This window comes from Meriones unguiculatus, chromosome 14, assembly GCF_030254825.1.
Source record: "Meriones unguiculatus strain TT.TT164.6M chromosome 14, Bangor_MerUng_6.1, whole genome shotgun sequence".
NCBI lineage: Eukaryota > Metazoa > Chordata > Mammalia > Rodentia > Muridae > Meriones > Meriones unguiculatus.
The window spans coordinates 35,481,702-35,545,365 of record NC_083361.1 but is presented as its reverse complement, the minus strand read 5'-3'; the positions used below and the strand labels follow the sequence as shown (position 1 = coordinate 35,545,365).

The following is a 63,664-nucleotide window of genomic DNA, read 5'->3' as shown; positions in this document are numbered from 1 at the left end:
AAACCTCCTCGGATGTAGCCCATGGTCAGCTCAGTCTCTATGGGAGTTCCCTAGTAAGGGGAGCAGGGGCAGTTCCAGGCATGAACTTGGTTGCCTTCTCTTTGAACACCTCCCCCTACTAGGCCAGACAGTCCTGATGAGACCTGATCATCTAGGGTCAGATAGTAGGGGAAGAGGACCTCCCCTATCAGACTAGGAGAGACATATGGAGAGGGAAGGGAGGGCAGGACCAGGAGGAGATGAGGGAGGGGGCTACAGTTGGGATACAGAGTTTGTAATATAAAATTTTTGAAGAGCTCTGTTTGCTGATTGTTGTAACTTAGTAGGCCAAAGTTTCATTGGGATTACTTCCAAAAGCACCCATGACTCAAAGACAGCTGCACCACCAAATCCCACCCCAGCATGCATAATGGCTCAAGACAGAACATGGAACATGGTTGCACAGCTTGCCGACAGTTGGGCAGATTAGATAGTCTCTGCCAGGTGGCTGGGCTGGGCTGAGAATGTCTCTTGGCATCTTTACTACTTAAATAGGATTAGAGAGGAAGGGGCCTCTTACATCTATCTGGTCAGTTTCTCAGAAAAGGAGAGGCATACCATGGATATCAACCAATCTCGGCATATCAAGCTGCAGTGAATAGAATCATATTCCTATTCTGAGTAAGATTCAAGCATCTTCCCTTCGGGGCTGTGGATTGCAGCAAGGTTGTCTTCTACTGAGGCTAGACAAGGCAACATAGTTAGGGTGAAGGGATCCAAAGATAAGCAATGTAGTCAGGGACAGCCCCTGATCACACTTTAGGAGTCCCATATGAAGACCCAGTTACACAACTCTTACATATTGCGGAGGCCTATGTCTACCCCATGCATGCTCTCTGGTTGGCAGTTCAGTCTCTGTGAGCCCCTATGGGCCCAGATTAGTTGATTCTGTAGGTTTTCTTGTGTTCTTGATCCCTCTGGCTCCTACAATCCTTCCTCCCTTTCTTCCACAGGACTCCCCAAACTCCACTTAGAGTTTGTTATGGGTCTCTGTATCAGTTCCCATCCGTTTCTGGGTTATGCCTCACTGATAAGTTATGCTAGGCTCCTGTCTGCAAGTATAGCAGAATATCATTAATAGTATCAGGGTGGGTACCCTCTCATGGCATGGATCTCAAACTGGGCCAATCATTGCTTGGCCATTCCCTCATTGCTGCTCCATCTTTTATCCCTTCACATCTTCTAGGCAGAACAAATTATAGGCCTAAGGTTTTGTGGCTGGATTGGGAACACCCTGCATCTTAATGAGAGCCCCTACAAAATGAAAGATATTGTCTCCAAATAAATTGCTACACAATAGGAGAATGCAGAACAGGAGGTGAACGTGACAACTATTTGATTGTACCCATTTCTGTAGCTCTACCAGTCTATGCTGGGTTCTGGTTCTGTTTTGTTTGCAGCTCTGGGGGCCAAAGCTAAGACTTTTTTTGTACAGCTGGGGATGGACAGTGGATGAAGTACAGAGAGTGAAGGCCTAACTGAATGTGTATTGTTTACCTAGGCATGATATGTCCAGGACTCCAATGCCTCAGCTTCACAGGATTGGCTAAGGCTTACCCAGGTGAGGCTCAAGAGGGATGGCAAAGCTTTCCTAAAGAGTCCAAGTGCAATTGAGTGACCAGTGTGTATAAAAAACTGACAACTATTGCTTCCTCCTCCTGACAGATTCCCATTATGGGTTTGGGGCCACTCAGATTCCCATGACCATGAATAAATTTTGATGAGAAAAGGCTTTTTATTTAGATACTGGCACCTGGACTGTGCTGCCAGGACTGCACCTGAGAGCCCTCTCAAGATGCAGCCTTGGTCAATCAGTCTGATCAACCATGCCAGTATCATGCAGTTTTTATTACTATTGCTCTGTAGTGTAGTTTAAAGTTAGGGATGAAGATACCTCCAGCAGTTCCGTTGTATAGGATTGTTTTAGCAATTCTGGGTTGTTGTGGGATTTTTTTTTTTCTATATGAAGTTTAGAATTGTTCTTTCAAGGTTTGTAAAGAACTGTTGGTATTTTGATGGTGATTGCATTGAAGCTGTAGATTGCTTTTGGTAAGATGGCCATTTTTACTATGTTAATCCTACCAATCCACAAGCATGAGACATTTTTCCATCATCTGATATCTTCTTCAGTTTCTTTCTTCAGAGACTTGAATTTCTTGTCATACAGGTCTTTCAAATGGTTGGCTAGGAATAAACCGAGTTACTTCATATTACTGGTGGTTATTGTGAAGGGTGTATTTTCTCCAATTTCTTTCTCAGCCAGTTTGTCTTTTTTTACTTTTATATCCAGCCACTTTGCTAAAGCTGTTTATCAGCTATAGGAGTTCTCTGGTTGAATTTTTGAAGTTGCTTACATACAGTATCATATCATCTGCAGATGATATACTTTTACTTCTTCCTTCCCAATGTGTATCTGCTTGATCTCCTTTAGTTGTCTTATTGCTCTAGCTAGAATTTCGAGTACTATATTGAAGAGGTGTGGAGAAAGTGGGTACTGAAGCAGAGACTCCTAATAGCAGGGGCCATAGAGACAGAAGATACCCACTAACTAGACTAGTCTCCTAGCAGAGTAAGAGGAACACCAACCCACCCACAAAAACTTCTCCCCGAAACTTACTCTGCCTACAAGATGTACAGGATAAAGATAGAGCAAGGTAGAGTAGAAACTGAGAGAATTCCCAACCAATGCCTGGCCCAACCAAAGACCCACTCTATAGGAGAATGCCAGCCCCTGACACTACCAACAGTGCTCTGCTAAACATGAAGACAGGAGCCTGAGAGAGTTGTCCTCTGAGAGGATTTACCCAGCAGTGCCTCAAAACAGATGCCAAGACTCAGAGCCAAACATTGGGTAATGCATAGGGTATCTTGTGGTAAAGTGGAAGGAAGGAGAAAAGGACCCAGAAGTGACAGGAGCTCTGCAAGAAGACCAACAGAGCCAGCTAACCAGGGCCCATGGGGGGTTGCTAAGACTGAAGCATCAACCAAAGACCATGCATGAACTGGACCTAGGCCCCCTACAGCAAATGGGCAGCTTAGGCCTAGTGTGGGTCCTCTAGTAAAGGAAGTGGGGACTGCATAGGCCACAGACTTACTTAACCAGCTTTTGTCCACTTTTTCCTGGTGGGATTGCCTTTCCAGACCACAGGAGAAAAGGACATGCTCAGTCCTGATGCAACTTGATGAGCTAGGCTGGATGGGAAAAGGAGCTCTCCTTTTCTGAGAAAAGGAGTGGGGGGGGGGGGAGGACTGATGAGGCTACAACAAGGATGAAAAGTGATTTTTTTTAAAGATGCAGCCTTTAGTCATATCAGCTCAAGACTTCTAAAGGCAAAAACATTGCATGTATTCTGCCTACACTTGTTTGAACATACATGTCTTCCAGTCATCTTAGTCCTCTTCTCAGCAGAGTAAGCAAGCTTGATTACACATGTAGAAATAACAGTCAACCTCGTAACTACCTTGCAAGGAATTTTTACAGCAAATTTTGAAAGATCAGTCAATTGTAAGAATAGTCTTCAATGTCTGGGAAAAAGAAGTGGGTTGCTAGGGTACAGCTTGTACAAACTGGGGGCTTACATGTTAGAGGCATTTTTGGGTTTTTTTTAATCTGTCAAGCATAGAAATTAAAACCTTTAATGTTAACCATGGCTTTGCAACCTAACACTGCTTACCTACAGAGACCACCTGCCAAAATTTTGCTAGCCTCTTCCCTTGTGCTATACTTTATAAACATGCTGAGGTTCCAGGTTTCTAGTAGTGTTTGCCCACAAATGGTAGCAGATATCCACCCAATTCCAGGTTTCCTATATGTGTATCTATCTGTCCTTTCTTCATTCTCTCACCACCCCTAGCCAGGTTTTTAAGATCCAAGCTATGTGGGTCCAATAGCTATAGGTGTTGTCAAACATTGAGAATATCCCCAAGTAATTCTGGTGTGTGTGTGTGTGTGTGTGTGTGTGTGTGTGTGTGTGTGTGTGTGCATGCGTGTTCATTCATGTGCATGTGGAGATCAGAGGCCAGTGTTGTCTACCACTCTTCAGCCTATTTCTTGAGACAGGATCTCTCACTCAGCTTAGAAGTCCATGTCTTGGCTAAACTGACTGACCAGTGAGCCCAGTGCTCCTTCTCCACCTTGCCAGCACTGGGATTCCAGGCCTGCCTAGCTGTGATTTTGATTTTGATTTACAGCTCAAGAAGCTTTTCTTTCCCAGGTTAAGAACAGCTTAGGTCTACAAGAATAAATTTTATTACTAAGAGAGCAATTTGACCATTTATCAAAATTGTAATAACAGGTTACACTCTAGGAGCTATAACCTCTCAAGCCATAAGCTTTTTCAGCAGAGTCCTTTCTGTTTCTCCCACTGGCTTTTTTTTTAATTTATTTATTCGCTTTATATCCGTATTGCAGCCCCCTCCTTCCTCTCCTTCTACTCCGACCCCCTACCCTCTTACCACTTTTCCTCCTCCACTCTTCAGAAAATGGGAGCCCTCCTCCACCAACTGACCCTGGCACATCAAGTTGCATCAGGACTAAGGGCATCCTCTTCCCCTGAGGCCCAACAAGGCAGCCCAGCTAGGAGAAAGTGATACAAACTCTGCTCTAATTGCTAAGGTACTTTCTTGAAGACGAAGTTGCCCATCAGCTACATATGTATAGGACCTCTGTCCAATCAATGCATGCTCTTTGGTTGCTGGATGAGTCTCTATGAGACCAACCATGCTCCTCAATTGACTCTGATAGTCTTGTGAAGTTTTTGTCCCTTCCAGGTCCCTCTGTCTTTCCTTCCAGCTCTTCTGCAAGACTCCTTAAGCTCTGTCTAATGCATGGCTGTGGGTCTCTGCATCTGTTTCAATGCACTGCTAGGTGGAGCCTCTCAGAGGACAGCCATATAGTAGAGTATTGTTAATTGTATAAGGGAATAACTCTTTCTCATGTGGTGGTTCTCAAGTTGGGCCAGTCATTTTTTGGCTCTTCACTCAATCTCTGCTCCATCTTTTTTTTTTTCCTGCATACCTTGTTGATGGTAAATTTTGGGTCAAAGGTTTTGTGAGGGGGGGTGACCAGAGCCTTTTTAATGTTTGTGTATTTGTCTGTATGTGTGCATGTACACATGTATGAAGGTGCCTGTGGTGTTAGATCCCTTGAAGCTGGAGTTGAAGGCGAGTTGAGCCACTTGAACTGGGTGCTGTGAATCAAACTCGAGCCTTTTTAAAAAGAAGCAGCCACTCTTCACTGCTAAAATACCTGTCTCCCTAGCCCTTTAACTGCGGTCTTAGTTCATCTTTCTTGATGATGTATATTTCCTGTGTTCCATACTCTCAGACACACATCCTCTATCTACAAGCCATATCCAAAACTGAGACATGGCATTAGGGCTCACTACTATCTACATGAATGTTACACATGTGCAGAGACGGGCAAGCAAAGCAGTGCTTGTTCTCATGGCACTGACCTGCCTCGATCATCAGCCTCTTCATTAATGACCTCTGAGAACCTAGTCTTCACACTACTGCAGAAAATGTGCCTATACATGTTTTAGATATGTTCATATTGTTAACCAGGAAGGAAGTTCTCACTGTGAGTACGTTAGTAAGGCATATAGCAAGACCATCCTTCCATAATTCAGCAACTTCATCATTTCAGCAACTCAGTGGCACTGTAGCATATCCATGTTCGCATTTCAGGGAGGCACATGAGGACTTGGTGAGGTTGAGTAGGGAAAAGGGTGTCTTGAGGAAATAACCAGAGGTTACAGGAGTCTGTTCCTACACAATTCTCTGTAACATTGAAATTTATTCATGGGCTCCCATCAGCTAAGCTGTATTTCCCAATTCTCACCTGTCCCTGAAGAGCAGGTCATTAGTGATAGTTTTAGTGGGTGCCCTCCTGTGCCAAGATCAGCCACAATTCTAGAAGAAGAACCCCAGTGAGGAGGTGCAGTAACTTTCCACGTTCCCCAAAGCAAGACCACATCCCAGGCCTCTAAGTAAGATAACAGGGACCTCACATCCTGGGTCCTGATCTATGCTTCTGGCCACTCCCTAAGACCCTCTACTCACCAATACTTAACAGTGTAGACAGCATGACTACTATGGCATTCTGTTAGTCTATACAATGTGCAGGGTTGCTGTTGCACAAGGGAAGACAAGAAGTAAGACAGGAAGTGTGGTCAGGAGACAAGGAAGTAATGTTAAGAAGAGGAAGTAGCAGCAGGAGGGCTGGAGAAATGGCTCATCACTCAAGAGTGCTACCTACTCTTCTGGAGGGCCAGAGTTCCGTTTCTAAAACCCACATTGGGCAACTTACAGACACCTGTAACTCCAACTCTAAAAAAGTTATGCCATTTAAAAAATAAAAATCTAAAACGAGAAGTGGCAGCAGAAATGGATCGCCCTGTCCCGTCCTTATCCCTGTCCGTTGACACAGCCGTCAGATATGGTATTTAGGTAACTAGAAAAAGCTTAGACACTCCCATCTCCCGCCTGCCCCCGTTTCCATCAGACACGTCAGAGTCCACTCCTCTCCAGTTTTTTGTTTTGTTGTTTTGTTGTTTTGTTGTTGTTTTTTTTTTGCTGTTTTGTTTTTAGAGATGGGGTTCTAGACTACAGGGCTGAATTACAGTGTTGGTATTGCTTACCAGTCTCTAAATACCTGTCATACCAGTATTCCCATTCAAGATTACTCAGAGTTATACTGTTTTGTAATATTTGTAATAATTTGTTATTATAACAATTATTTGGATATTTTGAAGCTGACATGTTTTTTGAAGTATAAGTAAGTGTGCTATATAAGAATGAGTATGTTAGAACTCTTCTCCATTGACAGGTCCTTTCCCTTGAAGAAAACAATATTAAGATTGTTTTTCCTCCAAGCATGGTGGTGCACACCTTTAATCCCAGCATTCTGGGAGGCAAAGGCAGAAGATCTCTGTGAGTTTTGTAGCCAGCCTGGTCTACAAAACGATGTCCAGGACAGCCAGGACTGTTACACAAAGAAACCTTGTCTCAACAAAAAATAAACAAACAAAAAAACAACAGACTTTTTTTTCTGTCAGCAGTTAACAGCAAGTGCTGCTCTTCTAGGGGACCCAAATTCAGTTCCTAACGCCCACATCCACAACTGCCTGGAACACAAGCTCCAGAGTGTCTGATACCCTCTTCTGGCCACTGTGAGCACTGCACTCATGTGCACATATCCATGTACAGATACACTTGATTTAAAAACAAATCATTTAAAAAAAAAAAACTCTTTGAGAAGATTATTTTAATGATTTTTTTCTGTCCTTAATTCTCCTTTTTAGCAGAATATATGCCATAAAAGTATGTGTTCTCATCAATTTATCTCACTAAAAAAAAAAAATGTAGGTCTATCTGCTTTCACAATTTCAGGGCAGAAATCTATATAACTCAGTGGTAGAACATGTGCCCAGTATGTGGGGAGTCTTAAGTTTCAACAACACCCCTATAAAGAAAGTAAAAATTCTCAAGTAAGCCCAAAATTCTCAATAACAGTGTGTGTGTGTGGTGTGTGTGTGTGTGTGTGTGTGTGTGTGTGTGTGTACAAAAGGAAATAGCTAGACAGCCACCCTTTCCATTGTATCTAAGAGACACCCACTTTTATCTGGAGATAAGAAATACAAGCAAAAGAAGAAGCTTCAGTTTGCAGGAAGGGACTATCGCCTAGCTGGAAGCCAGGGCTTGATGACACCAAGGGGCATGCATTTGCCAGATAATCCCACATGGATTTCTAGGAAAGCTGATCCTATGGAGAGATGATGGGTTTCAAAAATAATATTTTTAATATTTTGGGGGTATAATTTATATAACATAAATTACTGTTTTCCTAAATCAATATTTAACAGACATAAAAACTAAAATTGTACTTTTATAGGACTCACATACATACATTATTAATATATCTTTCTCTTTTGAAAACATTCAAAATATTCTGTGTTCTTTAAATACGTAGTATGTTATGATTATCTGTGATTACAAGACTGCATTTGTTTTTTAGATAAGGACTCATATATAGCACAAGCCAACCTTGAACTCAAGATCTTCTTACCTCTCCTCCCAAGTACTAGTATAGCCTCTTACTACTTTGCTCAGCTGACTTACTGGATTTTTTTAAGTGAACCATTCAGTGGTTCTTTGCACATGTGCAATGTTGGGCAACCATCACCTCTTTCTAAGTTCAAAACAATCTTTATTCCACTAAAAATCTATTGCCCTAAACTCATTACGTAGTAATTTCAACATTCCCTTCCACTATACTTTTCCGACTATAGAAATAATTATTCCCAATCTCTATGAACAGGACTATTTTGACCTTTCAGATAAGGTAAGAGACCAAAAGATTAAACTTGGTGGCTATTTTAATGTTTAAGGACTGAACTAGGTGGGTGGAGAGGTCCAGTAATGCCCTGAGGGAAAGAACTCGCCTAACTGCATTCTTTCCCCACCCACTAGAGATACAGTTGCTAGGAAACTGGACCATCCCCCTAGGGAGGGACACCAGATCATTAATGGTTTGGGGACCTTCCTATAGCAAATCAATGCAAAATGCAGCGTTTAGACCAATAGATGCTTGCCAGGCAGGAATCCCCCTGCTTTGGGCATGCTGGGAGGGACCGGAATCTTTAAATCACCCAACTAACCTGAGAACGGGGCTCTCAGCTCTCACCACTTCGGCAGTGAGTGTGGGATGTGAGCCCAAGCTGCAGCTTGTAATTTGTAAAAAAAAGATCCTCGTGTTTTGCAACGGACTCAACTCCTGGTGGTGGTCTTTTGGGGTGTCACAATTCGGGCACAACAAAGGTTAGGATTCTTTCAATGTGTTTTTTCAAGAGTGTCCCCTACTGTGTGAATTTGTTTTATATGGTTTCCATCACATGTAATCAACTTAAGGTTTAAAATATTAAGTTGAAAAATTACAAAAATATACAAATTAAATGCTGTCCCACATTATCACATTCCAGGACTTGAGCCAAGCTTTTAAATATGTATATACTGCCTACCTGCTCATGAGGATCTAGTAACCATCTTGTTTGGCAGATCAACTGTCACAGAGATTCTAGTCAGACACCTCTTATTTTAATGGTCTCAAAATGCAAGAATATATATAGGAAAAACATAGCATGTACAGGATTTTATACCTTCCACAGTTTTAAGCATCCATTTAGAGTCTTGAAATATATCTACTGCAAACAAAAGAAAAAGACTATGCTGATCATATAAATTATTACATAATAATGAAAAGTAATACCCTACCCACATCTTCTGGAGAACAAGATTCCATTTTGAGAAGTGAAAGACTTGTCCATCTGTGACTTAAGATGGGGTTTAGATAAAAGCTAAAACTATGGATTATCATAGAGGGATACAGACTATGAGAAAGCACAAGACTGTGTACAAATGATAGAACAGGCCAGCTGTGAAATTCAGGTATTTTATAAGTCAATCTTGAATCCATGTTGGAGAAGGTTGAAGAAAGGCCATTACACAGGTCGATCATGATATCTACAATGTGCAAGATATCAGATAGACTTTCCCTAGATTTTTCCATTCCATGTGGAGTTCTTAGAGCAAAGTAGACATTGGATCAACTGCTTGACTGAGCACCAAGAAGGCTCACAGGACTCCATCCTACCTTGTTGGCTCTGCCCACATATTTATTGTCCACACTCATTCTTTATATAACCTCCTCATTCTTGAACATGTCCATGTCTGGGGCTCTAATGGGGATGTCCATGGTTTTGAAAATCTGGTCAACACTTATCCTTAAAGCCATGTTATTTCTAGACCAGTGGGAGGGGTGGTAGTGGCCTTTGCATAGCTCTGATCCTGTGTGTCAGGCACTTCTTCCGACTGTGCCAATCCTCTACCAGAATCCCCACCAGTAAAATTATAACCATGGCACCAAGACATATCCGGACTAGATTCCCCTTGGCATAGTAGTGCTGGTGGGCAAAACCTAAAGGAAAGAAGAAAGATAGAAACAGATGCTAAAAGACTCATCTTCATACCCTACTCCATATCCCTGATTTGAGATTCTTTTATCCTCTATCAGTTAAAATGATCATCACCTTCCCATAGAGTCCTTCCATCCCCACCAAGGATCAGAACTAAATAAGCCCAATTCTCTATCCAGTGATGCTCTCATAGATCCCTTCCTAAAATCCCAGTACAGTCAGTCCCTCTGCAGATACAACCAATACCTGTTACATTACTGACTTATAAAAGAAGATAACTATAAGAGAGTGAGAGAGAGAGAGAAGGAATGTCTTTATTTGATTATTGGGAAAACTTTAACCTTCTCACTTAATCTTCTTGACCAGTTCTGAGCTAATAGTCTGCTCCTCTTAATGTTTTAATCACCAGGTCTAAAGATGACAGACATACAAATTGTATGGACAGGGAAAATACTCTGCTCTGCCTGAAGAGAAGAAAGAAGATGTGTACAGGACCACTTATCAAATGGGAGGCTTGACCCCTCTGAAGAGACAGTGATGTTCATAGGCTTTTCTAAGACCGAACAAAAAAAAGTGTGAACAAATGGAAAGATTGTCCCTGCTGGAAAAAAAAAAAACAAAAAAAAAAAAAAAAACAAAAAAAAAAAAAAAAAACATGTATTCATGTGCCTGTAAGGCAGAAGTTCACAATATTTAAGTACTCAAACCATAGAATCAGGCTGCCCAGATGTGACTGTCCAATACAGCACTTATTATATAAGGGACCTCTGGAGAGTACCTCGACATATGTGAGTCCATTTTCCTATCTGTCCAGTGGAAATGGTGCCACAATACAGTGAGTTGGCTTATAAATAACAGTGCAGATTTAACATTCCTGATCTGGAAATCCAAAATATGAAATACTGCAAAAATGCGGTATTTCCAAGCACTGACAGGATGCCACAAGTGAAAAAAGTTCAAATTTGATCTTTATAGGACAGGTTTCAAGTCAAAATGTAGGTGGAGGAATTGAGGAGAGGAAAGATTATGATCAAAAGTTATTGTATGTAAAAAAATTTTTGAAATAAATGTATAAAATCACCTTTTGAGCTATGCATATAATGTTTGTATTAAACATAAATGGGACCTGGTGTAGTAATGCCCATCTTTAATCCCAGCAATTGGGAGAAAGAGTCCAGAAGATATTTGTAAGTCTGGGGCTATCTGTTCTACATAGCAAGTTAGAAGCCAGCTAGTGTTACATACTGGGGACATGCCACAAAAAAATAAAAACATAAATGGGGCCCACAAAGATAATATGTTTTAAAAAAATGTTTGCCTAAAAAGCATCAAATCCTGAGTTTGATCCCCAGCACCATATAAACTGAGCATGATGATAAATACCTGTGATTCCAGTACTCAAGAAGTAGAGGCAAGAGGAGCAGAAGTTGAAGGTTCTCCTCTACCATATAGTGACATGAAATTATGACTCAAAGAAAAATGTCTATAGTCTTTGCTGGTAGGAAAAGGAAACCCATCCTCCCCATGCCCCTTTTGTATTGAGCTTTAAATGACTACTTATTCACCAATTGTAGATAGTTTGTTTACGGGTAAGATGGAAGGTCTCTTGGAGGCTTAAGCAGGAATATTATGAGGAAATAGAATAGCGACAGTTCATCCCAAGTGCCCCCATTCTCCAGACTCCTTCTGAGATACCTGAGTTCCCTAAAGCTCCTTCAGCTAGCACACATTACCCAACTATTGAGATTAATAAATTCAAAAAGCCCTTGACTTAGTGCCCAGTAGCTTCAAAGAATCAAACCACTTCTCAGCTGTTGGGCATTTAAGTTATTTCCACTCTGTGGCTGGTATGAATGATGCTTTTATAACAATTTACATATAAGAGTTTGTGTGAACAAATTGTGGGGGTTTGAATAATAACATCCCCCATAGGCTCATATATTTGAATGTCTGTTCCCCAGTTGATAAAACTGGAAAGGATTAGGATCTGTGGCCTTGTTGTAGGAGGTATGTTACTGGGGATAGGCTTTGAAGTTTCAGGCTCTGTGGTTGTCTGAATAAATATGGCCCCCATGGATTCATGTGTTTGAATGCTTGGCCCATAGAGAGTAGTGCTATTAGGAGGTGTGGCCTTGTTGGAGTTGGTATGGCCTTCTTGAAGAAAATGTATCACTGTGGGGGTGAGCTTTGAGGTCTCCTATGCTCAAGCCATGCCTACTGTGGCACAATCTCCTTCTGCTGCCTGTGGATCAATACGTAGAACTCTGAGCTCTTTTTCCAGCACCGTGTCTACCTGCATGCAGCCATGCTTCCCACCATGATGATGATGATCTAAAGCTCTGAAACTGTAAACCAACCCCAATTAAGTGTTTTCTTTTATAAGAGTTACCATGGTTGTGATGTCTTGTCACCACAATGAAACCCAAACTAAGACAGGCTTTAAATCTTTCCAATGCTTGTCTTGATTAAGATTACTTGATTGGATCGGTGGGTGGTTGTTGGCATTTTAGCTTGTTGGATGGTTGATTGGTTGGTCGGCTTCTATCTGTGTGGTTATAACCATCTTGGTGGACATGTAGAATGTGACTTGTATCTTAGTTTTGAACAGGAGTCATAAGAGAAACAGTTATTAGTCTATACTTCAGGAATCTCCTTCCCTCCTAAGTCCATTACCTTCACATGAAACTGCCAATTATTCTTACCAAAATGTTCCCTGAACACATTAAGCCTGTGAGTATATCTCTCAATGATGGGAACTACATTTGAGGGCACCTTTGTAATAGAACTTCATTCCCCAGACACCAGAATCTATTGAACTCACCTGTTGTGGGAGATGGCACCTCTATGGGTACCTGGCTGGGAGTGGCAGAGGGTTCTGAGAATCAGAAAAGGAGAGAAGTTAGTACTCTGTAAATCTGTTAATGGAGGGCTTCAAGCAAATAAATGTTTTTGTGACTTGATTTTCTCACATAGCAAATAATTTTGAAGAGGTTTCCATTGCTGACTGGTTGAAATGTTCCCTAGAGTACTCTACAACAGCTTTCTTTGTCCTCCCCAGACTCTTGTCACCTATGTCCTCACTTGTCATCTGGCACTTGACTTGCACTTGTCCCAGGGAATTAGATGTAGAGACAGGAACCATGGGAGAAGTTTTAGAAATGCATTAGGAATCACAGATGAGAGGAACTATGCAATGAGAGGTGAGATAAAGATTTAAAACAGTATACAGGATTCTGGGTTTTAGAGAAGAACATATGATATCCTTTATTCTTTCTTTCTTTCTTTCTTTCTTTCTTTCTTTCTTTCTTTCTTTCTTTCTTTGTTCTTGGAATTAAACCTGGGTGGCTTGTGTAGGCAGAGTATGTGCCCTACCACTGAGATACATTTCATTCATTATTTTAAATCATATTTGTAGCCCATAACATTTCAGACTTTTAGTTCTTTAATAGTGTTCTCTTGTTTCTATTGTGTAGAAAGATAAAAACTGAAAAGTCAGAAAGTAGACTGAAGACATAACTCACTTGGGATGCACAAAACCCTGGGCTACATTACCACCACATAAACCAGGCATAATGGCTTAAGCCTATTTTCCCAGTAATCGGAATTTTAAGGTTATTCTCCACTATATAATAAATTCAAACCAGCCTGATATACATGAGACCCTAAATTTAAAAACCAAAATTTTAAAAATAGAAAAAATAAAGTACTATAAAATCAAAGCAAAATAACCAACCGAACAATTCATGACCCCAAAATAACTGTGCTTACTATATGTTCATAACTTTTTTTAATTTTGAGAATGTTATCTATGGTACAGTATTTATATAATTTCTAACCCACACTTTCCCCCCTTTAATTCACCTTATGTTCCCCTCCCCCACCTCAAATTCATAACATCTTCATTACTGTTATGTGTATGAAACATATAACCAACTGAGTCTATTTAGTGTTGCTCATATGCACATGTGTTTAGGACTTCCTACCTGAGACTGAATAGTGTATCAGGGAGCTCATCCCTGGGGAAGAATGATTCCCCCTCTCTCAGCATCCATTGATTGCCTATAGCTCCTCAGCTAGAGGGGGGCCTTGTGAGATTTCACCGAGTTGGCAATGTCAATTGGAGTTGTCATTATGAAGGTCATAGTAGTAGAGCTTCATTCCGCAGACACCAGAATCTATTGAACTCACCTGTTGCGGGAGATGGCACCTCTGTGGGTACCTGACTGGGAGTGGCAGAGGGTTCTGAGAAATCAGAAAAGGAGAGAAGTTAGTACTCTGTAAGTCTGTTAACAGAGGGCTTCAAGCAAATAAAGCAACATTTTTGTGACTTGATGCAAATAAGTATGAAGAGGCTTTCACTGCTGACTGGTTGAAATGTTTAGGCAACCTCAGTGAGACTTTAGTGGTGACTCTTCCCTGTCATGTCAAGAAGATACTATCACGCAGCAGGCATCTTGTTCATGTCTCATAATCTTTGATATGTTTATATTTATTTTTCTTAGTGAACTACTTGTTTTATTCAGGCTATGCTATTTCCATAGAGTCATAGACAATAAAACTGTTAAAGCATAAAATCTAAGAATTAGTTGAGGTTTAGAGGATTAAAGAAGAAAATCCTTCAGATTTTACTTTCCAGGTGCCTATATTATATTTTTATGGTAAGTGTGATAGCTCTTGACTATTGACTTGTTTGGATTGAGAGCTGCCTTAGAAATTAGAAATACACACTTCTAGATGTGTCTGTGAGAGCATTTCCAGATACTATTACATCTAAAAGGAACTGGCATGATCAATAGGTTAACCCACTGATGAATCCAAATTCTGACTATGCTATTAGTGTGTAGAAAGAATATCTCATGTACTGTATGGATAAATCATCTGTAAAAAAAAATAATAAAAACAAAAAACTAATGCCTATAGGAGAAGGTAAAATAAAAGGTGGGACACCTGGTAGGCAGAGAGGATTCTGGGATAGTGCCAGCCACAGGAAGAGTCACCAGGAAAGATTTGAGGACAGATGGTACCTGAGAAGAAGTAAGTAGTCGCATAGCAAAATGTAGGTTAATATAAATGGGTTATTTTAAGTTATGAGCTAGTCAGAGAGGAGCCTAGCTGTTTGGCCTAGGTATTTGTAAATATACCTTGATTCTCATGAGTTGTTATTCCAGGAGCTTGGGGCTGGGAGGAAAAACCTCGACAGAGTAGTGAGACAAATTGTGGAGGGTGCAGCATGATAGAATGAAGCCAGTCATGGAGGCTATGTCTTTCAAGAGCATTTCTTGACTTAGTCCCTTCCTGGCTGCCGTGAGTTCAATGACCTTACTCTACCACATCATTCTGAAGTTCCTCTGCCTTACTCTGAGCCCAGGAACACAGAAGCAGACTACCATGAGCTGAGGCCTCTGAAAGTGTAAACCAAAATAAATTCTTCCTCCTTTCAGCTGTTTCTCAAGCAACTTTACACAATGACAAAATGTAAAATTGGATGAATCCAAGGCTCTAATGAAAGGACAAAAGGAACCTAGTTCTTCATTCTTGCTCAGGACTGGGGGACAGGGACTTTAAGGAGTTCCTAGAAACTTGGATTTTCCCTCTGAAGAGACTAGAGTTGTCAATCATGAGGCTGCTGTGTACTTGCACTGTAATGGTCTTGAGATACTATGTTCCCCTTCTGCAACATTGCCTGATTAGCTGCCTGCTGACTTCATTTCCTTTGTCTTCCTCAAAATAGTATATAAGATACTATTAAGTATCTTAATAACCTTAATACCTCTTAATAACCTTGCTTGACAGAAATCCTAGCATGTGCAAAACCTCCCAATCCCAAACTTTCTTATCTTCTCTATCTTCTATCATGTTTTTCTTCCAATCCCCTGGTCCTTTCTCTCAGGACTTTGTTACTGAAAAATGACTTGCTGGTCCAGGTCAACTAAAAGCTGATAGACCCAAAGTTTTCCAGGAAAATATAGTAACAAAAGAGATTTTGCTACTAGAATCTCAATTGCGTGCTTTGTTTTATTTAATTTTTTTATATACCACAGATCTTTGTAACTTTTTATTGTCCTTAATTGTTTCTTTATTTTATTATATTGAATTATATTAGATCATTTTGTGTACATATATATATGAAAATGCATGTATATATATATATATATATACATATGTATATACATACATATATGTATATAAAGTACTTTGAATGCATTCTCCCTGCCCTTTCTCATCCCTCCCATCAGTCCCCTTGCTTCCCTTAAATCAGTGGTTCTCAACCTTCCTAGTATTGCAACCCTTTAATATAATATAATTTTTCAGGTTGTGGTCACCCCCAACCATAGAATTATTTTCATTGTTACTTTATGAGTGTAATTTTGCCACTGTTATGAATTGAAATGTAAATATCTATTTTCTAATGGCCATAAGTGACCCCTATGAAAGGGTTATTCAATCTTCAAAGGGGTCACAACACACAGATTGAGAATCACTGCCCTAGATTTGTTTCAGCTTTCCTGTTATGTGTAAATATATGATTTTATATATCTATATAAAATCTATGACACGCAAATGAGAGAAAACATGGTATCTGTGACTTAATTTATGTAATGTATTTACCACCAACTGGATCTATTTTCCTATATAACATAATTGTATTCATCTTTATTGCAAAAAAAAAAGTTCCCTCTGTTTAAGAACTACATTTAGTTTTCTTTATCCATGCCTCTGTTGATAAACATGTATGTTGGTTCCATAATTTAACTGTTGTGAACAGTGTTACAATAAATGGTGGTGTGCAAGTACCTCATATATACACATAGATCGGAGTTACACATTTTTAGTTTTCTAAATAAAATCTATATTGATTTTCATAGTGTTTGTACTGTTTTATATTCCCAGTGGCCATGAATAATGGTTCACTTTTGTCCACATTGTCACCAGTATTTATTAGTTTTCTTGCTAACCACCATTCTGTCTGGGTTAAGCTGGATTCTCAAAAGTCTTTTTAATCTGCATTTTTTCTGGTGCTCCTGATGTGGAGCACTTTTTCATGTTTATTAGTACGTAATCATTTTAGAAGCTGAAAATTTTTGTTTTCTTTATACATTCCTTAGGTCAGTTTTATACTTTTAGCTGTTGTGATTGGAACTACAATAATTGACGGATTTATCTTATAAAAGTGTCTTTTATAGACTTGAGACCTTCACAACATTAAGGTAATATATTTATGTCATTGTGAGCCAGCAATAATCTGTGGTGATTTGTCACAGTAGTTGCAGGACACTCATACACCTCCAAAACTAAATGGAGCCAGAGGCCCTAACTTGTCCGCACCTCTGGCTGCCTTGGAATTTCCACAGGGATTTACAAATGTCAATGAAAGACTCTTGGATCTGGACTCACTCACCTGTAACCACAAGCACTAGCGGCTCACTGGGGGCTGACCACAGGTATGGAGACGCGCTGGAATAGCTGTAACACCGGTAAGTCCCACTGTGAGCAGCAGTCACTGTGATGATGGGGAAATCAGCCCGGTACCATTTCTCTGGTCTCTTATAAGGCCCAGTATCCCCCTCTTTGTATAGAACAAATCCATCAAAACTATACTGGGTTCGACACTGCAGGGTCACGTCCCTGCCTGGAAGGACTGCTGAACTGGGGTGAGCCAAAAGCGAGGGCCTAGTATAAACACCTAGGAAGAAAGAAAACTGTGTTAAAGACAGGTGGAGAGATGACTCAGTAGGTAAAATACTTTCTGTGCTTGCTTAAGGCTCTTAGATTGAGCATCTTCCCTAGGGTCTTCCTTGTTGTTTAGCTTCTTTAGGTGTATAGATTTTAGTATGTTTATCCTATATTATATGTCTAATATCCACTTATAAGTGAGTATATATAATGTGTATCTTTCTGCTTCTAGGATAGCTCACTCAAAATGATCTTTTCTAGCTCCCATCATTTGCCTGCAAATTTCATAATTTCCTTGTTTTTAATAGATAAGTAGTAGTCCATTGTGTAAATGGACCACAATTTCTGTATCCATTCCTCTGTTGAAGGACATCTAAGTTGTTTCAAGCTTCGGGCTATTACAAATAGAGCTGCTACAAACATGGTTGAACAAATGTCCTTGTTGTATGTAACAGTCAAGCACAGGCCTAACCAGGCCATTTATGCAAATGCCTTCTAAGGCTCAAGAAACATTGAGGAAGAGGAAGCAGAAAAAGCTTAAAAGCATGGAGAATATATACAAAATGGTGTTTTCAGGGCATGATACATGCAAACACAATCTCATGGGAGCTACAGTTACCTACCTATACAAGATCAAGCCAGTTTAATATTGGAAAGGGGAGGGCCTCCCTGAGGAATTGCTGGCAGTTGATAGCTGCTGGAGGAAGGAATTTTTTTTTCTGTGATGGCCCCACTCCCAGGCACAGTTAGGCAGCACTCACTAGATATAGTGAGGTGTTGTTTTGTTTTTCTTTGTTTTGTTTTGAAAAATGATCATGGGGTTGAGTAGGGATATGTTAAGAGGGATGGCAGGGAAGTTGGAGGTGGGAAACGGACAATGGGTATGATTATATTTTATTGTTTGCAGCTATGAAATTTTCCAGGAATAATCTTTTAATTTTTTGTATTGCATTTAAATGATATTTGTCTTGATTAATGACTGTCCTGAAGACAGCACCCTTAAACTCAGTAAGCAAGACCGATGACTCATTGTCTCCTTCTAACTCTAGCACTGGAGGATTTAGGGGTTTACTGTGTATCACTCACATAACCCACTTTCACACTCTTCAAGTCCACAGCTGAAGGTCAGGCAGCCCTGAAACCAAAGACCAACAGCACTCCATTTCTCCCCTCCTTACCTGTGGCGACTAACTCAAGCTGGTCACTTGGGGGAGACCAGAGACTCCCGTTCTGATAGGAACAGCGGTAGCGTCCAGCATTATCTGCTTTCATGGTTGCAATAGAGAGAATATTTTCATCTTTATAGTTCCCAGATTCCAGATTCTCCAGGCGATATAAATCCACATTTGGAGGCCCGTGGCACCGCAGAGTGACTGACTGCCCCAGGGGCACCAGGGAACTGGGCTGAGCCAGGAGTGAAGGCTTGGGGAATGGGTCTTGGAAGGGAATCACAGACGCTAGGTTAGCCTCAGTGAAAACAGGTCTCTTCTGAGTCCTGGCATGCCCTCCAACCTCTCACTGGCTGACCCCTGAGGAGGAGTGGGGCATTCAGGAGACGTACTCACCACTCTGTGCTTGGCTCGCTTTCAGTACACACAGCCCTGAAGAAAAGAGCACGAGGCTAGAGACTCCCTTGAGTGGACACAAGCACACATGCATCAGTTTGTACCATAATTACCTCACATTTTAACTGATAGGCACAATCCAGGCTGGCCTCGGACATGCTCTGCAACAGAAGATGACCTTGAACTTCTGATCCCACTGCCTCCATACTATGAGTCCTGGGATTGCAGGCATGCACTACCACACCTAGTTTTATGTGGTTCTGGGAATAGCTTTATCGATGCTAGGCAAGTCACTCCCCTGACCTACATATCCAGGCCACAATTACTTTCCTGTTCAAAAGACCCTGCTGCATGTCATTCAACAGGAAAAGGCCAAGTCTCAAAACCAAATTCCAGACAGGAAAGGACAAGTAAGCATGAAGTCCCAACAGTGAGCTCTTGGCAATTGATGACAACTGAAAGAGAAAGTCCATTTTCTTTAAGTATGTGCCCATCCCATAAGCTGGCCATGATCCAGTGGAGGGCCACACACCCAAGAGTGTGTACAGACAACACAAATTTTACTTGCTAGATTTAATTTTTTTTAAAAAAGAAAACAAAGTTCTTTCTGTAAAGAACTGTGTTGGCTCAGGGTCAGCCGCTTTGGACCCAGAGCATGTCTGATTGCATGCGGGTTGATGCCCCAGGTCCCGCCTCTGAGAAAAAGGTATCGGACGGGTCTGATGCTCTTTGGGTGGATGACACCTAAATGAACATCTGTACAAAGTCCCAATTTATTTCTAATATCAGAGATCAGACCTCTACTCTTGCCTGATGCGTCTAAAACAAAAAGGGGAAACTGTAGAGAGCTGCGGAATGCTATGCCTTAAAGATGGAGCTGGTTTCCGCTTTCCACCTTCCCCATGGTGAGTGCTCTCTGTCACGAACAATTCCACATTTGGCTAAGGCTGAGGATCTGGCTTGCTTCCATGTATGTGGACCTATCTGCATTGCCCACGTGGCACGCTGGGGTTGGCTACCCAGAGGCTATTTAAGCTATGGGCTGGCTTTCCCCAGGGTCAGATGATTGTTCAAGGTTCCTGAATAAACTGCATTGAAAAAAAAAAAAAGAACTGTGTTGGTATTTTGATGGCCATTGCATTGAATCTGTAGATTGCTTTTGGCAGGATGGCCATTTTCACGATGTTATACTACTGATCCATGAGCATGGGAGATGTTTTTTTTTATTTATTTATTTGCTTTTTTTAATAAATAATTTATTAGCATATCACATTATTTTTTCTTTTTTAATATAATTTTTTATTTATTACAATTTATACACTTTGTAGCCCCACCCTCATCCCCTCCCAATCCCACCATTCCTCCCTCCTCTCCTCCCCTCCTCCCATGCTCCTTCCCCAGTCCACTGATAGTGGAGGACCTCCTTCCCTTCCATCTGACCCTAGCCTATCAGGTCTCATCAGGACTGTCTTTCGTAGTCTTCCCCGGTAGCCTGGACAGGATGCTCCCCCTCAGGAGGAGGTGATCAAAGAGCCCACCACAGAGTTCATGTCAGAGACGGCCCCTGCTCCTCTTATTAGGGAGCCCCTTTGGAGACTGAGCTGCCACAGGCTACCTCTGTGCAGGGGGTCCAGGTTATCTCCATGAATGGCCGTTGGTTGGAGTATCAGTCTCAGAAAAGACCCCTAGGCCTAGATTTTTTTTGGTTCTGTTGTTCTCCTTATGGAGCTGCAGACACTTCCAGGTCTTTCTATCTCCCCCCTTCTTTCATAAGATTCCTTGCACTCTGCCCTAAGTTTGGCTATGAGTCTCAGCATCTGCTTTAAAATCCTGTTGGGTAGAGTCTTTCAGAAGCCCTCTGTGATAAGGTCCAGTCTTGTTCCTTATTTTCATCTTCTTCCAATGTCTATCCCATTTGCCTTTCTGAATGAAGATTGAACATCTTGCCCAGAGTCCTCCTTCTTGGTTAGCTACTTTAGGTGTACAGATTTTGGTATGTTTATCCTATATTATGTCTAATATCCACATATAAGTGAGTATATACCGTGTGTGTCTTTCTGCTTCTGGGATAGCCCACTCAGGAGGATTTTTCCTAGTCCCCACCATTTGCCTGCAAATTTCATGATTTCCTTGTTTTTTAATTGCTGAGTAGTAGTATATTGTGTAAATGGACCACAATTTCTGTATCCATTCCTCAATTGAGGGACATCTGGGTTGTTTCCAGCTTCTGGATATTATGAATAAAGCTGTTACGAACATGGTTGAGCAATTGTCCTAGTTGTATATTTGAGCATCTTTTGGATATAAGCCTAGGCGTGGTAGCACTAGATCAACAGTAATAAAAACTGCATGGTACTGGCATAGAAACCGACTGGTGGATCAATCGAATCAAATAGAAGACCCTGAAATAAACCCACACACTTATGGACACCTGATTTTTGACAAAGATGCCAAATATACAATGGAAAAAAAGATAGCATGTTCAACAAATGGTGCTGGTCTAACTGGATATCTACATGTAGAAAAAATGTTAATAGATCCATACTTATCACCCTGCACAAAACTAAAGTCCAAGTGGATCAAAGACCTCAACATAAAACCAGACAGGCGAAACTTCTTAGAAGAAAAAGTGGGGAAGAGCCTAGAGCTTGTTGGCATAGGAGGCAACTTCCTGAATAGAACACCAACAGCACAGGATCTAAGAACAACAATCAATAAATGGGACCTCATGAAACTGAAAAGCTTCTGTAAAGCAAAGGACACTGTCGTCAAAACAAAACAACTGCCTACAGACTGGGAAAGAATCTTCACCAACCCTTTATCTGACAGAGGGCTAATATCCAGAATATATAAAGAACTCAAAAAGTTTAACGGCAACAAATCAAGTAATCCAATTAAAAAATGGGGTACAGAGCTAAACAGAGACTTCTCAATAGAGGAATATCGGATGGCAGAGAAACACTTAAAGAAATGCTCAACGTCCTTAGTCATCAGGGAAATGCAAATCAAAACAACCCTGAGATTTTACTTTACACCCATCAGAATGGCTAAGATCAAAAACTCGTGACAACACTTGCTGAAGAGGATATGGAGAAAGGGAAACCTTCTTCCATTGCTGGTGGGAATGTAAACTTGTATATTATATTAGCCATATAATATAAAATAAACATGCTAAATCTACAGACTGAAAGAAGATAAACAAGGAGGACCCTAGGGAAAATGCTTAGTTCTCATTCAGAAGGAAAAACAGGCTAGACACCAGAAGTGGTAGAAAAGAAGGAACAGGACTGGATCCTACCACAGATGTCCTCAAAAAGATTCCAACCAGCAGCAGTTCAAAGCACATGCAGAGACTCACAGCCAAATTTTGGACAGAGTGCAGGGAGTCTTATGGAAGAAGGGGGACATAAAAGAACCTGGAGGGGACAGGAGCCACATATGGAGACCAACAAAGCCAAAAAAAAAAAAGAAGAAGAAAGAAAGAGAAAGAAAGAAAGAAAGAAAGAAAGAAAGAAAGAAAGAAAGAAAGAAAGAAAGAAAGAAAGAAAGAAAGAAAGAAAAAGCAGGGCTCAGGAGGGACTATAGAGACTGGTGCAACCAAAGACCATACATAAGGAGGACCTAGACCCCTTGCTCATATGTAGCCCATAGACAGCTCAGTATGTAGGTTTCCTACTAAGAAGAGAAGAGACAGTCTCTGACATGAACTCAGTTGCCTGCTTCTTGAGCATGTCTCCCTGGTGGGGCAACCTAGACAGCCCATAGATCCAGGCAGTCCTGATGGGACCTAATAGACTAGGGTCAGACAGGAGGAGGACTTCCCCTATTAATGGACTAGGGAAGAAGGATATGGGAGGAAGAGGGAGGAAGTGAGAGGGTGGCACCGGGAGGAGATGAGGAAGGAGCTACAACTGGAATACAAAGTGAATGCATTGTAAATAAATTATCATCATCATCTTCATTATTATTATTATTATTAACCACAGAAAAAGAAAGTTAAAGGACAGCTGTGTAGTGTCACTTACACGAAACGCCCAGAAAAGGCAAAGCCATAGAAGAAAGTCAGTGCTTACATGGTATGATAGGGGTGGGACAATGGGAAGGTGATACCATTTAATAAGTGTAGAGTTTCTTGGGGGGGGTGGAAAGAATATCATGGAAGCAGACAAACTTGCTGGCTGTATCACATTATCAATGTACTAAATGTCACTAATAATTTTCAATTAAATTTTAGGCTAGCATACAAAATAATGGGTTTCAAGGAGTTCTTTTTGTGTTGGCCAACTACTCAAGAGCATGGAACGTGGAGTGTAGGTGATATACCCAGTAACACTTCATTAGAGAAAATTTATTTTCCCTTTGCCAGTGGGTATCAATTGCAAATAGCTTCTTGGTTAGGGGTGGGACTTCCTGGCTTGAACCTGTCAGGTCTTGTGTGTGTTATAATAGTCTGTCTCTCTCTCTCTCTTTCTCTCTCTCTCTCTCTCTCTGTGTGTGTGTGTGTGTGTGTGTCTGTGTGTAAAAGAGACAGAGAGAGATTTGTTTGTGCTTTTTAAATAACAATGTGTTTTTTTATGGTTGAAAGAAATGTTTTTATTGTAGATATGAAAAAGAGTACAGCCAGAGGCATCTGGAAGGGTCCAGAGCAGGGGTAGAATGTAGTGGACTAAACATACCCAGAACTGGGCCATGAGAGGCATGCCAAGGAAAGGGCAAGTAAGAGGGGGACAAGAGAGCACCAAGACGGTAGATGACTGAAATGGCAATGCTATATAAGAGTAAGAAAATGGGGAATGGAAAGTCCATGAACTGGAAAGAATTAGGGTAGGGAGTAGGGTAAGAAGATCAAGAAAGCCAGCAAGGACTCTGTAGCAGGTATTTGAATGCTGAGAGGTAACAACACAGGACACTAAGTTAGCATATAGGCATGCATATCCTAGCTAACTTGTGCTGGCTATTCCATGTGCAGACATCCACTAAAACATCATTTTTCACTATAAATATATGTTGGTATAATGTTCTTTTGGAACCTTGTTCACTCAAATGCTGATTTCTCTCCCCCACTATCTGGTTTTAATCCAGATATTGCTTTGTGATGCTTATTCTAAGCAGCACCTATCTCAAGTTTGTGTAAACATGCCACCATTTGTTCTCTATATTGTCAATTAAAACAACCAGCCACAATGTTGACCAATAGAGAGGATAGGGTGGGACATCCTGGTTCAGAGTGGGAGGAGAGGAAGGAAGAGGAGGACAGGAAGGAGAGGGAAGCAGAGGAGGAGAAGTGGCAGGAGCAGAAGCTAGGAGAGCAGAGGCTGGAGGAGAGGTCTTGGAATGACATGGAAAATTAGCTGGACTTAAGATATCACTAAAAGCAAGTATAATGGGGGAATCTGAATGGTAGGAACTATGTGGGCTTGGAGGTTTAGCATGGAGTAACTATTGCCCAGCATTGTGTTCTAGGCTAACTAAATAAATCCTAGTCTCTGTGTGGTGATTTGGCTTTACAGCTGTTTAGGATTAATTGCAACATTACTAAAAAATATATCAATAGTAAATATTGATGCCAAATACAATATATTTGCCTTTTAAGAAAATGAAAAAATGGACGTCTCCCCTCCCAACTACAAAAAGGAAGAATTATTTTTAAAGTGTGGTGATATAGATAACTTACATTTTAAGATAAGAGTATGGTACAGGAAATCCAAGATAGCAGCACTGAGAGGACCCTGTGTCTGACAGGCAGAACTGCAGTGACTGTAAAGCAACCAAGAGACTGAACTCTGGGCCCTAAAACACCAACAATTGTGTTTCCCAGGAGAGAGGAAAGCCTACGGTGTGGGAAGCAATCGGGTTCAGGTCACCCAGCTAAACCCTGGAAAAGTTCCTGGGTCCCAGAAAGAAATTGATCTCCAGCCCAGAGCCACACGCCTACATGCTCTGATCACTGTCCCAGACGGAACTTGGGCACCAAAACACCAGAGACTAAGATTTCCAGTTGAGAGAAAACTCCACAGTGAAGGAAGCAATCAGGACTGACTTCAGGCCATCCAAGCAATCCCTGGAAAAGGTTCCGGGTCCAGCAGGTGCTCAGTTGCTAGCCCAGAGACCTGCTTGCATGCCCTACTCACCATCCCAGACAACTGTGGGCCCCAGGGCACCAGAGGCTGAGTTTCTCTGCCAGAAGGAAACCCAACCGTAAGGGAAACATCAGATCTGACCTCAGGGCACTCACCCTAACGCCTCCACCCCAAAAAGGTCCCAGGAAAAGTTACTGGGTTCCTACAGCTACCCAGTTGCCAGTGGGGAGCCCCTTGCCTGTGCCTGCATGCTCTACTTACCATCTCAGACTGAACTGTAGACCACAAAACACCACAGACTAGGACTCCCTGTTAGGAGGAAACCCCACAGTGGGGAAAATATCAGGTCCAACCTCAGGACACTCAGCTCTGGAAAAGTTTCTGGGTTCTCACAGGCTCCAGACTCTAGCCTCTGGCTGCATGCATGAGTGCTGTGCTCACCTCCCTCTGATTACCACTTGGGCACTGGGGCACAGAGCTCCAACCTCAGACCTATAGAAGCCTAGGATTCCACCCCAGACAATATACCAAGGTACAACCTGTCTCTCTAGCTAAATTACCAAACTGTGAGGCTCCCTGCTTCTTCAAGGAGGCTGCACCCAGCAAACACAGTGTAAAAGCAGCAGCAGCATTAAATTCAAAGCAAGAAAACTAGTGGCAGGGGACCTGTCTCCAGGACTTCTCCTGGTGAGAGAAGAGACCCCTGACTACCAAGGATCACAGTTACTACACAGGTCATTTTTCCTGAGGTGAGCTGTGGCAATTCCTGAGAAGCACAGGCCATTCAGTGAACATACCCAAAAAGCTGAGGAAGAGTCCTTCCTACCAAGAGAATTCTCCCCACCCCAGGATTCCAGGAGGTACCAGAAAATAACAGCCAACACCTGAGACAGCCAGATGGGAAGAGGCCAGTGGAGAAGCACAACCAACAAAAGCCAAAGCAATATGGCAGTATCTCCAGAAACCAATTATCCAGGGGCAAGCAGCTCTGAACACCCTATCATAAGTGAAATCCAACATGACATCAATGCTTATGAAGAGGTTAATGGAGGAAACAAATAAAATGAATTGTAAGAAGATAAAGTCAAACATATTATGACCATCCATAAATAAATGGAAGAAGACAAAGTCAAACATATTATGGCCATCCATAAATAAATGGAAGAAGATAAAGTCAAACAGATTATGGCCATCCATAAAGAAATGGAGGAAGCTAAACTCAGTATGGCCATCCATAGAGAAATACAGGAAGATACAGCCAAACAGTTAGTGGCCTTCAGAGAGGAAATAATTAAATCACTGAAAGAACTAATAGAAACAGGAATATTCAAACAAACAGGTAAAGGAATTGAAGGAAAATATAGACACGGGAAGGAAATCAACAAAACAGTTCAAGATCTGAAGATAGAACTGGAAAAATTAAAGAAAACACAAACAGAGGAAGTCATGGAGAGGAAGACCTTAGGGAAGAAAACAGGAGCTACAGAGGTAAGCATAACCAACAGACTACAAGAGATGGAAGAAAGAATCTCGGTGTGGAAGATACAATGAAAGAAATCGATGTATCTGTCAAAGAAAATGTTCAATCTAAAAAATTCCTGACACAAACCATCCAAGAAACCAAGACAACACGAAAAGACAAAACCAAAGAATAGGAATACAGGAAAAAGAAGATTCCTGTCTCCAAGGCCCAGAAAATTTTTTCAATAAAATCAAAGAAGAAATTTTCCCCAACTTAAAGAAGTCTATAAGCATACAAGAGGCCTACAAAACACCTAGTAAATTAGACTAGAAAAGAAAATCCTCCCACCACATAATAATCAAAACGGTAAGTATACAGAACAAAGAAAAAATACTAAAGGCTCCAAGGGGAAAAGGCCAAGTAACATATAATGGCAAACCCATCAGAATCACACCTGACTTCTCAACAGAGACTATGAAAGCCAGAAGAGCCTGGACGGATATAATGCAGACCCTAAGATGTCAAGCCCAGGCTGACATCTATACCAGCAAAATTCTCAATAATCATAGATGGAGAAAACAAGGTATTCAATGACAAAACAAATTCCAACAATACCTACCCATAAATCAAGCCTTACAGAAGATACTGGAAGGAAAAATACAACCCAAGAAAACTACTTTCAATAAAACACAGGAAATAAATAACCTCACTGCAGCAAAACAAAAATTAGCCAAGCACACAAACACACTACCAAAACCAACAGCAAAATCAAAGGATCTAACAGCCACTCATCATAATATCTCTAAACATCAATGGATTCAACACAGACTACTAGAAAGTATGCGTAAATAAGACCCAACAATCTGCTGCATACAAAAAACACACCTAAGTCACAAAGATAGACATTACCTGAGAGTAAAGGGCTGGAAGACAGTTATCCAAACAAAGGGACTCAAGAAGCAAGCAGGAGTAGCCATTCTAATATCTAATAAAATAGATCTTCAACCAAAATGAAAACAAAAGGAATGGGGAAGGTCACTAATTACTCATCAAAGAAAACTTCCACCAAGAAAACATCACAATTCTGAACATCTAAGCCCCAAATACAAGGGCACCTGCATTTGTAAATGAAACAGTAATAAAACTTAAACAACATATAGTTCCCCACACTTTAATAGTGGGAGACTTCAACACCCCACTCTCAACAAAGGACAGGTCAACGAAACAAAAATTAAACAGAGGAACAAAGACTCTAACAGAGGTCATGAGTCAAATGGACCTAACAGACATTTACAGAACCTTACACCCAAACATGTAAGAATTACCTTCTTCTCAGCACCTCATGGAACCTTCTCCAAAATAAACCATATGGTTGGTCACAAAATGAGTATCAACAGATACAAGAAGACTGAAATAATGCCTACTATCCTATCTGATCGCAATGGACTAAAGCTGGACAGCAAAAACAACAGAAATAGCAAAAAGCCTATACTCACATGGAAACTGAACAACTTGCTACTCAGTGGCAGCTGGGTCAGGGAAGAAATAGAGAAAGAAATTAAAGTCTTCCTAGAATTCAATGAAAATGAAGGAACAACATACCCAAACTTATGGGACACAATGAAAACAGTGCTAAGAGAAAAGGTCATAACTCTAAGTGGCTTCAAAAAGAAATTCAAAACATCTCATGCAAGTAAATTAATGACTCACCTGAAAGCCCTTGGAAAAAAAGAAGCAGACACTCCAAAGAGGAGTAGTCAGCTGGAAATAATCAAACCAGGGCTGAAATCAATAAAATAGAAACAAATAAAACAATTTAAAGAATCAATGAAACCAAGAGCTGGTTCTTTGAGAAAATCAATAAGATAGACAAACCCTTAGCCAAACTAACTAAAAGGCAGAGAGACACTATCGAAATCAACAAAATCACAAATGAAAAAGGGGACAAAACAACAGACACTGAGAAAATCCAAACAATCATTAGATCTTATTTCAAAAGCCTATACGTCACAAAATTGGAAAATCTAAATGAAATGAACAACTTTTTTTGATTGATTCCACTTACCAAAGCTGAATCAAGAACAGGTAAAACAATTAAATAATCCTATATCCCGTAAATAAATAGAAGCTGTCATCAAAAGTCTCACATCCAAAAGAAGCCCAGGGCCAGATACTTTCAGTGCAGAATTCTACCAGACCTTCAAAGAAGAGCTAACACCAATACTTTTCAAACTATTCCACAAAATAGAAACAGAAGGAACACTACCAAACTTATTCTATGAAGCCAAAGTCACCTTGGTACCTAAACCTCACAAAGACCCAACAAATAAAGAGAATTTCAGGCCAATCTCTCTTATGAACATTGATGCAAAAATACTCAACAAAATACTTGCAAACCGAATCCAAGAACACATCAAAGATATCATCCACTGTGACCAAGTAGGCTTCATCCCAGGTATACAGGCGTGATTCAGTATATGGAAATCCATCAATGTGATCCACTATATTAACAAACTGAAAGAAAAAACCACATGATAATCTCCTTAGGTGCTGAAAAAGTGTTTGATAAAATCCAACACCCATTCATGTTTAAAGTCTTGGAGAGATCAGAGATACAAGGCACATACCTACACATTGTAAAGGCAATATACAGCAAGCCTATAGCCAACATCAAACTAAATGGAGAGAAACTTAAATCAATCCCCCTGAAATCAGGGACAAGGCAAGGCTACCCGCACTCTCCATATCTCATCAACATCATTCCTGAAGTCCTTGCTAGAGCAATAAGACAATTGAAGGAGATCAAGGGGATACAAATTGGAAAGGAAGAAGTCAAAGTATCATTACTTGCAGATGATGTGATAGTATACATAAGTGACCCCAAAAAGTCTACCAGGGAACTCCTACAGGTGATAAACACCTTCAACAAAGTGGCTGGATACAAAATTAACTCAAAAAAATCAGTAGCCCTCCTGTATACAAAAGACAAAAAGGCTGAGAAAGAAATTAGGGAAACAACACCCTTCACAATAGCCACAAAGGACATAAAGTACTTTGGTGTGGCTCTAACCAAGCAAGTCAAAGACTTGTATGAAAAAAACTTTCCAGTCTCTGAAGAAAGAATTAGAAGATATCAGAAGATGGAAAGATCTCCCATGCTCATGATTTGGCAGGATTAACATAGTAAAAATGGCCATCTTACCAAAAGCAATCTACAGATTCAATGCAATTCCTATCAAATTACCAACACAATTCTTTACAGACCTTGAAAGAAAAATTCTCAAGTTCATATGGGATAACAAGAAACCCAGAATTGCTAAAACAATCCTCTACAATAAAAGATCTTCTGGAGGTATCTCCATCCCTGATCTCAACCTATACTATAAAGCAGCAGTAATAAAAACTGCATGGTACTGGCATAGAAACTGAGTGGTGTATCAATCGAATCAAATAGAAAACCCTGAAATAAATCCTCACACTTATGGACACCTGATTTTTGATAAAGATGCCAAAACCATACAATGGAAAAAAGATAGCATGTTCAACAAATGGTGCTGACCTAACTGGATATCCACATATAGAAAAATGTAAATAGATCCATACTTATCACCCTACACAAAACTAAAGTCCAAGTGAATCAAAGACCTCAACATTAAACCAGACAGAGTAAATCCGTTAGAAGAAAAAGTAGGGACGAGCCTTAAGCTCATTGGCCCAGGAGACAACTTCTTGAAGAGAACACCAACAGCACAGGATCTAAGAACAACAATCAATAGATGGGACCTCATGAAACTGAAAAGCTTCTGTAAAGCAAAGGGCACTGTCATCAGTACAAAACAATAGCCTACAGACTGGGAAAAGATCTTCACCAACCTTATATCTGACAGAGGGCTAATATCCAGAACATATAAAGAACTCAAAAAGTTTAACGGCAACAAATCAAGTAATCCAATTAAAAAATGGGGTACAGAGCTAAACAGAGACTTCTCAATAGAGGAATATTGAATGGCAGAGAAACACTTAAAGAAATGCTCAACGTCCTTAGTCATCAGGGAAATGCAAATCAAAACAACCCTGAGATTTTACTTTACACCCATCAGAATGGCTAAGATCAAAAACTCAAGTGACAACACATGCTGGAGAGGATATGGAGAAAGGGGAACCCTTTTCCATTGCTGGTGGGAATGGAAACTTTTACAACCACTTTGGAAATCAATCTGGCATTTTCTCAATCAATTAAGAATAGTGCTAGCACAAGATCAAGCTATACTACTCCTAGGCATATATCTAAAAAAAAGCTTAAGTATACAATTAGGACATTTGCTCAACCATGTTTGTAGCAGCTTTATTTGTAATAGCCAGAAGCTGGAAACAACCCAGATGCCCCTCAATTGAGGAATGGATGCAGAAATTGTGGTACATTTACATAATGGAATACTACTCAGCAATTAAAAACAAGGAAATCATGAAATTTGCAGGCAAATGGTGGGAACTAGAAAAGATCATCATGAGTGAGGTATCCCGGAAGCATAAAGCCACCTATGGTATATACTCACTTATATGTGGATATTAGACATAATATAGGATAATCATACTAAAATCTATACACCTAAAGAAGTCAAGCAAGAAGGAGGACCCTGGGTAAGATGCTCAATTCTCATTCAGAAAGGCAAACAGGATGGACATCAAAAGAGGGAGAAAACAGGAAACAGAACAGGAGCTCACCACAGAGGACCTCTGAAAGACTCTACCAGGCAGGATATCAAAGCAGATGCTGAGACTCATAGCCAAACTTTCGACAGAGTGCAAGGAATCATATGAAAGAAGGGGGAGACAGAAAGACATGGAGGGGACAGGAGCTCCACAAGGAGAGCAACAGAACCAAAAAAAATCTGGGTACAGGGGTCTTTTGTGAGACTGATACTCCAACAAAGAACCATGCATGGAGATAACCTAGTACCCCTGCACAGTTGTAGCCTATGGCAGCTCAGTGTCCAAGAGGGTACCCTAATAATTGGAATAGGGACTATATCTGGCATGAACTCAGTGGCTGGCTCTTTGATCACCATCTGCTGAGGGAGCAGCAGCTTTACCAGGCCACAGAGGAGGGCAATGCAGCCAGTCCTGATGAGATCTGATAGGCTAGGATCAGAGAGTAGGAGGACCTCCCATATCAGTAGACTGGGGGAAAAGCATAGAAGAGGGAAAGACAGTGGGATTGGGTGGGGATGAGGGTGTGGCTACAGCTGTGATATAAAGTGAATAAATTGTAATAAATAAATTATTTTAATAAAAATAAAGACAGTGATGTGCCAGGAAGCTCCCCCGTCCTCCACTGGACTCCAATCTCAGAAAAGAGACAGAAGCTTTTCCTCTGTGATTTGGAATGTTTTTCTTGGACAAGTTCCCCATTCTGCTTGAGGATGCCCCGATGGAAATTCATGACCCTAAGACACATTATCCACCTCAGCTACTAGCTCCTCTCAGCCTTGGCCTGCTCCACCCTTTGTCTCTCTCTATTACTGGCTCACTTTTCCCCTGCTCTCTTCTAGCTTTCTCTCACCTTCCCCTAGGAGCTACAGACAACCTGCAGTTCCACGAGGCTATCTCTCTGGCCCCAGCCTGCAGTCACATGCTTCTGTAACCAAATGGTTGGCAACCATCTTTACTAAGGTTAAAGAATACGTGCCATGTGACTTCACATGGTATAATGTGGTGACTTCACCACCTGGTATAATGCAACGATTCTAAAGCTTCTCAGTCCCACTGAGCCTTTACTTTATCATTGTATCTTCTTAGACTAAGGAAACAACCTAAGGTCTCTAAAATATTTTGATTGATATGAATTTTTGAATAACACTAAAATTTAAGGTTATAAAAGTATACTCAAATTCACAAAATCTGATTTAAGATCTCTTACTACTCTGCTAACTGTTCAACACCAGGCTTCTAAAAAAAATTACAATAACAACATATGTTTGATAACTAAGGTATGTTTAATAATCAAGGTTTATAAATTCCTAGGGTCTACTCAGGTTCACAGTAATATTTGTCTAGCTCCTTTGTTTAATAGTTAAACATTAGCTATTTGAATAAACTAAGTCATACAAAAACTGTGATGCTAAAAACTTCTTTGATGCTAAAGGTAAATTCAATTAAATCTTCAACACAAATTTTTAAGTCTCATAATTAAAAGGGATTAAGTTCTAAATTCCTATACAAGCTTATATAAGCTACTGACTTACGAACCGTTCATTTAGTGACAAGCCTCTGTACATGTTTTCAAACTTAAGCCTAAAGCCTAAAATTAGGGATAATTAATAGATAGATGGTCCTTAAACTCTTCCAAGATCTGCTGAATATGGTATTTAAACTGTTTAAGCTTCCCATAACAGACAGAACCCCTTCCTGGGGGGAACCCTTAAGCTACTCAAAGAAAATATAGGGCGGGGTAGGTGACACATGCCTTTAATCTCAACACTGGGAAGGCAGAGGCAGGCAGATCCCTGTGAGTTCAAGGCCAGCCTGGAGTAGAGAGCTGGGAGGAGGAGATGGAAAAGAAGTGGGAAGAGGAGGAGGAGGATATTGAGCATGATGACTCCACCTGGACCATGATAATGCTAATCATTGGGAAAACTGCTCCATGCCTTATTGTCCACAGTTTGAGCAGAGCCCTGGCAGCCTGATCAAAATAAGATCGATCTCCTCCCAAGTAGTTCTACAGAAAAATTATCAGAGTCTGAGTCTGGTAACCAAGGGTTTATTCTGCCCTGTATGACATCTAAAGATTAACTGTTGTCCTGTATAACACCTGAAGACTGACCACTGCCTCCCTCCCCCCCCCCAAGAATTGATGGAAACCACCAGAAACTAAGGTAATCTATCTTGGGTAATGGGGATGTCTCTTTCTTTTTAACTGATATATAGACCATTTAGTTTAAACTTTGAACTGATTTATCCTTCTCAGATCTCTGACAATATTGATTGCCTAACTGTAGCTTTAACTCCAGCAAGAACCCAGCTCCCCCTTAAAACTTCAGGGAACTTCTCAGTTCTCTTCATATGTAAAACCCAGGCTTCAGGCCTCCTTATCTAGAGCTTCTAAGCCTCCAGCTGACCAGGGGTTTACCTTGCTATTAGGCTCTAAAAAAATAAATAAGTAACCTCACAAAACAGGTTTCAAAGTAACTTTTTACTACTTCTTTATTTAAAGTGACTTGCTTCACAAATAGTAATCAAGCTCCTGAGTCTCAAGGTAAATAATTGGACTTTTTAAAACTAATCTTAAGGTGTACAAAAAATAAAAAATGCTCTCACTATGCTACCATTTACTAAGACTTCAAAGGTTCAGAATTTTAACAATCAATGGATTTCTGATAAGCTATTAATCTAGTTCTAGTAAAGCACTGATAATATTCTCAAAATCAGAAGTTCAATTTTTTTAAATTTTTAAATTTCCTTTGCTTATTTTCTAAGTACAGACTTTAAAAATGCCTTCCCATTGTGCTAAAAACATATATACTCAGCACTCCGGAAAGTGTGTTAATGCTTTTAACCCAAAATCATTTTTGGGTTTACAAGTTTATGCTGTAATTAAAAGCCATGAGTCTACTGACTTTTCTATAATGTGGCTTTCAGTACATTACAAACAATGGTAATGCTAACATATCTCTTTTTATAAACTTAAAAAAAAATCTTGTAAGCTGCAGAGAATCAAATTGGATCCACGTCTCACAGGTCAGATGGACCCCAAATAAGTAGTCCTGTCAACCAACAGCGTAAGTTTTTCTGCCTACTGCCTTTTCCTGAGGGTGGGATTGAGTGGTTAATTCCTGGGGCTGGGGCAAAATCACCAGACCACATTCCTTTCAGAGCAGAAGGCCAGCAGCAGTCCCCCACCCAGATAAACCCCAGGGTGTGGCTGGAGTCATGTCACATAGCTCCTAAGAAAGCCCATGGGATGTACTAGCCCTACTACCCCCACCCCAACACTACAGCCTAACCTGCATGAATCGAATCGAGGCAGTACTAGAAGTGAGGTGTCCCCCAGGTAGCCAGGCCTGATCATTTGCGGTCTTGGAGCCTAAAAACAGACCAATCATTTTAAAGGTCAGCTCCCCTAGAGACCCCCCCCCCTTACCCAATCCTGTAATGCCAAGACTTGCACTTCCCCGCTTGCATTTTGTCCCTTTAAAACCTTGTTCTCCTGGAGCGGGAGTGGGGGTGGGGTTGCTTGCTCCTTTGTCTTTGTAAAGGGCAGCCACCCAGCTCGAGCTTGAAATAAAGACCCTCGAGTGTTTCACAATGGAATAGATTCCTGTTGGTCATTTGGGGGCTTGTGAACTGGGTATTACAGGATGTCCCTCTCCCCTGGTCTTAGGACTCCTCATACAGTCAAGATAAAAATTTTCCCTAACCTCCTTAACTTTACCTTCCTTCCATGATCTACCTCTCCAACAGATCTCAAGTGAACAACAGACTGATCCAGCACCAATTCCCTCAAAATCTACATCCTGGGCAGCTTCAAAGTGTCCAGCCTCACACACTGCTCCAACATGTAGCCTGCACTTTCCTGGCCTCAGATGGTCCTGCAGAGCCTGGACAGCAAGGGAAACAGCCTGATCTTCCCAGAGTTGGCCAACATTCCAGCTTCTTTGGGTCTCCCTCCCCAACAATGACCCTGCAACATAAGCAGGAAGAACCAACCATTTGGTTGCCAGATGTTGGGATCAGCAAGCAGGCACTTCTAAGGGCAGCCCCTGGGGCCTGACAGACCGGGTATCAGGCATTTGGAAAGACACCCAGAACACCTGCTGACCACCTGGAACCACCTGAGCATGCTCTGGATCATCCTATAAAGAGAACAGGAGCCCCCTCCCCCTCTCTTCTCTGCCTCGTCTCCCTGCGACCCCTTACCCCCTTCCCCTAATAAACCTCCCACGTGGAACGATCTTGTGGTGTGATCTGTGAACCCGCGTGTAACCTCTACAGGCGCCCATTTCCTAACATTGGTGCAAGGGCCGGATTAGGTGACCCCCATTAGTTTTACGGAACGTGCCGAGCTTCTGGGGACCTATTTTTTTCCAGATCTGCCCGAGATCCCCACTTTCCTGCCTGCAGTTCGCTACAAAGTCGCCCATCACCGGCTACATTGGTGAGTTTCCCCTTGGGTCAACATATGTCCACTAGGGTCTCAGTTCCCCTTGGGAGCCTTCTACACCGCTTCTTCTCTAGGTGCTCCTGCACAGAGTCCTAGCTAGGCAAATAAAGAAGCGCGTCCTTTCAGCGGTGCCATGGGGCACCAAGCCTTTGATCCCTGGCCAAAACTCTGACAAGAGATTGGCCAGACCGGATTTCTCTCTCCGGAGACTTGCCTTATTCTGGGACGCCATTGCAAGGCTTCGTCTCCCCTCGGCTCTCAATGGGTAACACCCATGCGCCGCCTATTCCCCCGAGTTCTCCACTGGGATGTCTTCTACATAATTTTAAAGACTTCCAAACTCATACACCTCTGTAATAAGACTTGGCCTACATACTCGTTAGGTAAGGGTCCAAATTGGCACTTTAAATCCCGGTATTTTACAGGACCTTCTTAAACACTGTCAGCAAACTGCAAAATGGAAGGAGGTGCCCTACATTCAAGCTTTCCTGTTCCTTCGTTCTAAACCTCACCTCTGCTCCTCCTGTTCTCCTACTCAACTCCTCCTAACAATAAAGCCTCAATCTGAGGAGCTCTCTACTTTTGACCCAGCGGATGAAGCTCCACCGCGCCGCCCTCAACCTCCGGCCTCTACAAAATCTTCACAACCTCCAAAATCTGTCCCAGTCTCTCCTCCTCGTGCTTCTCTAAAATCCTCACAACCTTCAGGCCCTTCCCCCTCCCCCCCACCCCCCCTCCTTCGGTCTCTCCAAAATCCTCGCTCCTTCCTTCATCAACAGACCATCCCACTTGCCTCACATTGGCACCCACTTTCACCCCACCCACAACCCGTTCCTGCTCTTCAATAAAATCTGATATCTCCGCTCAACCTAAGCCGGCCTCCATCCTTCCCTTAAGAGAAGTAGCAGGTATAGACGGCTTAATTAGGGTGCATGTTCCCTTCTCATTAACTGAACTTTCTCAAGTAGAAAAGAGATTAGGGTCCTACACCTCTAATCCTTCTACCTTCATTAAAGAATTTCAATATCTCACTCAATCTTATAATCTCACCTTCCATGACATTTATATGATCCTTGCCAATAACCTATTACCTGAGGAGCGCAAGTGAGTTTGGGAACAGGCCAGAGGATATGCAGATGAGGTTCACCAAACAAACGCTTCACACCCCGTGGGGGCTGGGGCGGTACCAGACCAGGACCCAAATTGGAATTGTAATACCCCAGAGGGCATTCTAGCTAGGGACCAGTTTACAACTTGCCTCCTGGCTGGTCTCCGCAAGGCTGCTCTTAAGCCAGTTAATTATCAAAAGCTTCAGGAGGTCATTCAGGACAAGAATGAAAATCTGTCTCAGTTCCTAGAGCGCCTTACACAGGCCCTCTTACAACATACCAATCTAGACCCCGAAAGTATAGAGGGCAGACAACTCCTAATGACCTACTTTTTCTCCCAAAGTTACCCCGACATCAGGGCAAAACTTAAATCCTTGGAAAGGGGACCTCTGACTCCACAGGCAGAAGTCTTAGTGCTGGCCTTTAAGGTATTCCATGGGAGAGATGAAAAAGCCCGCAGACAAAAATACCAAATGTTGGCCCAGGCTATCCGACCGGTCTCGGGCACTACCCGGGCTCCCTTTCGCTCTAAGGGATGAGTACCACTGGGTCCCTGTTTCAAATGTGGTCAAAAAGGTCACTGGGCCAAGGCTTGCCCTAACCCCTGAAAGCCACCGGGGCCATGTCCAAAATGCCACCAAGAGGGACATTGGGGTGTTGACTGCCACCGTTTCTCCCGTGATATGGGGGCATCACCCCCAGATAGCCCTCCGGCCGATATCCTAGGCCTGGCTACGGACAATTGAAGGTGCCCGGGTTCCCTTAACCCAATCACTGCCATCACAAACAGGGAGCCTCGGGTAATTATCACGGAATCAGGGCGAGCCATCTCCTTCCTTGTGGACACCGGAGCCACTTACTCAGTCCTAACGGAGTACTGGGGTCCCACTTTTCCTTGTAATTCCTCTATTGTCGCGGTAGGGGGACAGCCTTGCCGGCCCTGCCGGACTCCACCACTTAATTGTATTTTTACGGGAGTCCCCTTGTCTCATTCCTTCTTAGTAATGCCAGCCTGTCCAGTTCCCCTAATGGGAAGGGACTTTTTAGTCAAAGTAGGGGCCTCTATTTCCTTCACTCCACCCATCCGCCTGACCCCAAGCTCGCCAGTGTCCTCTCTCCTCCTAGCCACCTTACCTACCAGCTCTGACACGTCGCTTCCCTTACCAGCCTCTCAAGTGGACCCCCAGGTTTGGGATGTCCAAAACCCTTCTGTGGCTAGCCACCATACCCCTGTAACCATTCAGCTACGAGACCCCACCCAGTATATTGTTCAGGCTCAATACCCTCTTCCTCTTAAGAGCCTTAGGGGACTTAAGCCTATTATCTCTGATCTTCTAAGGAAAAAACTCCTCTGCCCTACCTCTTCCCCTTTTAATACCCCCATCCTGGCAGTTAAAAAGCCCAATGGAACCTTTTGCCTAGTTCAGGATCTCCGCCTACTAAACTCTGCAGTCGTTCCCCTCCACCCTGTGGTAGCTAACCCGTATACCCTGCTTTCCACCATCCCCTCAGGCACTTCCCATTTCTCAGTCCTAGATCTCAAGGATGCATTTTTCTCTATTCCCTTAGATGCCCAATCACAAAATATCTTTGCCTTTACCTGGACTGACCCTGACACCCTGGTTTCTACTCAGCTTACCTGGACTGTTTTACCCCAGGGGTTCCGGGACAGTCCACACCTTTTTGGCCAGGCCCTAGTCTCTGGTCTACTCTCCTTATCTCTCCCTAAGTCTAAACTTATACAATATGTAGATGACCTTCTCCTTTGTAGCCCCTCCCTAAAAGTTAGCCAAAGTAACACTTCTGCTCTTCTAAATTTCCTATCCAGCAAGGGCTGTCGGGTCTCACCCTCCAAGGTCCAGCTATCCACTTCTGAAGTCACCTATCTGGGACTAACAATAAATCCAACTCACAAGGGTATTACCCTAGACAGGAAAGAACTAATACGGTCGCTGGCAGTTCCCTCTAATAAAGAAGAAATCTTATCGTTTCTGGGAATGGCCGGTTTCTTACGGTCCTGGGTCCCCTCCTTTTCCCTTCTTGCTCGCCCCTTATATGAGGCAGCCTTAGGCCCCTTACAGGAACCCCTTCTAAAACCTGTTACTAAGCCCTTCCGGAGGCTCCAACAGGCTCTTCTTGAGGCCCGGCCTTACATCTTCCAGACCTAACCCGTCCCTTCTCCCTTTATGTAACAGAAAAAGAGGGATATGCCCTTGGGGCTTTGGGCCACCAATTGGGACCTTCTTTTGCACCTGTAGCCTATTTATCAAAAAATTAGACCTAACAATCCAGGGATGGGCACCCTGTATTCGTGCCCTGGCAGCTGCAGAGCTCCTTATTAGAGTCAAAAAAACTAACTTTTGGGTCACCTATTACTGTCTTCTCTTCTCACAATCTGGCTCACCTTTTAAAATACAAAGGCTTACAAACCTTATCTCCTTCCAGGGTCCTTTTCCTCCAGGTGGCGCTAATAGAGGACTCTACCCTCACTTTCCAACCATGCCCACCCCTTAATATTTCAAACCTCCTTCCCCGACCTAACTCTGACTGTTCCCCATCTCACTCTTGCACTGAAACCATAGTGTCGGATACTGAGGTGATTGAGGCACAAGCCCTCCCTGCCTTTACCACTAACCAACAGGCTGAATTAATAGCCCTTACCCGAGCCTTTCAGTTAGCCCAGGGACAATCCCTCAACATTTATACAGACTCTAAATATGCTTTTCATATTCTTCTCTCCCATGCTGCCATCTGGAGAGAGCGTGGGTTGCTCACAGCAAAGGGAGGATCAGTAACGAATGCAAGCCAAATTATGGCCATGCTGGAACCCTCCCACCTTCCCACAGCGATTGGAGTAGTCCACTGCCGGTCTCACCGGACGGACGATTCCATAGTTTCCAAAGGAAATGGCCGGGCTGATGAGGCAGCTAAGGCTGCGGCTGTGAAAGGCCTAGACTCCTCCCTCCCACCACAAAGCATCCTCACACTACAACCCACATCTCCCCCGCCCTCTCCTGACACCCGTCAGATCCTGTCTTATCTACACCAGCTCTTCCATCCTAACAGCCAAGCTTTGTCTTTGTTAGAGCTCACCTGCAGCCTACCTCTGAGGACTTGCGCTTCCTAAAGACCATTACTGCCTCTTGTAAGATCTGCCAGACCTCAGATCCTAACTCAGGATATCGTAGCCCCCCTTTCCCTACCCACCAGGCTAGGGGCTCCCTCCCCGGGACTGACTGGCAACTTGATTTTACCCATATGCCAGCAGAAACGTGTCCAGTATCTCCTGGTTCTGGTGGACACATTCTCGGGATGGGTGGAGGCTTTCCCCACCACCAACAAGAGAGCTCAGACAGTTTCTAATCTCCTTCTCCTTGAGATTATCCCACGCTTTGAAATTCCTACTTCCCTTCAGTCAGATAATGGCCCTGAGTTCACTTCTCAGATTTCCCAAACCTTATCTAAAGCCCTTAACATTCCTTGGTATTTTCATATCCCGTACCATCCCCTATCCTCAGGAAAGATAGAACGAACTAAGGGATCCCTAAAGAACATTCTCGTTAAACTAGCACAAGAGCTCCACCTCGATTGGGTAAAACTCCTCCCCCTGGCTCTTTTCAGGCTGCGAGCTCTCCCCAAAAAACCCTTGTCTATTTCACCTTTTGAACTCATGTACGGGAGACCGGTCCTAACTTCTGGTCTTTCAGCTAAATCCTCTCCTCTCCCTGACCACCTGCTTACTCCCTTACTCTGTCATCTCCGTTCCTTTTTATGGATCTTTACTGACCACTGTTTACCACGGCCATACACTAACCCCTGTCCATCTCCTATTAACACTGGGGACCAGGTCCTTCTTTCCCCTCCAAACCAAAGTTCCCCAACCCTTTCTCCTAAATGGCAGGGTCCTTTCAAGGTGATTCTTGTGACTCCCACAGCTGCTAAACTTGAGGGTTTCCCTCATTGGATTCATCTATCCCGCCTTAAGCCTTTCACCCCCTCTCCTCAGGATAATGCCCCTTCCTACATATCAACCCCAACAGGGCCCTGCTCCCTCAAGCTTCAAAGGACGCCAAGATCAACCACCCTGTCTCCAGTTACAGAAGAATGAGGCCTCACCACAGGAGCGGTGTTCGACTCCACTGGATTGGATATGCATCTTTCCTCCTCTCCCTCTTGCCTATTTCTGTTAAAGGTAATCCCTTCGTATGGAGATTTGAGGTTCAAGAAACCATCATTGATAATAAAAAATCTCTACAAATAGGGTCAACGAACTGCTCTACGGGAGGCTGTTGGGAGCCGATTGAGATAGCCATCACCCCCACTTCTATCCCTTCCCCCCTTATTTGATAGAGTTTTTGTTTGCTTTCTCTTTGATCAAACGAAGGATTATTGCAAAAAATGGCCATACTGGAGGCTGCCCATACTGGTCTTGCCAAATCCACTTACCAGCACAGAAAAAATTTCTTCACCTGTATAGAAAAACTCTCTACTTACACATCCAAGACCCGTGGGATGCCAGATGGGAAGGAGGTGTCGTTGGAAAACTCTACCACCGCTACACACCCGGTCTACCGATAAGTACTATCCGTATCCAAAGAAAATATGTTCCAATTACCCAAAATTTGGGAATGGGAGAAGTAGAAGAGATAATTAAACACTCCTCTAAGATCATTACCTCTCTAAGATCCCCTCTTATAAATGACACAAACCTGTCATTTAATCTCCTTCTCCAGACTCTGACCTCAGCCTACAAGCTCCTTAATGTGACCCAACCGGGCCATTTTGAAGCTTGCTGGCTGTGTGTATCACAGAAGACCGAGTCAGAGGTACCGCTGACAGCCTCTGCAGTGCCTCTGTCAAACAACCTTACCTCACCATTTACTAACTGCCCTGACTCTACGGTTGCCACAACCCCCTACCTTTCTCATATCACCCTCTTTGGCGTGGCAAGCTGTTTCAAGGCATCTGGGACACACTCTGTAGGAATACTAAATTCTTTAGACTGTAATGAAACTATAATCCTTGAAACCTCATCTCAACCCCAATGCCCTACCGGAAATAATATTTCGATTCTTTGTGGCACTCAGGTCTACCATCATCTGCCTGCTTGTTGGTCAGGAGTTTGCGCTCTGGTACTCCTTTTCCCTGAGCTGGGGGTAATAAGCGACAGAGAGCTCCTACCAATCCCGGTTGTGGACTCAAAATCTGCCCGGCAGGAAAAGAGGGCAATTCAAATCCTACCCCTGCTGGCTGCTGCCGGAATCACGGCAGCTTTAGGGACCGGAACAGCAGGATTAGCTACCTCACTAACTCTGTATTATCAGCTTTCTTCCCAATTCATCCAGGACCTTCAAAAGGTGGCTCAGACAATACCCTCCAAGGACAGACTGACTCGCTGGCAGCAGTAGTACTTCAAAACCGACGTGTATTGGATCTCCTCACAGCTAAAGAAGGTGGCCTCTGCCTTTTCCTCCAGGAGGAATGCTGTTTTTATGTCAACCAGTCGGGTATAGGAAAGGACAAAATCCAACAACGGATTTACAAAAACGAAAGGAAGAGCTGGAGGCGTCTAGCTCTTGGGCCTTTCAAAACCCCATATGGAAATGGATTCTGCCCCTTATCTCACCTTTCTTGCTAGTTTTTCTGCTTTTGCTTTTTGCACCCTGCTTAATTAACTTCCTCTCTACATTTTTCCAACAACAAATACAAAAAAATCTCTAACCAAACCATTAATCAGTTACTCTTACAGGATTATCAACCTCTGCCCACAGAGCCAGATGACTATGACTCCGATGGTGTGGCCCAGCTATATCCCAAGATGGACAACGCCCCTAATCAGCAGGAAGTAGCTTGAAGAGCAAAAGTCGTTCCTATGCCCTTCCCCCACCATCACTCCTTCCTGGCTCCTCACTTTTTAATAAAACAAAAAGGGAGGAATGTTGGGATCAGCAAGCAGGCACTTCTACGGGCAGCCCCTGGGGCCTGACAGACCGGGTATCAGGCATTTGGAAAGACACCCAAAACACCTGCTGACCACCTGGAACCTGAGCATGCTCTGGATCACCCTATAAAGAGAACAGGAGCCCCCCCCCATCTCTTCTCTGCCTCATCTCCCTGCGACCCCTTACCCCCTTCCCCTAATAAACCTCCCATGTGGAACGATCTCGTGGTGTGATCTGTGAACCCGCGTGTAACCTCTACAGGCGCCCATTTCCTAACACCCGATATCTGCATCTTGGTGCCTCCTGGCTGCTTTCCCCGGCTCCCCTCTCTTTCCTCTACCTTTCCCTTCCTGCCTTTCCCCATTAGACTCAGGATCATCTTCCCTGGACACTCCCAGATGACCCTGCCTCTGGCTATGCTCTCCCAAATGTCTATAATAAGCTTTCTCCTCCATTATATCTACAAGCAGTCAAGTTCCTTTCCTTTTTGTTACATACACACACACCAAATAAATAAAATGTTTTCAAATGGAGAGAGGAGGAGAAGAAAAGAAGAAGAAGGTATAAAGGAAGGAAGAGAGAGAAAGCCTTGATGCTTCTGGTATAGAAGGGGGAAATGCGGCCAGTGCTGGGACACATGTGCAAGTGTCCTGACCAAGCCAAAGCAATTTAAGACAATTAAACCAAGCATATTGCCTCTCTAATTTTCCCCTCCCAACAAATGGAACCTCGTAGATTCCCATTCTTGTTCTGAAATTCAGCACTGACAAGGTGTTTTTAATTCCTTTGTACATGGGGATTGTTTTTAAATACTTCCCAGGCTAACCCCTAAAACTCACCAATACAGAAGAAAACAGGTGAGACTGGAGACATGTTTCCACAGCCAAGCCCTTAGCTGTATGGCCAAGCAGGGAAGCTGTGGATGCCTGGAACATAGGCATAGGATGCAATGAGGGGGAAGAACTCCCCTCCTCCCTGCTTCTACTAGTCCCAACTTTCCTAATTAGGAGTCATCAAAACAGTATGATGACTTGCACACAAGCTCCTAAAGCCATTGCTTATCTCCTCTTGCCAGCTGTATGTCAGCCATCTGTCTGCCTGGAGGGGCATAACCTGTGTCCTAGATGCCCATAAAATCCTTATCAGTCCCTGGGGAAAGCTTCATAGGTCTGACTTCTTACTGACAGGTCCAAAGGACATTCCAGTTCTCCAAACTACAAAGGGCAGTGCTGCATATGTCCAGAAATAATTGCCTTGGCCCAGCTCCAGCTGGACAACAGAAAGACTTCTGGTGATTAGATAAAAGCCAGCATTCCTCAGGAACTTGAGAAACAGTTTCAGTCTACAAAGGAGTCATCCCCCTTGCCTCTGGCAAAATGGAGCTGTGGCTCTCCATTGACATACACCTGTGGTTGCATATCAAAGCCCATGCTGGCCTCCAGGCTCCTACAGTCTCTTTTCATAAGTACCTGTTATACGGTTTCAAAATCCCAGTATGCAACACACTGCTATGTACCCAGGAAAGAATTACCATATCTTAATTATTAAGTCTACTTTACTTAATGTCACATTGCATTTAAGAACTGACACATACTGGCAGCTGACCAAATAATTAAATAAGTAAAGGTGCTTGATGCAGACCTGCATCTGATCCTTAGCTCAGAGGGTAAATGCACTCGCTATGCAAACCCAATCATCTGGATTTGATCTGCAGGACCCACTTACAGGTAGAAAGAGAGAACCAGCCCTCTGCCCTCCACATGTGAGCCTTGGAGTAAATATGCTCATACACACTATTATTTATTATCATTGTTGTTGTTGTTGTTGTTAAGATAGTTACACACAGGCTTCTTCTCTTCCAGCAGAATGAGGGTCTCTGTACCTCCCCCATACAGCTGAAGCCTGGGGCCATCCAGCCTTCTAAACTCTGCCAATCTGAGCTAGCCACTAACTACACCTGTTAATCCCACCCAATAAGAGTAAAGACCATTACCTAAATTCTTTGGTCAATTTAAGCAAGTTTGGTTTTGTTGTTTTGTTTTGTTCTGTTTTGTTTTTCTCTCATACAAGGCTATCTCCCTAAAGCAGGGTTTGAAGATACAGTATTGAACACAGGGTTTGTATAGTCCAAAAGACCTGCAAGACCAGGGGGTTCTCAAGGGTTGGGTGATTTCCAGAGGAATTTTGGTTACAGAGAAACTTGGCTGAACATTTCAGAGTGATTTGGCAGAATATCTTATCAGGGTCCCCTCAAGATGTGAGTCAAATGCCATACAGTGGGGAGCATGTCAAACTCCAGAAACAAGTTAAGCACAGTCAATTTGAATTTTGCAACAAACAGAAAATAACTTGTTCAGACCTTGTAACAAAATGGTTTCCATCTTTAAGATGGAGTTGGGCTGGTCCCTCACATGAATTAAATGTAATTATACTGAAAGTCTGAAATTAAAAATTAGTTCTTTCCAAAAAGTCTATGTTCTTTCTTTTGGGGGTAGGGAGTGTTTTGTTCTGTTTCATTTTGACGTAAAAGTTTATGCCATTGCTTTTATTTTTTAATTTATTCTTCTTTCATAAAATTCATTCCAACCACAGCCTGCCCTCCCTCCAACCCTCCCAGACCCCCCTCCCAGATCCACTGCCACTGTTTCCCTTCAGAAAAGAGTAATATTGACCAAACATGGCATAAAAAGATACAATAGGAATAGACATAAACTCTCATATCAATGTTGAGCAAGGCAGCCCAGAAGTAGGAAAATGGTCCCAAGAGTAGGCAAAAGAGTCAGAGACACCCCCAGTCCCACTATGAGGAGTCCCACAAAAATATTTAAGCTAAATAACCGCAGCATGCCTACAGTGGATCTAGTGTAAATCCATGACCTAGCTCAGAGTTGGTAAAGGCACTTGCCATGGAAACCCATGAAGGCTCCTCAATTTTTGCTTCAATCTCTGTGAGCCCCTGTGAGCCCTACTTAGCTGATACTTAAGAGACCAAAGACTTAAAAATCAGTGGGTATTGTTTTAAAGGTGGAGACATATCCAGTAATGCCCTGAGCGAAAGAACTAGCCTTACTGCATTCTTTCCCCACCCACTAATAATACAGTTGCTAGGAAACTGGCTCATATGACCAGGCCAGAACTGTTTGTAGTCTTGATGCTTAAAGTGGACTAATCATTTCAAAAGTCAATTTCCCTTACCCAGTCATGTAATGCGAAAGCATGTAAGTCCCTGCTTTCGATTTTTCCCTTTAAAAACTCTGTACCCCTAGACCTCGGGGCCGCATTCCTCTCCTGTTTCCACAGGAGGTTTGTGTCCTATGTTCAAATGTGTATACAATTTAAAAACCTCATGTATTTATAGCGGATTCTATTTATTCCTGGTCTTTTGGGGTTCGTGAACTTTGGCCCACATTCTCCTGGTGTTCTGAATTCTATAATCCCTCCCTCCCTCCTCCTCACCCAAGAGGTTCCCTGAGCTCTGACTAATGATTGGCTGTGGTTTTCTAAACTGCTCCCATCAGCTGTCAGAGGAAGCCTCTCTGATGACAATAGGGCTAGGCACCAATCTAAGAGTACAGCAGAATATCATTAGGAATCATCTCCCTGACTTGTTTATTTGTTTGTTTGTTTTTGCCAGGCATTGAAAGGACCAGGCCTGACTCCTTCCCCCAAAAAAGTCATCAGCCACAGGAACTAGCCATAGGTCACCAATTCCAGGAATACGAAAACCAAAAATTCCCTACCCAAGGACTAGCCTGGGGGTATCCACAAGAATGGAAAGGTATCTTATCTCGGGGGGGGGGGCATCTGTGCTGGGCAGCCTACCTACCTAACATTCCTGAGGTCTACAGATAGCTCTCTCAATGTTAGTTATGTTAGTTAGCCAATCACTTTGTAACAAGCTTGCCTTTGCTGAATATCATCCAATCATGTAACTGCTAAGCTGGGAATTCCAGGTTCTTGCTCAAGCCCCAAATAAAAACCCTGCCTTGTAGCTGCTGAGGGCTCTCTTCTCTGATCCACTGCATTGGTGACGATGGAGAGACTGAGCTTAATCCCAAATAAAGCTCTTTGCTTTTGCATATGTCATCCAGCTTCTGGTGGTCTTTGGGGACCTTAAGATCTAGGCACAAGAGCATGTTTGTCTCTACCCTAGGTCTGTGATCCATTCAGCTTCTAGTTGCTGGCCACCTAGACAGTGTCTCCCAGCATGGACCTCAAGTTAGACCAGTCATTGGCTGACCACTCCCCCAGGCTCTGACCCACAATTGACCCTGCACATCTTACTGGCAAGATAGGGGTGGGTCAGAAGTGTTGTGGCTGGATTGGAATCCCAGACCCACCACTGGAAGACTTGCCTGCTTACGGAAAATGGACAGTTCAGGCTCCACATCCTCCATTGCTAGGAGTCCTCACCAGGGTCACCCTCATAGGTTCTGGGAAGTTTCCACTGCACTAGATTTCCACATAAACCCCCAAACACCTACCTATTCCAGTCTTTCTCCTCTGTCCTTGCATCCCCAGGATAATCCCTCCTCTTCCCATCCCCAACTATCACCAGAACACCCACAAAATCAGTTCTATTTCCCCTTCCCAGGGAGATCCATATGCCCCTCCCCCGCAAAACCCTCTTTGCTTCTTAGCCTCTCAGGGTCTGTAGATTGTAGCATAATTATCCTTTATTTAACAGCTAATATCCACTTATAAGTAAATACATATCATGTTTGGTTTTCTGGGTCTGGGTTGGACTCACAGAGGTGACTTTTTTTCTAGGTCCATCCATTTGGCTGCAAATTTCATGACAACAAGTAACTCTCCATTGTATAATTATAACACATTTTCTTTATTCTTTCTTCAGATAAGGTGCAAGACCCCCCGAAGGTTGTCTTCTGTCAGGGAGACCCCGTACCCAAAGATCAACGAGTCCAGTTGTTCGGATGCAACCAGCAAGAGGTTTTATTGAGTACACGGGTACCCGGGGCGACAAAGTCTCTCGGAAGACTTGCGCGCCTCTCGGTTGGGGTGACAGGTTTTTATAGGGCTCGGGAGCAGGAAGCGCGATTACAGAAGCGAGAAGCATAGTTACAGGGGTCTGATTGGGTGGTTTGAACAAAGCCGTAGTTAAGTCACGTACCCAGAACAGGGAAGGCGGGAAGGCAGATTGTGAGCAGGGTCACGTATTCAGAACCGGAAAGGCGGGAAGGCAGATTGTGAGCAGGGTCACGTATTCGGAACCGGGAAGGCGGGAAGGCAGATTGTGAGCAGGGTCACGTATTATGCTAGGACTTTATTCTTTCATTCCCCCATTTTTCTTCTAGCTTAGAATGGAATCCTTCATTCTGCGGGTCTAGGGAGAGTCAATCTCCGTCTCCAGCTGCTTGAGTTGATGATACTGCTGGGTTAGCACTAACGTCTGTATGACGGAGAGCCGGTCCTTCATAAACTGAACTAACCTATTTAGAATGCAAGGCCCGAAAAGTAGAATTAAAAGAATTATAATTAAGGGGCCCATGAGAGAGGAAACAAGAGTGGTGAACCAGGGGGCCTTATTGAACCAGCTTTCATACCAACTTTGTCTTTCATTGAAGAGCTTTTCTCTCTGATTAAGTCTCTCTCTAAGTTTGGCCATATTGTCTCTGACTAGTCCGGTGTGATCGGCATAGAAACAGCACTCCTCTTTTAGAGCCGCACATAGTCCTCCCTCTTGCAAAAAGAGGATATCTAGCCCTCTACGGTTCTGTAGAACTACCTCAGACAGTGAGGTCAAGGATTTCTCCAAGGCACTTACTGATTCTTCTAACGCCTGTAGATCGGCATGCATAGCTTGTTGAAGTTGTAGGAACTGATGGGTCGCTGATAGGGCGGTGGCCCCAGTCCCAATCCCTGCGGCTATGCCCCCAACCGTTAGTCCCCCCAGCATTATTGCCAGGGTTAGAGACAAAGGTTCTCTAGGGTATCGAGTCCCTTTTTCAAAGTGCCTATAAACTTCTTCTGGTTCATGGTAAACTATTTTAGGCCATAGTTCGATTAAAATACAAAATTCAGAACTATCATTCCAGCCTTGGGCTGATATACAAGGGGTCAGGCCAGTGTTGCAGGCCCACAAGGTATTATTGGGGGCAGCCAGGTAATAACTTCCTGAGGTAAGAGGGGCAGTGGAATTACAAAGTGGCTGACTGGCAGCGGGTATGGCCCCTACACAAAGTCCTTGCCCGGATACCTCTGACAGGGTTAGCTTATGCTGCACAGAGGGATAGCAAGTTGCTGGCGGTGTGGTATGATTAGAGAAATTGCCCATTATAGCTAATCCCTCATAATAGGGTGGGGTAGAAACCAGGCATAACCAACGTTCTTGAGTCAGGTGGGGATCGGAGCGGTTTAGCACCTGGTAGGCTCCTGCTATTAAATCGAGGAGCCTACCTCCTGACCCAGGTCGCTGAGGTTGCATCGTGGGGCCTGTAATTAACCGAGCGGAGCTGGGGGAAGAAACGGAAGTACTTGGGGGTGATGTTGGCCGGGGTGGAGGTCGTGGTAGAGAGAGCTCCTGTAAGACTGGGTTGGGTCCCACAGAGGCAGTTGTGGGTGAGGTCTTTTTAAGTTTGAGTTTAAAGGTAAGGCCCATATCCCATCCGTGCATATAAAGCCTGATGCCCCATTCAAAACCCCTGGTGCTAGTTGTCCAGGGCGCTTTCTTTCCCTGCTCAGTGAACTGAATGAGCAGGGGATTACACCACCCCTTTGTAGTGCTACTGGTGGCACATTTTGTCTTTAATTGATCTGGGATATAGTTGGGGGTCGCCCCTGGCTGGCGATCTTTTCTCTTAACAGTTATATAATCCCAATTGGAGGAGGGAGCCCAGTAGGTGTCTCCCGTAGTTTCACAGGACCAAGAGGCACAAAAGTAGTCATTTGCCCACCCACATTTGTAGTTGAGGTTTTTGTTCCTATGACTTCCCGGACAGACATAGATCCCTGCCTGACCATGTAGGTCTGCTCTCTCAATCCCGTTGTGACAGCCCGGAACTATGGGGCGACGGCCCTCTAGCTGGGGGGCGCTTGACCCCGGAGTGTACACGACCTCGGGGGTTCCCCAGTCGGGGCTGGCCCCTAGAGCAAGAGCACAGAGATCTACCTCCAGACTGGGCCAGTGGGGTTGGGCTCCAACCTGGGAACTGGTGTTAACAATGTTCCCAGCTTGATTTTCGATAATCCAGGTATAGTTAAAAATCTGGTGCGGGGAAGAGGCCTGGGTTGTTGTAATACTCAGGGTAAGAAGCAAGACTATTAGGGTTCCCCCCCCCCGAGTCAGTCTTATCTTGAGAGGATTTTGAGTGCGGTGGAGTTTCCATCGGGTTCCCGAGTCCGAGGCGTCAGGCGGCTGCTCAGGGGTGGCGGCCTTGACGTGGGAGGCGTGGACCCAGGCGGAGATGCCGTCTACTTTCAGAGCTGTGGGTGTCGTCAGCAGAACAGTGTAAGGTCCTTTCCAGCGTGGTTCCAGGTTCCTTGTCTGGTGTCGCCGTACCCAAACCACGTCTCCAATCTGGAATTTGTGCGGGACCGCAGGTTGACTTAGCTGCTCTCGATACGCGGCCGCCAGAGGCTTCCAAACCTCCCGTTGCACAAGCTGTAGAGCCTGCAAATGAGCTTGAAGAGAGGGGGTATCAGCAAAGGAGGCTATTCTAGAGTCAAAGAAATGGACAGCTGGTGGCGGGGCGCCATACAAGATCTCAAAAGGAGTGAGCCCATGGGGGCCCGGAGTGTTTCGAGCCCTATACAACGCTAGGGGAAGGAGGGATACCCAGTCCTTAGCGCCAGTTGCAAGCGTTAATTTGGTTAAAGTCTCCTTAATAGTTCTATTCATACGTTCTACCTGCCCTGAGCTCTGGGGGCGGTATGCACAATGTAATTTCCAATCAATCCCCAACAATGTGGCCACTGACTGACTTACCTGGGAGACGAAGGCAGGCCCGTTGTCAGAGCCCAGTACTTGCGGCATTCCATACCTAGGGAAGATTTCTTCTAAAAGTTTCTTGGTGACAACTCTGGCAGTCTCATGTTTAGTAGGGTAGGCTTCTGCCCACCCAGAAAAAGTGTCTATAAATACCAGTAAGTACCGGTACCCATAGAGTCCAGGTTTCACCTCGGTGAAGTCTATCTCCCAATGAGTGCCAGGGCGGTGTCCTCGGACCCTGACCCCCGCACCGATCTTGTTGCGGCTTGCATTGACTCGGGCACATGCCGTGCATTCTTCAGCTACTTCTTGTAGGATTTTATCTTTACCTAGCAGATAGTGGGCGTTTTCCTCTCTGTCCAGAAGGGTTTTCATCTTTTTGGAGCTAAGATGGGTCAGTTGATGGAGGTACTTGATCAGGTCCCGGGTCTGTTGTAGGGGCCACACAGGTCGCTCGTTGAAAGTCCAGAGTCTTGTTGTGGGGTTGTATGCGGCCCCCATTCCTTTGAGGAGGTTTTGGTCCTCCTCAGTATAATGGAAATGGAAGGAGGGTTTTTGGACGGAGTGGGCCTCTGCCATGGCCAGATCTATGGCCATGAGGCGGGGAGCCTCTGAATTTCCTTGCATCGCTACTTCCCTGGCTGTCATGTCCGCCAAGCGGTTGCCCCTGGCTTCCAAGCTGTCCCCCTTTTGGTGACCTGGGCAATGAATAATGCTCAGCCTCGAGGGTAAGAACAAAGCCTCTAACAAGGCCAATATCTCCGTCTTATTTTTAATCTCTTTCCCTTCGGAGGTAAGCAGTCCCCTTCTTCGATATATTTCTCCATGGATATGAGCAGTAGCAAAGGCATAACGGCTGTCTGTATAGACATTTAGCTTCTTACCTTCCGCCATTCGGAGGGCTTGGGTCAGGGCGATGAGTTCGGCCCGTTGCGCTGAGGTTCCAGGTGGTAGGGCCTTGGCCCAAATTACCTCAGTTTCGGTGGTGACCGCAGCCCCTGCTCTCCGCTCTCCGTTGTCCAGGAAACTGCTCCCGTCGGTGAACCAGGTGAAGTCGGCCTCCAAAAGGGGTTGGTCAGTTAGGTCAGGTCGGGTGCCATGTACCTCTGTAAGTATCTGGAGACAATCATGAACTTCTGGACCTTCTGGTAGGGGAAGCAGCGTTGCTGGGTTGAGGGCTACCACAGGACCAAATTGCACTCTCTCAGTGTCTAGTAACAGAGCCTGGTAATGAGTCATGCGGGCATTAGAGAGCCATTGGCCCGGAGGTTGTTTTACCAGGGCCTCAACCGCATGTGGAGCCAGGATAGTTACTGGCTGCCCCATAGTCAGTTTGCCAGAGTCCTTGAGCAAGAGGGCGATCGCAGCCACCATCCGTAGGCAAGGGGGCCAACCTGAGGCCACTGGGTCGAGTTTCTTAGACAGGTAGGCAACCGGACGCCTCCAAGGTCCAAGTTTTTGAGTTAGGACTCCTCTAGCTTACCCTTGTCTCTCGTCCACGAACAACTCAAAGGGCTTGTTTAAATCCGGCAATCCTAATGCAGGGGAAGTTAGCAGGGCCTCTTTTATTGATGCGTAGGCCCTCTGTTGTTCATCCCCCCAAGTGAAGAGAGTCCCTTGTTTGGTAAGGGGGTAGAGTGGTGCGGCCATCTCTGCAAACCCCGGGATCCAGAGGCGGCAAAACCCCGCCGTACCTAGGAACTCTCTTAACTGCCTCGGATTTTTGGGTTCTGGAATTCCCAAAATTGTCTGTTTCCGTGCCTCGGTCAGCCACCTTTGCCCATTTTTGATCTGGTATCCCAAATAAGTAACTTGTCTTTGGCAAATCTGGGCCTTTTTGGCTGAGGCCCTGTATCCTAGAATTTCTAAAGTTCTCAAAAGGGCCTCTGTTCCCTCCTTACATTCTTTCTCAGTTTCTGCAGCCAGGAGGAGGTCATCCACATACTGGAGTAAAATTAGGGTAGGGTGATGGACCCTGAAGTCAGCCAAGTCCCGGTGTAGAGCTTCATCGAAAAGGGTGGGGCTGTTTTTGAACCCCTGTGGTAATCTTGTCCAAGTAAGCTGGCCCGATATTCCCAGCTCTGGATCCTTCCACTCAAAGGCAAAAAGAGATTGGCTCTTTGGGTGGAGCCTCAAACAGAAGAAAGCATCCTTGAGGTCCAGGACTGTATACCAAACATATCTCGGGGGAAGCCCAGTCAACAGATTGTATGGGTTGGGGACTGTGGGGTGTATGTCCTCCACTCTTTTGTTGACTTCCCTTAAGTCCTGTACTGGGCGATAATCTCCTGTTCCTGGCTTTTTGACTGGAAGGAGAGGCGTATTCCAAGGAGATTGGCACGGTACCAATATGCCCTGATCTAAAAGTCTCTGAATGTGGGGTCTGATTCCCTGGTAGGCCTCATGTGACATTGGATATTGTTTGATAGAGACAGGAGTCGCAGATGCCTTTAGAGCAATCACCAAGGGCGGTTGGTGAATGGCGAGACCCATTCCTCCAGTCTCCGCCCAAGCCAGGGGAAATTTCTCTAGCCAACTAGTCACATCCTGCGACTCAGGTTTCTCAGGCTCGTGGAGCCGGTACTCATCTTGTAAGTGCATGGTTAGCACATGCAAGGGCTGTCCCTGCGGCCCGGTAATATGGGCTTTAGTCCCCTCAAAGTGGATTTGTGCCCTAAGTTTCATAAGTAGGTCTCTCCCCAGCAGGGGGTAGGGACAATCAGGGACATGCAAAAAGGAGTGAGTTACCTTACCGGTGGCGAGTTGTACCTTCCTCTCGGTAGTCCAACGGTACGGTACCTCTTTCCTCCGGTTGCTCCTTGAACCCATGCTGATTTGTCAGTTAGGGGTCCCGGTGAGGTGGTGAGTACCGAATGTTGGGCTCCGGTGTCCACCAGGAAGGTGACAGGCTGCCCCCCCACATTAAGAGTTATCCTGGGTTCAGGGGGAGGCTCCTGACCCCGACACCCCTAGTCTTCCAGATTGAGCAAATTGGTCTGAGGCTTGGGTCTTTGAGGTCCCTTTTGGTGGCCCTTTGGCTTCTTGGAACAGTCTCGGGCCCAATGCCCTCTTTCCTTGCAGTAGGCGCATTGATCCTTGTCCAGTCGGGGACCCCTACGGCCTCCCAGGTCCTGTCTACTCTGCCTTTGTTCTGTCACTACAGTGGCCAACAACCTGCTAAACTCTTTATTTCTCTTCCGCTCCCTGACATTCTCCCTTTCTTCTGCCTCTCTCTTCAGCCTTTCGTCCCTTTCTTCCTGTGTCTCTCTCTTGTTATAAATCCGCTCTGCCTCCTTCAGCAAATCCTGCACTTTATTCTCTCTTAAATTGTCAAGTCTTTCTAACTTCCGTCTAATATCTGGGGCTGACTGCCAAATGAAAGACATGGCTAAGTTAGTTGCCTGATCCGGACTATCTGGATCGTAGGGAGTATACACACGATATGCCTCCTTGAGGCGTTCTAGGAAGGCAGAGGGAGATTCTTCAGACTTTTGAGTCACTAATTTAACCTGGGCCAAATTAGTTGGGCGCTTTGCGGCCCCACGGAGACCCGCCATGAGCAACTGGCGATATTGACGTAGGCGTTCCCTACCGCGCTCAGTGGAGAAGTCCCAATCCGGTCGCTCCAAGGGAAAAGCCGCATCTATTCTGTGTGGCAGCTGGGTGGGTTGTCCATCGTCTCCTGGAACATTTTTACGTGCCTCTATGACAACCCGCTGCTTTTCCTCAGTGGTCAGCAGCGTCTGGAGCAGCTGTTGGCAATCATCCCAGGTGGGCTGGTGAGTCACTAAAATAGACTCGATCAATGCAGTGAGCCTAGAGGGATCCTTCGAAAAAGCAGGGTTATTATTTTTCCAATTATATAAATCAGACGCAGAAAAGGGCCAATATTGGAGCTGGCTGTCAGGCCCCATCCGTAGCGGTAGGGCCTGGGATGTGGAGTCGGGAGTGACTTCTCGTCTTCCCCTTAAGCGTCCCGCCACCGGGGACGAGGGGGGCTCTCCCTGGGGTCCCCCTCTGGCGGTTGCCTCCCCTGGTTCCTGTGCCGGGTTTGGGCCCCTGTAAGGAGGGGGTTGTTCGGTCATCAGGTCCAGTAGAGGGCCATCATCCGCCAGCAGGACCGGGGGTGTCTTCTTGTGGCTAGGGTCCTTTTCTGGAGTAGGTTTCATAAGGACTGGGTAAAGGGTGGAGTTAACTGGGGTAGGAACTAATGGAGGCGGGAGAGGGGGGGCAGAATGAGTGGGTTTTGGGCAAGGGGGAGGCAAGAAGGGCTTCACCCACGGTGGGGGGTCCTTGACCAGAGATTCCCACGTGATGATATAAGGGACTTGGTCTGGATGCCCATGGGGCCCAGGATTCATGACTTTGGCCTTCACCTGCAAAATAATATCTAGGTTAAAGGTGCCATCTCGTGGCCAGCCCACGTCAAAGGTGGGCCATTCAGATGAGCAGAAGATGTCCCACTTTCCTTTCCGCACTTCCACTGAGAGATTGTGGGCTATGTCACGGACTTCCTTGAAGTGCTGCAAAGTTAAACTTTTGGGGGTGGTGATAGTTTGTCCCATGTTGGTAGACAGACAAACAACACTCACTACACTTATGACAAAGATCAGGCAGACAGAAGACAACACAAACCGCGCGGTACGAGATCGGCGCCAAAGCGAACACAAAAATTCAGATGGAGACCGTATCGGAGGTCCGGTTCCTCCGTCTCCCAGATGAAGCACGTAGCCTTCTCTCAGGGGCGTCGCCCCAAAGAGTCCCACTCGGCTCGTGTTTCCAGACAGGAGGGAACCCAAGAAGGGTTACCTTTCAGACGGGGAAGCAAGTGATTCCCCTACCAGGCACTCCTGAGACGTCTCCCAGGAGGCACGGAATAGAAGTACGAGCCCGTCGGCTCCTTCTAGTTTCCGTCTGATACAGATGACCTGGCCAAGTCCAGACCACAGGGGGACTCGAACCCCCTGGAAACGAACTCACACAAAGACAGACCGTTTAACACAACGATACACAAGACTCACAGAATAGGAAGCCGGCAGGTCTTACCTCCCGAGGCTGGGTCGGTGGTCCCTGGGCAGGGGTCTCAAATCCCGGACAAGCCCCCAAATGCAAGACCCCCCGAAGGTTGTCTTCTGTCAGGGAGACCCCGTACCCAAAGATCAACGAGTCCAGTTGTTCGGATGCAACCAGCAAGAGGTTTTATTGAGTACACGGGTACCCGGGGCGACAAAGTCTCTCGGAAGACTTGCGCGCCTCTCGGTTGGGGTGACAGGTTTTTATAGGGCTCGGGAGCAGGAAGCGCGGTTACAGAAGCGAGAAGCATAGTTACAGGGGTCTGATTGGGTGGTTTGAACAAAGCCGTAGTTAAGTCACGTACCCAGAACAGGGAAGGCGGGAAGGCAGATTGTGAGCAGGGTCACATATTCGGAACCAGGAAGGCGGGAAGGCAGATTGTGAGCAGGGTCACGTATTCGGAACCGGGAAGGCGGGAAGGCAGATTGTGAGCAGGGTCACGTATTATGCTAGGACTTTATTCTTTCAAAGGGACATCTAGGCTGTTTCCAGTTTCTGGAATTATGAATACAGCCATTATGAACATAGTTGAGCAATTGTCTTTGTGGAATAGCTGGGTGTTGAGAAAGAACTATTCCAAATTTTCAGAGGAACTGCAATTTGATCTCCATAGTGGCTGTGCAAGTTTGTTCTCCCACCAGCAATGGAAGAGGGTTCCCCTTGCTCCACATCATCGCCAGAATGACTTGTCACTTTTGTTTTTTATCTTAGCCTTTCTGAAAGCTGGAGGGTAGAATCTTAACTACTTTTGATGTGCATATCCCTATTGGCTAACAATGTTGAACATTTATTTAGGTGATTCTCAGCCATAACAGATTTCTTTTGTGAGAATTCTCTGTTTAGATTTATACTCCATTTTTTTCATTGTATTATTTTATATTGTTTGTTGATTTTTTTTATATATTTCTGGTTTTGAGAGACCAAAAGATTAAAAATTAGCAGCTATTATTAATTAAGGCCTGAACTAGGTAGGTAAAGAAGTACAGTAATGCCCTGAGGAGAAGGGCCACCTCACTGCATTCTTTCCCCACCCACTAGAGATACAGTTGCTAGGAAACTGGACCATCCCCCTAGGGAGGGACACCAGATCATTAATTGTCTGGGAACCTTCCTATAGCCAATCAATTCAAAATGTAGCATTAGATGCTACATTTGTAAATGTAGCAATAGATGCTTGCCAGGCAGGAATTGCCCCTGCCTTGGGCATGCTGGGATGGACCAGAATCTTTAAATCACCCAACTAACCTGGGCACAGCACTCTCTGCCCCCACCACTTCGGCGGCAGTGGGGGGTATGGGCCCAAGCTGCAGCTTGTAATTTACAATAAAAAGAACCTCATGTATTTACAGCGGAGTCTGCTTATTCCTGGTCTTTTGGGGTTAGTGAACTGGGCAGAACAGTTTCTTGAATTCTTTTATATATTTTGGATATTAGCACTTTATCAGATGTAGAGTTGGTAAAAATCTTCTCAGTTTGTAAGCTACCATCTTGTCTTTACAGAAGCTTTATAGTTTTGTGAAGTCCCACTTATTAATTGTTGATCTTATTGGTGTTCTATTCAGGAAGTTTTCTCATGTATCAATGATTTCAACGTTATTCCCTAATATATCTTTTATCAGGTTCAGTACCTGTTTTGATGTTGAGGTATTTGATCTACTTAGACTTGGGTTTTGTGCAGGGTGATAGATATGGATCTATTTGCATTCTTCTATATGCAGACATCCAGAGAGACAAGCACTATTTGTAGAAGATGCTTTTAAAAAAATTATTTTTATTTCTTCACTTTATATCCCAAACACAGTCCCCTCCCTTCTCTCCTCTAGGTTCCACCCTTCTATCCTGTTCCCCCCTTTTCCCTTTATTTTGTAGAATAATTTGAGGAGTATTGGCATTAACTCTTCTATGAAAGTCTGGGAGCATTCTGCTGCAAACCTGTCTGTCCCTGTTGTTGTTGGGAACTTAATGACTGCTTCTACTTATTAGAGATTATAGGTCTATTTTAGTTGTTTATGTGATCTTGATTTAACTTTGGTAAGTGATATTTATTTTAAAAATTATTCATTTCTTTTAAATTTTCTATTTTTGTGCCATACAGGTTTTTAAAGTATGACCTAATAATTCTCTGGAGTTCCTCTGTATCTGTAGTTATGTTTACATTTTCATTTCTGATTTTTTTAATTTGGATATTCTCTCTCCATCTTTTAGTCAGTTTGGATAATATTTTGTCTATTTTGTTGATTTTCTCTAAGAACCAACTGTTTCATTGATTCTTTGAATTGCTCTCTTTGTTTCTATTTTATCAGTTTCAGCCTTCAGTTTGATTATTTCCTGATGTCTACTCCTCTTAGGTGTGCTTACTTTGTTGTTGTTCCAAAGTTTTTAGAAATGCTGTTAAGTTGCTAGTATGAGTTCTGTCCAATTCCTTTATGAAGGCACTTAGTGCTATAAAATTTCCTCTTAGTATCATTTTCATTGTGTCCCATGAGTTTAGGCATATTTGGCATTCATTTTCATTGAATTCTAGAACATCTTTAATGCCTTTCTTTATTTCTGTCTTGATGCAGTTTTCATTCAGTAGAGTGTAGTCCAGCTTCCAAGAGTTTGTTGGCTTTCTGTTGTTGTAAAACTTCCACTTTAATTTGTGGTGGTCTGATAGGATACAGGGGGTATTTAAATTTTCTTGTATCTGTTTAGACTTGTTTTTGTGACTGAGTATGTACTTGATTTTGAAGAAAATTCCATGAAGTTTTGAGAAAAAAAAGTATATTCTTTTGTTTGAGTGAAATGTTCCATTTGGTTTATAACATCACTTAGCTCCATTATTTCTCTGTTCAGTTTCTGTCTGGATGACCTGTCCATTGGTGAGCATGAGATTTTGAAGTCTCCCATTATTAATGTATACAGTTTGATATGTGATTTAGTGTTTCTCTTACAAATGTGAGAACCCTTGCACTTGGGGCATAAATGTTAAGAATTGAAATGTCATCGTGGTGAATTTTCCCTTTGCTAAGTGTTAAAGTGTCCTTTCCTACCTCTTTAGATTAATTTTGATTAGAAGTCTACTTTATTAGATATTAGAATAGCTCCATTAGCTTCTTGGGTCCATTTGCTTGGAAAATCTTTTTTCAAACCCTTTACTCTGAGGGTAATGTCTTTCTTTAATGTTTTTCCTTTTTATTTTTATTTTTTACAGTTTATTCATTGTATATCCCAATTGTAGCCCCCTCCCTCATCTTTTCCCAGTCCCACCCTCTCTCTCTCTTCCCCCATCTGTCCATAGCTTGTCAAGTCTCATCAGGAATGCCTGAATCCTCTTCCTCTGTAGCCTGGCAAAGTCTTTCTTTAATGTTGAGGTGCATTGCTTGTATACAGCAAAAAGATGGATGCTATTTTCATATCCATTCTGTTAATCTGTCTTTTGGGGGGGTAATTTGCCCATTGATATTGAGAGATATCAATGGCCAATAATTTTTAATTCTTGTTAATTTGATGGTGCTGGTGGTAATGATAGTGGGTGTAATGGTGTTGGTGCTGATAGTGTAAGAGACACTGTGTGTGTTCCTTTCTTTTAGTTTTGCTGATGTGAGGTTATTTCCTGTGTTTTATTAGGTATAGTTAACTTCCTTCTAGTATCTTCTGTAGGGCTGGATTTGTAAATAGATATTGTTTAAATTTGACTTTAACATAGAATATACTGTTTTCTCCATCTATGGTGATTGAAAGTTTTACTGAGTATAATAGTCTGGGTTGGTCCCGCCTCTGAGAAAAAGGTATCGGACAGGTCTGATGCTCTTTGGGTGGATGACACCCAAACGAACATCGGTACAAAGTCCCAATTTATTTCTAATATCAGAGATCAGACCTCTACTCTTGCCTGATGCATCTAAAACAAAAAGGGGGAACTGTAAAGAGCTGCAGAATGCTATGCCTTAAAGATGGAGCTGGTTTCCGCCTTCCACCTTCCCCATGGTGAGTGCTCTCTGTCACGAACAATTCCACATTTGGCTAAGGCTGAGGATCTGGCTTGCTTCCATGTATGTGGACCTATCTGCATTGCCCACGTGGCACGCCTGGGTTGGCTACCCAGAGGCTATTTAAGCTATGGGCTGGCTTTCCCCAGGGTCCGAGGATTGTTCAAGGTTTCTGAATAAACTGCATTGAAAAAAAAATAGTCTGGGTTGGTATCTGTGGTCTCTTAAGAGTCTGCAGAACATCTATCAAGTCCCTTCTAGCTTTCAGAATCTCCACTGAGAAGTCTAGTGTTATTCTAATAGGTCTACCTTATCTGTTTCTTAGTCTGTTTCCCTTGCAGCAGTTAATATTCTTCCTTTGTTCTGTACATTGAGTGTTTTAATTAATATTAGTGGGAGGATTTTCTTTTTTGGTTCAATCTATGTGGTGTTCTGTAAGCTTCTTGTATGCTTATAGGTGTCTCCTTCTTTAGGTTAAGAAATTTTTCTTCTATGGTTTTGTTAAAAATATTTTTCTGGCCCTTTGATCTGGGAATATTCTCCTGCTCTTGCTTTTATTCTTAGTTTTAGTCTTTTCATAGTGTCCCAGATTTCATGAATATTTTGTATTAGGAATTTTTTTTATTTAACATTTTCTTTAACCAGTGTATCTATTCCTTCTATTTTATCTTCAACACCTGAGATTCTCTCTTCCCTCTCTTATATTCATGCCTCTGTAGTTTGCTTACCTAGATTTTTCCATTTCCAGAATTCCCTCAGTTTGTATTTTCCTTATTGCTTCTACTTCCATTTTCAAGTCTTGAACAATTTTATTTGTTTCCTTCAACTGTTTTTTTTTTTTATTGGCTTTCTTGGATTTTTTAAAAGACTTTTCTCATTTCCTCCAATTTCTTATCTTTTTCTCAAATTCTTTAAAGGATTCATTCATTTACTCTTTAAGGGCCTCTATCATCTTCGTAAAGTTGGTCTTAAGGTCTTTTTCTTGTGTTTCAGCTATATCAGACTATCCAGGGCTTACTATAGTAGAATACCTGGGCTTTTGTGGTCACATATCGCCCTATTATCAAATGTGTTTTTATTTTTTTAACTTATTGTTTCTTTGTGAATTTCACATCATGCATCCTAACTCCACTCATCCACTGTCCCTCAATATCTACCCTCTGCCCTTGTAACCTCCCTCCTAAAGAAAATAAAACAGAACAAAAAAAAATCATCATGGAAGCTTCAGTGTATCACACAGTATACTTTTTTGTCCAGACAGCTTTACTTGCAAATGTCCATTGCAATGAATCTAGTTCAAGGCCTCTGGCTTCTGTCACATTTCAAAACTAGATCCTCTCTGGGACCCCTCTGGGATATATATGTTGTTGCTTTGTGTTGTAGAGATCCTGTAGCTTTGGTTCTGCAGGACTGGTCTCTTCACACATTCCAGCAATTCATAGATGGGGTGGGCAAACTCAAAGTCCTGGGTCTGGGCGTGGGTGGTAGCTGAGTTGATCTGCCCACCAGCTCTCCTTCACCCACACCACCAGAACTAGCTCTCCACCCTTGCCCAGACAAGAAGCAAGACTAGCTTTCTTTTCTGTAGCATCAGGGGAAGGGGTGGGACTGGCTTAGCCAAGCTTAAACCCTCGTGGTCAGCTCACCCAAAACCCTAGCACCAGGGCCAGCTCCACAGTGCTGCCCAGGAAGGGTGTGGGAGCCACTCTCCCAAGTGCTGCTTTTGGTAAAGGGTGGGTCCAGCTTTCCCATGCTGGATCTGGAAAGGGGTGCTTCCAGCTTTCCTGCCTGCCACAGGCAGCAAGAGGCAGAGATATCTCTCATGCCCATGCCTTCAAATGGCTAGCAGTCTGTGGGGCCAGCTCTCCCACCTGTCGCAGGAGGGTAGGGGCGAGAAGGGCAATATCCTTTCAGAAGCCAGGCCATTCACACAGCTGGCAAGGGGCAGGGACAGCTCTCTCATGCCACACCGTCAGAGCTGGCTCACCTGCCACCAGGCCAGCTGCCGTCTCTCTCTGGTGTACTGCAGCAAGTCAGGAGCAGGACCGACTTCTCCCAAGCTGCCCAGGTGAGGGGTGGGGCCAGATCTGATCAATCCTCAGACATGAACATAGCCCTCAGTAGTAGAAGGGCAAGGAGTTCAACATGACCTCAGATAACAATGAGGCTACTCACTTCAGGCTGTTCCTTACCATCCTCACAGCTCCAGTTCTGCCTCTTTTCATAGCACATGAACCATTCCACTTCTCTTTCTCTCCCATGTGTGTACTTGGTGTGTATAGTGTGTGTGTTCTATATATGGTGTCTTCTACATGGTGTATGTGTTCTGTTAAATGTTATATGTGTTTTCTGTGTTTGCTGTATGTGTGCTCTGTGTCCAAACTTCTCATCAGGTCACCAGTCATATAAGATTAGGTAGCCACTGTACTCCAATATCACTTCATTTTAACTACATTAGTTACACCTTCAACACCCCTATTTCTAAATAAGGTCACATTCTAAGCCACCAAGGGTTAAAATTTCAACATACAAATGTGAAGGCACCATGCAAACTCACCTAGTTGATATAAAATAAGTTCAGTCACATTGCTGCTGAAACTTTACATTTTTGCTGCTGCTGCTGCTGCTGTTTTGAGACAAGGTCTCATGCGTCACAGGCTGACCTAAACCATGTTATGTAGAGTGACCTTAAACTCCTGATTCTCCTCTCCACCTCTCAAGTGCTGATACTAGAGGTATGTGCCTCCACACTCAACTCTGCAATTTTTACTTCTCCAGTTACCAATAGTGCTGAGAATTACCCTAATATGGTCACATGAGTTTGCGCTTTTCTCTTGTAAACTGTCCTTCTGACTTAAAAAAACATTTACAAGATGCACGTATGCTTTTTGAGGCTAACAGATGCAGTAGCAGAGTATGAGCTATGTCTCCAAGTGCCAACCACCTCTCCCTTCCCAGAAATGGCCACACTGTTTCACCACCTTCCCCAGTTCACATCCATTCCACATTCTCAGTTCTTTCCAATTCTGCTACCAGCCCAAAACTACCTCACAGCATTTCGCTGTCCCTGCATCCAACTTTCTTCTCAGCTTCCTTTTCCTTCTTTAGTAACGTTTTAAATATTTTACTTATTAATAATACATACATATAATGTGATTAGACCAAATCCACCTCCTATTCCCTAGCTTACAACTTCTCCCCAAGTTCCCCCACCACTTTTCCCTATTGCTTTCTTTTTATTTTTGGAGACAAGGTCTTACTTATGAGTCAGTTCTCTTCTTCTGACATTTAGATGCCAAGGATTGAACTCAGGTCTTCAGGCTTAACAGCAAACAACCGTATCAAGGGAGCCATCTGACCAGACCAGATCACACTCTAGCCCAGACTGACCTTACTGAGTTGCACAGGCTGACCTTGATCTAGAGGCAATCCTCCTACCTCAAGTTTCAGCTGAGACTGTAGAAGTGAGTCACTAAAATGATTAACAGAAAGAGTTCTTGGCAACCACACTATTTAAGACAATTAAGAGTATATAAGTCCTTTTATTAGTCACCAACCAAGATCAGGGTTCATCCATCAGAGTTTCTTGGTGTCAAGAGCTCAGCAGTACTGCATTTTTAAGACAAAAAAAAATCACAATTAATAGGTGTTTGAGGGGATTCTGAGC

General features: G+C 43.6%; 2 protein-coding genes across 2 annotated transcripts; both read right to left on the bottom strand.

The window, feature by feature from the left end:
- Positions 1-9,182: 9,182 nt before the first annotated feature.
- Positions 9,183-43,949, bottom strand: LOC110540277 (platelet glycoprotein VI). Its single transcript, XM_060366258.1, has 7 exons — positions 43,845-43,949; positions 19,253-19,288; positions 18,866-19,123; positions 17,413-17,697; positions 14,202-14,255; positions 12,835-12,888; positions 9,183-10,015 (listed from the first exon to the last, which is right to left on the bottom strand). The coding sequence occupies exons 1-7, from the start codon at positions 43,876-43,878 to the stop codon at positions 9,840-9,842; spliced, it is 897 nt and encodes a 298-aa protein (XP_060222241.1). The 5' UTR covers positions 43,879-43,949; the 3' UTR covers positions 9,183-9,839.
- A 5,724-nt stretch (positions 43,950-49,673) lies between these two features.
- Positions 49,674-55,518, bottom strand: LOC132646977 (uncharacterized). Its single transcript, XM_060366206.1, is given in 4 exon segments — positions 49,674-49,699; positions 49,924-53,749; positions 53,752-54,993; positions 55,075-55,518. Coding segments are annotated over 4 exon segments (5,538 nt in total).
- Positions 55,519-63,664: the final 8,146 nt, after the last annotated feature.

Excerpts from the sequence above, each read along its gene's own strand:
- LOC110540277 (XM_060366258.1), bottom strand. The coding sequence starts at position 43,878 with ATGTCTCCAGTCTCACCTGTTTTCTTCTGTATTG. Across the intron at positions 14,256-17,412 it reads GCTAGTGCTTGTGGTTACAG|AACCCTCTGCCACTCCCAGT; the intron begins GTGAGTGAGTCC and ends CTGATTTCTCAG. Across the intron at positions 10,016-12,834 it reads GGTGCCATCTCCCACAACAG|GTTTTGCCCACCAGCACTAC; the intron begins GTGAGTTCAATA and ends TCTTTCCTTTAG.